At 33.0% G+C, this 72,089-nt stretch overlaps 5 protein-coding genes and 2 pseudogenes across 13 annotated transcripts; 6 read left to right on the top strand and 1 right to left on the bottom strand.

Annotated features, from left to right (window-relative positions):
• Positions 1–16,336: 16,336 nt before the first annotated feature.
• LOC107644112 (uncharacterized) lies at positions 16,337–26,586 on the top strand (annotated as a pseudogene). Its single transcript, XR_015883289.1, has 4 exons — positions 16,337–18,065; positions 18,449–18,555; positions 19,094–20,329; positions 25,823–26,586. The product of XR_015883289.1 is annotated as an uncharacterized LOC107644112 (transcript).
• A 3,485-nt stretch (positions 26,587–30,071) lies between these two features.
• Positions 30,072–43,027, top strand: LOC148565954 (uncharacterized). Of its 5 annotated transcripts, XR_015883288.1 has the most exons (5): positions 30,072–31,785; positions 32,823–32,854; positions 32,958–33,060; positions 33,167–33,235; positions 42,455–43,026. XR_015883288.1 is itself a non-coding variant. In XM_088486510.1 (3 exons), the coding sequence occupies exon 1, from the start codon at positions 30,121–30,123 to the stop codon at positions 31,774–31,776; it is 1,656 nt and encodes a 551-aa protein (XP_088342636.1). In that variant the 5' UTR covers positions 30,072–30,120; the 3' UTR covers positions 31,777–31,785; positions 32,823–32,854; positions 32,958–33,612. The 5 variants fall into 5 exon arrangements, 1 of the variants encoding a protein (XP_088342636.1); XR_015883286.1 differs by having other exon boundaries at positions 32,958–33,235; positions 42,455–43,027; XR_015883285.1 differs by lacking the exon at positions 42,455–43,026 and having other exon boundaries at positions 33,167–33,612.
• Positions 36,607–39,416, bottom strand: LOC148565955 (uncharacterized). The gene is made up of 4 exons (XM_088487315.1): positions 39,179–39,416; positions 37,941–39,119; positions 37,039–37,511; positions 36,607–36,948 (listed from the first exon to the last, which is right to left on the bottom strand). Exons 1-4 carry the CDS (start codon positions 39,414–39,416, stop codon positions 36,607–36,609), a joined length of 2,232 nt encoding a protein of 743 aa, XP_088343441.1.
• Positions 43,028–51,045: 8,018 nt separating the features above from the next.
• On the top strand, positions 51,046–62,817 carry LOC148565952 (uncharacterized). Of its 2 annotated transcripts, none has more exons than XR_015883282.1 (3): positions 51,046–52,417; positions 60,867–61,208; positions 62,260–62,817. XR_015883282.1 is itself a non-coding variant. In XM_088486506.1 (3 exons), the coding sequence occupies exon 1, from the start codon at positions 51,094–51,096 to the stop codon at positions 52,747–52,749; it is 1,656 nt and encodes a 551-aa protein (XP_088342632.1). In that variant the 5' UTR covers positions 51,046–51,093; the 3' UTR covers positions 52,750–52,758; positions 53,796–53,827; positions 53,931–54,237. The 2 variants fall into 2 exon arrangements, 1 of the variants encoding a protein (XP_088342632.1); XM_088486506.1 differs by lacking the exons at positions 60,867–61,208; positions 62,260–62,817 and adding exons at positions 53,796–53,827; positions 53,931–54,237 and having other exon boundaries at positions 51,046–52,758.
• LOC107644113 (putative serine/threonine-protein kinase SIS8) lies at positions 53,957–56,514 on the top strand. The gene is made up of 5 exons (XM_088486509.1): positions 53,957–54,029; positions 54,135–54,203; positions 55,197–55,246; positions 55,494–55,668; positions 56,122–56,514. Exons 3-5 carry the CDS (start codon positions 55,228–55,230, stop codon positions 56,261–56,263), a joined length of 336 nt encoding a protein of 111 aa, XP_088342635.1. The 5' UTR covers positions 53,957–54,029; positions 54,135–54,203; positions 55,197–55,227; the 3' UTR covers positions 56,264–56,514.
• On the top strand, positions 59,578–60,520 carry LOC148565953 (uncharacterized; annotated as a pseudogene).
• Positions 60,489–64,789, top strand: LOC107644111 (uncharacterized). Of its 3 annotated transcripts, none has more exons than XR_015883284.1 (3): positions 60,489–61,208; positions 62,260–62,689; positions 64,052–64,789. XR_015883284.1 is itself a non-coding variant. In XM_088486508.1 (2 exons), exon 1 carries the CDS (start codon positions 60,489–60,491, stop codon positions 61,197–61,199), a length of 711 nt encoding a protein of 236 aa, XP_088342634.1. In that variant the 3' UTR covers positions 61,200–61,208; positions 62,260–62,817. The 3 variants fall into 3 exon arrangements, 1 of the variants encoding a protein (XP_088342634.1); XR_015883283.1 differs by having other exon boundaries at positions 63,880–64,789; XM_088486508.1 differs by lacking the exon at positions 64,052–64,789 and having other exon boundaries at positions 62,260–62,817.
• The last annotated feature ends 7,300 nt before the right edge of the window (positions 64,790–72,089 follow it).

Raw genomic sequence — 72,089 nt, 5'->3', positions numbered from 1 at the left:
GCTGTCAAGGCCATGCAGCATTCAGACACACCAAAAGACTGCATGAAAGTTGATCTTATTGACTCTTTGGTAGAGGAGATCAACATGGCTGAGAGTCTCGAATCAGAGTTGGAAGACATCTTTAAAGATGTTTAGCCTGATCTGGAGGATTCAGAGGAATTGAAAGAGCCTCTGAAATTTCCTCAGGAAGAGGAAAAACCTCCTAAATCCGAGCTCAAACCATTACCACCATCCCTGAAATATGCATTTCTGGGAGAAGGTGACACTTTTCCAGTGATCATAAGCTCTGCTTTAAATCCACAGGAAGAGGAAGCACTAATTCAGGTGCTAAGGACACACAAGACAACTCTTGGGTGGTCCATAAGTGACCTTAAGGGCATAAGCCCAGCTAGATGCATGTACAAGATCCTATTGGAGGATGATGCTAAGCCAGTGGTTCAACCACAGAGGCGGCTAAATCCAGCCATGAAGGAAGTGGTGCAGAAAGAGGTCAGCAAATTACTGGAGGCTGGGATTATTTATCCTATTTCTGATAGCCCCTGGGTGATCCCTGTCCAAGTTGTCCCCAAAAAGGGAGGCATGACAGTGGTTCACAATGAAAAAAATGAACTGGTTCCTACAAGAACAGTTACAGGGTGGCGCATGTGTATTGACTACAGAAGGCTCAATACAGCCACCAGAAAGGATAATTTTCCTTTACCATTCATAGACCAGATGCTAGAAAGACTAGCAGGTCATGATTATTACTACTTTTTAGATGGCTATTCAGGCTACAACCAAATTACAGTAGATCCCCAGGATCAAGAGAAAACAGCATTCATATGTCCATCTGGAGTGTTTGCTTACAGAAGGATGCCATTTGGGCTGTGTAATGCGCCTGCAACCTTTCAGAGATGCATGCTCTCTATTTTCTCTGATATGGTGGAAAAATTTTTGGAAGTCTTCATGGATGACTTCTCAATATATGGAGACTCATTCAGCTCCTATCTTGATCACCTGACACTGGTTCTGAAAAGATGCCAAGAGACCAACCTGGTTTTAAACTGGAAAAAAATGTCACTTTATGGTGACTGAAGGGATTGTCCTTGGGCATAAAATTTCAAACAAGGGAATAGAGGTGGATCAAGCTAAAATAGAGGTAATTGAAAAATTACCACCACCTACCAATGTTAAGACAATTAGAAGCTTTCTGGGGCATGCAGGATTCTATAGGAGGTTTATAAAGGATTTTTCAAAAATTACAAAACCTCTAAGCAACCTTTTAGCTGCTGACACGCCATTTGTGTTTGACACAGAGTGCCTGCAGGCGTTTGAAACTCTGAAAGCTAAGCTGGTCACAGCACCAGTTATCTCTGCACCAGACTGGACATTACCATTCGAATTAATGTGTGATGCCAATGATCATGCCATTGGTGCAGTATTGGGGCAAAGGCATGACAAGCTTCTGCATGTCATTTACTATGCTAGCCGTGTTCTAAATGATGCCCAGAAAAATTACACAACCACAGAAAAAGAATTGCTTGCAGTGGTTTATGTCATTGACAAGTTTAGATCATACTTGGTTGGATCCAAAGTGATTATGTACACTGACCATGCTGCTCTTAAATATCTATTTACAAAGCAGGATTCAAAACCCAGGCTTATAAGATGGGTATTACTTCTGCAAGAGTTTGATATAGAAATAAGAGACAGAAAAGGGACAGAAAACCAAGTGGCTGATCATCTGTCCCGAATAGAGCCAGTAGAAGGGGCGTCCTCTCCCTTTATTGAGATCTCTGAAACCTTTCCGGATGAGCATTTGTTCGCCATTCAGGAAACACCATGGTTTGCAGATATTGCAAACTATAAAGCTGCAAGGTTCATACCCAAGGCGTACAGCAGGCAACAAAAGAAAAAATTAATTACTGATGCAAAGTACTACTTGTGGGATGAACCCTATCTCTTTAAGAGATGTGCAGACGGAATAATCCGTAGGTGTGTGCCTAGAGAAGAAGCACAGAGCATCTTATGGCATTGCCATGGGTCACAATATGGAGGTCATTTCGGAGGTGAGCGAACAGCCATCAAGGTCCTCCAATGTGATTTCTACTGGCCTACACTCTACAGAGATTCCCGAGAGTTTGTACGTAACTATGACAGTTGCCAGAGAGCTGGTAATTTGTCTCATAGTTACGCCATGCCTCAACAAGGAATCTTGGAGATTGAGTTGTTTGATGTAATGGGGTATTGATTTCATGGGGCCTTTTCCACCATCATACTCAAACACTTATATTCTGGTGGCAGTTGACTATGTATCAAAATGGGTAGAGGCCATTGCCACACCCACCAATGATACTAAAACAGTGCTGAAGTTCCTCCAGAAACATATCTTCAGCAGGTTTGGTGTCCCTAGAGTACTAATCAGTGATGGGGGCACTCACTTCTGCAACAGACAGCTTTACTCTGCCATGGTCCGGTATGGGATTCACCACAAGGTGGCGACTCCATATCATCCACAAACAAATGGGCAAGCTGAAGTTTCTAACAGAGAACTAAAAAGAATCCTGGAACGGACTGTAAGTACCCGTAGAAAGGATTGGGCACGAAGTTTGGATGATGCTCTGTGGGCTTACAGAACAGCATTCAAGACTCCTATAGGGACCTCTCCATACCAGCATGACAAAAAGCTGTCATCTAGAATCTTTGAACCAGGACAAAAGGTTCTGTTGTTTAACTCTAGGCTCAGGCTATTCCCTGGGAAACTGAAATCCCGGTGGAGGAGACCATATGTGATTACAAGTGTATCACCATATGGTTATGTGGAGCTTCAAGACATTGATTCTGATAAGAAGTTCATTGTTAATGGACAGAGAATCAAGCACTATCTTGAAGAAAATGTTGAGCAAGAATGCTCAAGGCTGAGGCTAGATTAAAAGCTCAGCAAGGTCTAGCTAAAGACAATAAAGAAGCGCTTGCTGGGAGGCAACCCAGCCATTAGCTAACTTTCTATGTTATTTTATTTTATTTTATTTTATTTTATTTTATTTTTCATTTTAATTACATAAGCTTAATATTAACAAGGTAAAGAATCAATTGCATAAGTTCACAGGGCTACAGAAGAATTCAGAGCACAAAACAGAATAAAAGGAGCTCACTGGCAAGAAAACGCCAGTAAAAAGCTGTTTTGGGCGTTCAACGCCCAAAAGAAGCATCCACTGGGCGTTCAACGCCAGTAAGGATAGCCATCTGGGCGTTAAACGCCAGAAAGAAGCATCTTCTGGGCGTTGAACGCCAAAAAGAAGCACCTTCTGGGCGTTCAGAAAAACGCCTAGTAACAAAGGAGTCCTGGTGTTCAACGCCAGAAAGAAGCAACAGTTGGGCGTTGAACGCCCATGAGAAGCAGCATTTGGGCGTTTAACGCCAGGATGGTGGGGAGGAGGTAAATTCGTTTTTACTTCATAATTTTTATTTTAATTTTAATTTTCATGTTTCAATTCATGATTTCTTGCATAAACATGTTACAAACTCTCAATTCCAAAAATCTTTTAACCCTAATTTCTAAAAACCCTAATTCAAAAAAATATTAAATGTATCTTAATCCATAAACACAAATCTGTCTTTTCAATCCAATCCAACTCTTTTTCAAATTTTCCAAAACAAATCTATCTCTTTTCCTTCTAAAATCTTTTCAACTCATCAATATCTTTTTCAAATCTTCACATTATCTTTTTTAAAATCTAGATTTATCTTTTTCAAATATCTTTCATATCTTTTCAATTTTAAATCACATCTTTTCATATCATACTTATCTTTTCCAAATCACTTTTTCTATCATATCTTTTTTTCAAATAATTTTCGAAATCCACCCCCTACCCCTTAAATTTTGGTTCGGCCTCTCCCCCTCTCCTCCACAAGTTGCGCCTAGCTCTCCTTCTATCCCTCTCCTTTCTTTTCTTTTGCTTGAGGACAAGCAAACCTCTAAGTTTGGTGTGTTTATCCGTGATCACTAAACCATACCCACTAAGATCATGGCTCCTAAAGGAAAACAACCCACTCCAAGAGGCAAGAAAGAGAGTATTCTAAAACCACTTTGGAATCAAGGAAAGTTCTTAACCAAAGAACATTCAGACCATTACTACAAAATAATGGGTCTAAGATCAGTGATCCCGGAAGTCAAGTTCGATCTGAAAGAAGATGAATATCCGGAGATCCAAGAGCAGATTCGAAACAGGAACTGGGAAATCCTAGCTAATCCTGAAACAAAAGTGGGAAGGAATATGGTTCAGGAGTTCTACGCTAATCTGTGGCAAACAGACAGGCAGAGAATATCTGGAACTGCCCTCTATGACTATCGGACTTTGGTCAGAGGAAAGATTGTTCACATCCACCCTGACAAAATCAGGGAGATCTTTAAGCTACCTCAGCTGAAAGATGACCCAGACTCCTTCAATAGGAGAATGATGAGAACAAACAAGGGCCTAGATAAGATTCTAGAGGATATATGCATCATTGGAGCCAGGTGGACCACCAGCAGCAAGGGCGTCCCAAATCAACTCAAGAGAGAAGATCTCAAACCAGTCGCCAGAGGATGGCTGGACTTCATTGGGCGTTCTATATTGCCCACTAGCAACCGTTCTGAAGTCACCGTTAAAAGAGCAGTGATGATCCATTGCATTATGTTGGGAAAAGAAGTGGAAGTTCATCAACTGATTTCATGTGAATTTTACATAATTGCAAACAAGAACTCCAAAGATGCCAGGTTGGCTTATCCAAGCTTAATCTCTATGCTCTGCAAAGATGCTGGAGTAAGGATGGGAATAACAGAGTACATCTCAGTTGAGCAACTAATCACTAAAACCACAATGGAAAAACAACAAGTGCAGGATGACCCCATCAAGAGGAAGGCGCAAGAATTTCTCCCGGAAATCCCTCAATTTGAATATTGGGAACAGCTTGAAGCATCTGTTACTAAGTTGCAAGAAGCTATGGACCAAATAAAAGAAGAACAGCAAAATCAAAACAGCATGCTCTGCAAACTGCTCAGTGAACAAGAAGAGAAAGGACGTGAACTGAAGGAACTGAAGCGTCAGAGGTTATCTCTTGAAGGGCCAAGCACCCCACAGACCAAACAGGCATCCACCTCCCAAATTCAAGGTTGTTGAGTTCTAATCTTAGCCTTAACTATGTGATAATTGTTCTTATTTGAGCTTTACCTTAGAAGTTATAGTAGTAATTAGTATTTATTTTATCTCCAATTAAGCTATAATTTATTTTTCTCATCATCATTAAACATGAATAAAATAGAAAATTTTCTTTAGAATAAGGAGGCAATATTTTTCAAGTTTTTAATAAGAACAATTCTTATTATTTACATGTGGTGGCAATGCTTTCTGCCTTCTGAATGAATGCTTGAACAGTGCATATGTCTTTGGAATTTGATGTTCTTGAATGTTAAACATGTTGGATCTAGAAATAATGATGAAAAAAGGAGAAATGTTATTTGATAATCTGAAAAATCATAAGAATGATTCTTGAAGCAAGAAAAAGCAGTGAATACAAAAGCTTGCAAAAAAAAAAAGCAAGCAGAAAAAGCCAATAGCCCTTAAAACCAAAAGGCAAGGGTAATAAAAAGGATCCAAGGCTTTGAGCATCAGTGGATGGGAGGGCCTAAGGGAATCAAATCTTGACCTAAGCGGCTAAACCAAGCTGTCCCTAACCATGTGCTTGTGGCTTGAAGGTGTCAAGTGAAAACTTGAGACTGAGCGGTTAAAGTCAAGGTCCAAAGCAAAAAGAAGAGTGTGCTTAAGAACCCTGGACACCTCTAATTGGGGACTTTAGCAAAGCTGAGTCACAATCTGAAAAGGTTCACCCAATTATGTGTTTGTGGTATTTATGTATCCGGTGGTAATACTGGAAAATAAAGTGCTTAGGGTCACGGCCAAGACTCATAAAGAAGCTGTATTCAAGAATCAACATACTGAAGTAGGAGAATCAATAACACTATCTGAATTCTAAGTTCCTATAGATGCCAATCATTTTGAGCTTCAATGGATAAAGTGAGATGCCAAAACTATTCGGAAGCAAAAAGCTACTAGTCCCGTTCATCTAATTAGAATCTGAGCTTCACTCAAAAACTCTGAGATATTATTGCTTCGTGACTTATTTGTATTCTATTTTATTTGTCTAGTTGCTTGGGGACAAGCAACAGTTTAAGTTTGGTGTTGTGATGAGCAGATATTTTATACGCTTTTTGGGGTTAATTTCATATAGTTTTTAGTATGTTTTAGTTAGTTTTTAGTATATTATCACTAGTTTCTAGGAAAAATTCATATTTTTGGACTTTACTATGAGTTTGTGTGTTTTTCTATAATTTCAGATATTTTCTGGCTGAAATTGAGGGAGCTGAGCAAAAATCTGATTCAGGCTAAAAAAGGACTCCTGATGCTGTTGGATTCTGACCTCTCTGCACTCAGAATGGATTTTCTGGAGCTACAGAAGTCCAATTAGTGCGCTTTTAATTGCGTTAGAAAGTAGACATCCAGGGCTTTCCAGAAATATATAATAGTCCATACTTTGCTCAAGGATAGACGACGTAAACTGACGTTCAACGCCAATTCCATGCTGCAGTCTGGCGTTCAGCGCCAGAAACAGGTTACAAGTTGGAGTTCAACGCCAAAAACAGGTTACAACCTGGCGTTCAACTCTAGAAACAGTCCAGGCACGTGAGAAACTTAAGTCTCAGCCCCAGCACACACCAAGTGGGCCCCAAAAGTGAATTTCTGCACTATCTATCATAGTTTACTCATTTTCTGTAAACCTAGGTTACTAGTTTAGTATTTAAACAACTTTTAGAAATTTATTTTGTATCTCATCACATTTTAATCTGAACTTTGTACTCTTTTACGGCATGAGTCTCTAAACTCCATTGTTGGGGGTGAGGAGCTCTGCTGTGTCTCGATGAATTAATGCAAGTATTTCTATTTTCTATTCAACACGCTTGTTTCTATCTAAGATGTTCATTCGTACTTTAATATGATGGATGTGATGATCCGTGACACTCAACACCATTCTCATCCTATGAACGCGTGACTGACAAACACCTCCGTTCTACCTTCGATTGAATGAGCATCTCTTGGATTCCTTAATTAGAATCTTCATAGTATAGGCTAGAATCCATTGGCAGCATTCTTGAGAATCCGGAAGGTCTAAACATTGTCTGTGGTATTCCGAGTAGGATTCAGGGATTGGATGACTGTGACGAGCTTCAAACTTGCGAGTGCTGGGCGTAGTGACAGACGCAAAAGGATAGTAAATCCTATTCCAGCATGAGTGGGAACCGACAGATGATTAGCCGTGCGGTGACAGCGCACCTGGACCATTTTCACTGAGAAGACGGATGGTAGTCATTGACAACGATGATCCACCAACACACAGCTTGCCATAGGAGGAACCTTGCGTGCGTGAAGAAGGCAGGGAGAAAGCAGAGATCCAGAAGACAAAGCATCTCCAGAACTCCAACATATTATCCATTACTGCAGAATAAGTATTTATTTTATACCCTTTCATTTTTTTACAATTCAAACTAAGAATTACTATTGATATTATATCCTGACTAAGAGTTGCAAGGTAACCATAGATTACTTCAAACCAATAATCTCCGTGGGATTCGACCCTTACTCACGTAAGGTATTACTTGGACGACCCAGTGCACTTGCTGGTTAGTTGTGCGGAATTACATAGTGTGAAGTAATTTTCGTGCACCAATGACCCTTTGCGTCCCTTTGTTTTTTTGTGGTTCTTAGTGTGATCTTTTCCCGGTTTCATTTCTTCGAAGGCCTAAATGGTTGCCTCGTGTTTTCAGTTTTTCACTCTCAGCTGTCTGACGTTGTATAGAGTCGGATCAGAGTCTCTGCCTTGAGCGCCTCGGGCTGGCCGCAGCTTCTCGCTTTTCTTCCTAGTTCCTATCAATGATGTTTGTCTCCGGCTTTGTTCTTGTCTTCTCGCTATCACTCTTGCGCTTTTCTTTGTTTCTTAATCCTCTGCTTGCTTTTTTTGTTTATGGGGTGGTGTTGTTTTTCCTTACCATTTGTTTCTTACTTTTATCAAGCTGGTGATGACTATTGAGGCGACAACTCATTGTGGTACGTGAATTAGATTCTTAAACTTCAAAGTTTGAATGTTCTTCATATTGATTCTTAAACCTTTACGTATTTATAATACAACTTTTAGCTGATATTTTTCTCTTAGAGGAACCCTGCTATTAAAAGTTTAGATTTATTTCATGTATGTCTCTGTATTTATCACTTTTAAGTTTTTCTGTTTTATTAAGACTTGCATTGGCTTTGTTATGGTCAATGATTGGCATAATTTGAGTGAACTGTTGAACTTGTAAAAAGCCTTTTGATTTTAAGGTGGAATGATGTCTGATTATTTGTTCTGTGAGATCTTATGATGATGAGATACAATTCAGCATGAATTAAACGTTAGAAGAGAAGGATTTTGATATGAAACTATTGGTGCGTTTCTCTTGGTGTGATAATTAAAATATTGGTCCATAAAAAGACATAATACTATGGTTTTTCACAAGCTTATATTTATTAAATGGTTGATCACATTTTGTTTTCATATCTTATGTTTAAGTTTATTCATCACCATAACGTTTATCTTGGTGATAAGCGTTTGATCTAATTCATTACAAAGAATGCAGGATAAAAAGTAGAAACTCCTATATGAATCAAATGAAAAATGTAGAAACTATTTAATCATCATTCATCTCTGCGTATTTGAGGATTATGCCTCGTTCATTAGAAATCTTGGGTAGCATTTTCTTTTGTCTCTCAGCACTCATACTTCTTTGCCTAGATCCATCACCAAATCCAAATATATATACACACCTCGTATCTCTTTTAAAATATGACTTCTTTATAGTTTATACATGACGATTACCTGTTACGTCACAAATTATCACACCAAAGAATTAAAAATCATCCGATGCATTGGTCCATAACAAAATGTGTTGTATATACACTAATAAACATGGTATACATAGACATGTAAATATGCATTTTGTACATTTGTTATTATAAAATAATATTCACTTGTCTATATATTGGAGGAAAGAAAAAGAATGAGAAGAAAAAATGATGGAAATTATTGTGGTGGAGAAAAAAAAATAGAAGTAAAAAATTTGGCATCAAAGGCTTGGTCATTCATCCAATTCTATTGTTAAAGCTGTGATGCAATTTGGTAATATTCCTTTCAATATTAAATAAGAATGATTTCTCTTTCTGTAATGACTGCTGTCTCCCTAAAATGCACACATTGCCTTTTGCTGATTCTAATACCAAGTATAATTCTCTTTTAGAATTATTGAATTAGTGTACCGTAGGGTCTTTGGGGTCAGGTTGTTTTCTTCTCCTTGATGGCTTTATCGAAAAGGAGTTGGAATCGTACGATGTTAGAAAATAGATAAGTTGTACAATGTTAGGAAATAGATAAGTTGTACAAAGTGTTGATAAATAATGAGTCTGTTCCTTAATATTTATGGTTTGAAAATTTGAATAAACTTTGTTATTAACAGTAGTTTTGTTGTTATATGTGTTTCAGATGTTATAGTTCCTTTTTATGTTTCAATTCTTTTTCTTTCTTCCTTTTATAATCCTGTTTTTAGTATATGATCAAATAAATAATTGATTGGAAATTAGAATACCTAAATAGGCTAACACAAGTAGTAGTTATTTGATTTGTTTAAAGATAATGTTCTAGATTTGATCCTTAAGAACTAAATGTATGGTGTATGCTAATGTTTTGTGGCAAATTTCTCAAAAGGGTTCTAGCCAAGAAGTTAACACCAAAAACAATTACACAGAACAAACTGATTACAAAGATAGTTTCATAAAAAAAAATACGTATTTATTTTAATTTTTTTTCTTGATATTTTTTCTGTATAGAAGCACATACAAATGCACCAAAGTATTAGAAGTTAGAAAGCATAATTTTTCAATCGACATTTTTTTCCATAACTAATACTTCATTTGTGAATTGAAAAAGGAGGGGGGAGAAAAGAAGATGAAATAAAAAAAAGTTAGATGATATATTTAACCAGGCTAGAAACGAAGTTTTTCTCCTTCTTGTATGCACATTTGGAATTTGGAAACATTAAACTACTAGTTATATAGAATATGCACCTCAATATAATTTTCATAGGCAAGATACTTAACATTGTAAAATGATCATTCGCTTTAAGAATGGTGGGAATAAACTAAACCTGCCAAAGGGAATGTAGAGAGCTCCAAACGGAATTGGCTTGTACTTTAAACATAGGAAATGACCAGAATTTGCATAATAAATACATAAGAATATGACCATAGTAATAAATGGAGAAATAGCACTTCCAACATTGTTGGAATCCTTTTTATCTTCAAAATCAGAATTTAAAACACCAAGACAACCGACTTTTCTATCAGAGCAGAATATTAAATGACGTAAGTACTTACATGCTCACCATTCTAATGCACATTTTAATGCTTCACTTTAGTAGCTCTCAATCTCTTCATAGACTTCCTTCATGTATTGCTGAAGTTCAAATGGAATATCAAAATTAGGCTTGCAAAGAAAATAGTATCATATCAGCTAAATCATAGTAAGCACATGACGACCTAAAATTATAAATTAAAAATAAAAAAAATTATTTATCTAATGAGTATCAAATAGTTACATGTTTTAATCAACAACAAAGAATATATTAAAGTACCATTCTTTAATAAAATGTTTGAGCAGTAAGGTATCAATTGTTAGACTAGATGTGAAGTTTAAGAACTCAATACATTGAATTGCAGTTTCAACATTTCAGCTATGGAGAATAGTTAATGAACCAAACTTAAGTTGCTATTTTTTTAATAAAAATTGTAAAATAGCTCACATTAGTAAAAATCTATAAATTCTTACTTACAATTTTACTTTCTAATGTTAGTTTCTAATTTATTTTTACTATTTTCGCATCCCAAAAAAGTACATATTTCTTGTATTCTTATATTGTGAAATTTGAGATTTTTTTATATTTTGAATTTTAAATTTTAGATTTCCTTTTTGATGAAATAAAATATTTTTTTTGCCTTTAAAAAAAATATCACAATAAACATGGAACACAAAATTCATTATCAATATAATTATTCAATATTCCTGTAAACCAATTTTTTTATCCACCTTATTCCACACATACAATTGTATCTTTTATCAATGCCAATTCACGACCGGATAAAAAGACTAAGCAATTTCTTATTTGTAAAATTTCACCCGGGCCTTTTGCTTTTCTTAATTTCCCCAAAGCAATGCACTAGAGTTAAAAAAGTCTTTTCACCATCTATTTGTGAAAAAATGGCATTTCACTATTACTTCAATGCCTTGGATGGGTATACATAGCCAAACACTATATGCATACAATACATTACACACGTAAACCGCTGCTGTTTATGTTCATGCTGTATTATATATAAACCGCTGTTTATGGCCAGACCTCCTTCTATAGAAACTGCTGCTGCCTACAACAGTTTCTGTTATGCCATCAATACACATAAATCGTGGCTGCTAATAACAGTTTATGTTTTTATAGAATTATAAAAAAAATGCATTTGCGTCTTAGTATTCAGAAATGTATAATTGGGTAAATTTTTTCTCTACTTAATTTATTTAAGTAAATTACCCTAAAAAAAATTATGGAGATCATAGTAGACAAATAAATACTATAAAACAAAGGCAAAGATTTTGATATTAAATTATCTCTATTTCATAACGGTTTTTAACTAACAAAATCTTATAAAGCCCAAAAAAGTAGAGATGGAGATATATATTTCACTTTTTATTTGGGTTTGAAAATTAAAATTTGTTTTCTAGTTTAAATTATTTCTACCGTCTTTATATTTTTTATTATGCAAACCAAATATTATCTATCTTAATGAAATCCTATGAAGCACAGACATTTTGCTGAGTTGTCGTATTTATGTGTCGAACACGTTTTGGATACGACACTCATCGACACCCATTCGATATGCGTGTCTGCTTTGTCCAATTGTGTTTTAATAAAATATAAAAAATTCTTTTTTCGACACGTTTGGACACACTTAAATATCATCATGTGTCGACGTGTCCAACTTTATTCTTAACATGAATAAATGACCATTTATACCCATAAAAGATGAAAACGCTGACATATGTATCCACGCTAGATTGAAACTAAACTTGTACATACATAAAATGCTCTCCGTATGACAAAAGTACCCTACATGGCACTCAAACCCTCTAAAGACAGGGTGTTTTTGTCACACAGAAGGCATCGTGCGTGGGTACAAGTTTAGTTTCAATCTAATGTGGGTACCTATGTGAGCGTTTTCATCTTTTATAGATACAAATGGTCATTTATTCTTCTTAACATGTATTCTTGAAATAAATTTAGAAATAGTATATATTATTATTAAATATTAATTAAAACAAAAAATATTTTAAATACTTTATATAATTAAAATAAGATATTAAAAATAATTAAAAAATTAATTTATGTTTTAATATCAGATATTGTTACAATTTATCTAAAAAATATTATATATATATATATATATATATACACATACGTGTCCCCATATCTTATAAAATTTTAAAATTCAGTGTCTGCATGTCCCGTGTCCCGTGTCCCGTATCGTATCTCGTATCCATGTAAAATCTAATCATTGAATTTTAAAAAAATAACAATAATATCTACATACCTTCATTTTAAAAATTATCTTCTTATATATTATCCTAATATATAGCAAAGCTTTATTTAAATTACGTTTTATAGATATTTATAAAAGTCATAAACAATAATAAGAACACAAAAGATAGATTTTATATGATTTTCAGTGGTACAACTAACTGACTAAGTAATATAAATAGCATAAACTAAGGTAACGAACTAAAATTGAGTTCATAATCCACAAGAAGAGCCAAAAAAACTAAGTTGCATGTATTCAAAAATTTGTATATTGGTAAATAATATTATTTGATTATTATATGTAATATTTGATGTTGATACAGGAGTAAAAAAAATCAATTAAAGATAAGTAGCTTATAATGGAAGAAACTGAAAGTCTTAGGAGCAGGTTTTTATAGCACTGTTTATCTTGCAATTGTTGTTGATATATAAACACCGTATCAGAACTTCATTCTTTTCTTCATGGTTTATGTAGTTAGAGAAATTATGAAATTGTAGGATTAGAGGGTTGATTTGTTTATTGTGTCTCCTATCCAAGGGTATGATGGTTATGTCGTAAGGTCTCTTGGGTCAGACCATCTTTTTCTTCTTGATGGCTTTGCCGAAAGGGAGTTAGAGTCGGGCGGTGTTAGGAAATAGATAAATTGTACAAAGTGTTAATGAATAATAAGTTTGTTTCTTAACATTTATAGTTTGTAAGATTTCATAAACTATGTTAATAACAATAATTTTGTTTGCTATTTGTGCTTCGGTCATAAATAAATTTATTTTCTTAATGAATGTTAATTTTGTTGTGAAATTTTATATTATTTTTAAAATTTTAGTGTAATTGAGTCTAATTTCTACATTTTGAAATAAATTTATTCAAAAAAATTAAAATATAAATCACATTATTATTACAAAATTACTTTATTATCATAATTAGTGATGCTTAGTTGAACATTAAATTTAGCTTCTAATAATATTAAAGTCAACCTATTTTATTATATTGTGTCTTCAAAGAATTCACAAGACCCACATAAAAATTTAACCATTGAAAAAGAAGATTGATTACAATGTGCGTATTCATTTTAACAAATATTTTTCTATTTAATACTATAAAAAAAAATACACTGGCCACCTTAAATTACTACATGTTTAACTTCTATCAACATTGATAAAATGCCTAAATTGAGATATTTTCGGATACAAACAAACAATCAATGAAACACTCATCGGTGCTTTCTCATTTTGATTTGAGTATATTTTATACATAAAGAAAAAAAGAAGAAGAAAAGAAGAGTTGAAATAACAAGAGAAATAAAATTCATGATTCTTATAATTTTGTGTGGCCATCTATATATAGTAGACTAAAAGACTATAATTATCTAATAAAATTAATTTGTATTTATTACATTTAATTTGAATAAGTAAGAAATCATTTTATTTTAGTTTAATCCTTAATTTATATGATTTAAATTTGTCTCAATATACATGATATGATTTAATTTAATTTAATTTAATTATTAATTAAAAATATCTCAATTGTCTATTTTATTCGTAGATTTATTATTTTAATGACTAAAATTAATCAAATTAATTAACAAAACTTCAAATAGTAGCTATTAATGTTTAGAAATACATCATATTGTTCAATGAATTTAGATTAAAAAAATAATTGAAATTAACAAACTTAAAGAGCAGTCATTGTTTCATAGTGACAAATTATTATTTAGCGTCCCTAATTTTAATGATAATAACTAATAGCTATGGGGTGCAATATTTTATTGGGTGACAATTTTTTATTTATTCCATTCAATTTTTTTTCAATGATAAGTTGATTTGTTAATATTATTTGATAAATTTTTAAATATAAATAAATAATTATCAAGAGACATAAATAAAAATTAACTCTAATTAATTGTTAGAGCATGAATATTATCTAAGTATAAATTTTTTAGTATAATTTTTTATAGTATAATATTAAATATTTTTGGTCTTCTATTTTACTCGAAAAAATATATAGTAGAATTGGACAAAATTTTACAATCAAATGTATATTAGGTGTACCAACAAAATGATGGCAAGTGTGATGCTAACCACTTTAAACATACTAATTTGGTTTATTTTAACATTATACTACTCAACAAATTTTCTAAACCATAAATTTTAAAATTATCCATCGGACACTATACTTCTCGAAAGGTAACATATCCCTTTGTTGTTATTATTATTATATTTAGTTATTCTATTAATATTTATAATTTTATCAAATTTTTAATTAAATTTTTATAATTTAAAAATTTGTAATTAAATCTAATATTAGATTAAAACTTTGAGAAAAAGACAAATAGGTTTCTAATTTTTTGTTCCGCGGACATTTTCGTTCCTAACCATTGAAAAATACTTTTAAGTCCGTCGCCTTCACAAAACTTGGACGGATCAGTCCCTCCTTCCAAATGTTTCCGTCGACCCAACGGAAAAGGCTGACGTGGCTCCCGTAATACTTGTCACGCGTACACGCGTACGCGTCGCTATAAATTCAGCAAATCTTCATTTCTTCATGAATTATCCACTTTGCATGCCTTTTTTCCATTTCTTTTAAGTCATTCTTGTCTTCAAAACTTTAAATCACTCAAACAAACATAAGGTTAATAGTCAAATTAGTCCCTAAAAGATAAGACATTTTTCAAATTTGTCCCTCAAATATTTTTCAATCAAATTGATCCGTCAAAGATTACGAATTAATCATATATGTCTTTCAATTACTCCACTCATAATTTTGGTCAATGATTGATGATGTGAAATGTTAACTAATAGCATATATGACACATAATAAGTTCAATTAGACGTTGACTAAATATATTTATGAAAATCTATCAATTTAGTCATTAGGTCATATTAGGAATATGAATTTTGTAATTGAAAAAAATGACTAAATTAATAAATTTTTATAAATATATTTGGTCAATATCCAATTAGGCATATAAGGTATTATATATGTTATCAATTAACGTTTTACAACATCAGTCTTTCAAAAAAATTGTTAATGGAGTGACTGGAGGACAAATATGATTAATTTACAATTTTTGAAGGACCAATTTGATTGAAAAAATCTTTCACGGATGAATTTGAAAAATGTCTTACCTTTTAAGGACTAATTTGACTATTAATCCAACAAACATATCAAGGCATCGAATGAGAGAAAATAATGTTTATTTGAGTGATTTAAAATTTTGAAGACAATAATGACTTGAAAGAAATGGAAAAAAACATGCAAAGTGAAGAATTTACGAAGAAGCGAGGATTTACTAAATTCATGGCGACGCGTAGGCGTGTGTCACGCGTACGCGTGATAAGGAAGTTTGCCAGGTGACGCGTACGCATGACAAGTATTACGGGAGCCACATCACGTCAGACTTTTCCGTTGAGTCAACAGAAGCATTTGGATGAAAAGAGTAAGAGACTAATCCGTCTAAATTTTATGAAGGTCAAAGACTTAAAAATATTTTTTAATAACGAAAAACAAAAATATCTGTTGGGCAAAACGTCATGCACTTATTTATTCTTTTCTCTAAAACCTTTCAAGTAGATCGTCTTTCTTTTTTTTTTTTTTCTCTCTGTTAAAAAAATACTATTTCCGCATAGTTAGCAAACTCCCTCAAACTCAGACAACAGCGAAAGTGCGAATCTCTAAAATGTTGTCATCCTCAACCTCAAGGATCACTCTCATTTTTAGGTATTCTCTTCTCCAAATCCCTAATTTTATTTCCTTCCCTTCCTCTTCATCCCTTCACTCTCATTCTGAGCCCCCATCCCTTCGCCAAGTTGATGAAGCTGTTCATTCCTTCACTCGCATGCTCTCTATGCGTCGCCCTCCTCCCATCATCCAATTTAACAAGATTTTGGGGTCTCTTGCCAAGACGAAGCATTTCCACACCGCCGTTTCCCTTTTTCAGCAATTGCAAGTCAGGGGAATCGCTCCCAACTTATTTACTTTGAGTATCGTAATTAATTGTTGTTGCGGCATGGGTCGTATGACGCTTGCTTTCTCTGTATTGGCCAAGATTTTCAGAATGGATTATCAACCTGATACGGTAACATTGAATACACTCGTTAAAGGCCTCTTTCTCTGTGGTAGTGTTGAAAAAGCAGTGCGCTTTCATGACAGAGTGCTGGCTCATGGATTTCACTTTAATCAAGTCACTTATGGGACGTTGATCAATGGGCTCTGTAAGACCGGACACACATCAGCTGCTATTCAAATGTTGAGAAAGATCCCACGGTATGGCATTGCTCCTGATGTCTTCATGTACAGCGCAATTATTGATAGCCTCTGCAAGGATACACTTGTAAGTCAGGCTTTTCATTTATTCTCTGAGATGCTTGCTAAGGGAATTTCTCCTAATGTTATCACATACAGTTCTCTCATTTTTGGATTGTGTCTTGTGGGTCAATATAAGGAAGCCATTGATTTGTTAAGTGATATGGTGCTTAGAAACAGTACTCCAAATGTTCGTACCTATAGTATTTTGATTGATGGGCTATGCAAGGAAGGAAAGATCAAAGATGCTAAGAATGTGTTGGCTGTGATGACAAAACATGGTGTGAAACCAGATGTGGTTACTTATAGCAACTTAATTGATGGATATTGTTTGGTTAATCAGGTAAATAAGGCAAAATATATATTCAACACAATAGCCAAGAATAGAGTGTTTCCTAATGTTCGAAGTTACAATATCATGATTAATGGCTTCTGCAAAAGTAAAATGATCGATGACGCCTTGAATCTCTTCGAAGAGATGCGTCACAAGAACTTGGTTCCTGACAGGGTAACTTACAGTACTCTAATTGATGGCTTGGGAAAGTCAAGGAGAATCCATTGCGCCTTGGAGCTTCTTGAAAAGATGCATGATCGAGGTCAACCTGCTGATGTAGTCACTTATAATTCGTTGTTGGATGGGATGTTCAAAAACCAACAACCTAACGAGGCATTTATGTTATTCAATCAAATGAAAGAGTGTGCCATTGATCCAGATATATACACTTACAATATACTTATAGATGGCCTATGCAAAGGTGGAAGACTTATAGATGCAAAAGAGATTTTTCAAGATCTTTCCGTTAAAGGCTATCGTCCAAATGTGAGGACATACAATATTATGATCAATGGGCTCTGCAAAGAGGGCTTGTTTGAAGAAGCATTGGCACTCTTGTCAAAAATGAAAGCACTGGTTGCTTACCAAATGCTGTGACTTTTGAAACTGTTAAAAGTGCTTTGTTTGAAAAAGATGAGAATGACATGGCGGAGAAACTACTTTGGAAAATGGTTGCTAGAGGCTTATTGGATTGATAAAAGAATGTAAGATACATCAACTCGAATTGAAATTACATCTCATTGTTGCTGAATATGTATCATAGTTTTGTAAATTCTGTGTCTGTTGGGTCAGAGGACTTTGGCATTGCCATAACATTAATTAATTTTGCACTTTTGATTTTTGCAGTTGCTATCATCCTTTTTCATTCCACTACATTATTGATTCTTTAGATGATATTCCTAGTTATAGCTTACAGATTTAGTGTTTAAGATCTCTTTATAGCAATAGAGTGTTCTTTACTGTTATTCTATGGGATCATATATTTATCATGCTACAATCTAAGCAAAACTAAAAAGATTGAACATTTTATGATGTTGTTTGTTCTTTGCTATTTTGCCGTGCAACTTATTTTTCCTTATCTTTGTAGGTACTGTATATAAATCAAACTAATTCCTATGACTGTTTTATCATATAAGCAACCATGAACTATTGTTTATTGGATTGGATCCTCCAGGAATTGTCGTAAAAGGAAATGTAAGTACCTGTTAAGGATTTATTCTTAAGCTATATGGTTTTTCATTTCCATCTTAAAATTAAACCCACCTTCTAAAATGCATGTCCCCTCTTTTCATCATCCTGAGCAACATGGAGTTAAGGTTAATATGGTTCAATTGTCTCAAAATTTTTGGCCATTTACTTAATTATTGCTACTCAGTTGTAATGCTTGGAAATTGCTCCTGCTGAAAATATGTACATAAGGAAGTACTTTTCCAGAGGATGTTTTTCTCTTAATTCTTAGATAAATTACCTCATTATTTCTTGTCTAATATCCTGTGTAGACATTATTCCATTGTCTATTATTAGCATTTTAAAAAAACTCTTACTGGCTTGGAGTTTCATTGTGTGTTGTTGTGACAGAGGTGTTAAAAGTGAAACAATACAGAACTCGTTGAAATTGAATTTGATTTTATTTGGTGAATTTCTTTGCATTTATTTATTATTTTGATTAATGTTGTTCTGGAAGGATTACTTTTGATGACTCTGAAGTCTGAACTTTATATTTGCTATGCAGAGGAAGATACTGTTGAGATGGCCTCCGATACTGTAAGATTCTGTTTTCTTTTATTGCGATGTAGTTTCATTAAGCAAATTATTGCCATAATCAGTGAAACTCAGTTGATGTGACATATATCTCTTGAATCTACAGGCTCGAGGAATAAACCATTTGTATAACTGCAGTTTTTGAATGACATCTACAATAAAAAGAACAAAAATGTGTAGTTTTTTTTAAATAAGTTATTTTTAATAAAAATAATTAAAATAGTATAAAGTGAAATTACCTATTAATATTTTTATTTGACCCACTCTGTCAGACAATGTCTCAAGTGATGCAAATTCAAAATAGTATTGGAAAATGTTCAATTAAAAATACAATGTAAAAATACAATAAATATGTTTGTTTTGTACCTTTTCATCTAATATAATCATTTCTAAGCAAAGAAACTTTTTTTCATTTGTGGGTGTTAATGTTTTCCATAGACGAACTACACGAACTTTGATAAACCAATTGTCTGTTTGTTTGGTGATATTGTCCAAAGAATAATGCTCCATTGAGTAAGTTTGAGATGTGTAGTGCGAAAATAAATTTCTTGTGCTAAATTTGATGTTATTTTAAAAAATAGTGATAAGAATTTTATATAAGTAGTTTAAATAGTATGAGATTTAAATATTTGTAACGTAAAATTTATTATAATTAATAGATTATTATGACATTTGTACTATAGATGTTTATTATATTTAGTGAGTTATTTATAAAAATTAATAAATTAATTATTGGGGTTATAAATTTATTTTATTGTTTATAAAGGTAAAATATAATAAGGTGATTGCTATGGTGCCTAAAAGTGTTTGCCTAACTTACCAAAAAAGGTTAAAAATCAATATTTAATTTTAAAAGTATAAAAATAAATAATTACTAAATATTCAAAAGTTACCATAAAAAATAAGTTAGGCAAAAATTAGGCATCAAAATATAGGCACCATAGAATTCACCATATAATAAATATAGGAATATGAATTCTTGTAAGTTACAAATTTGGTTAGACACTATTAATTTCTAATTATTGTCATTGATAATTTTGCAGCCTAATTTTCATATTGTATATTTTTTTGTATATTTTATTTTTTTGCTGATTTGAAAATAATAGTTGATTTGACAAAAAATGAGTGGTTGATTCTATAGTTTTGCCAAGTAAGCGATATGGCTGACATGACATTAGTAGGAGGAGAAAGATATCGCAAAAGTAATGTGAGTAAACTTATCCATCTACTTTTATATATTAAGAATAGATGTGTTAATAACAGTAGTTTTGTTTGCTAGTTGTGCTTCGATCATAAATAAATTTATTTTCTTAATGAATATTAATTTTATTGTGAAATTTTATATTACCTTTAAAATTTTAGCGTAACTAAGTTTAATTTCTACATTTTGAAATAAATTTAATAAAAAAATTAAAATATAAATCACATTACTATTACAAAATTACTTTATTAACATAATTAGTGGTGCTTAGTTGAACAATTAAATTTAGCTTCTAATGATATTAAAGTTAACCTATTTTATTATCTTGTGTCTTCATAGAATTCACAAGACCCACATAAAAATCTAACCATTGAAAAAGAAGATTGATTACAATGGGTGTATTCATTTTAACAAATATTTTTCTATCTAATACTATAAAAAAATACACTGGCCACCTTAAATTACTACAGGTTCAACTTCCCTCAACAGTGATAGAATGCTTAAATTGAGATATTTTCAGACTACAGTATTAGTCAAACAAACATTCAATGAAACACTCATCTGTGTCTTCTCATTTTGAGTATATTTATACATAAAGAAAAAAAAAAGAAGAAAAGAAGAGTTGAAATAGCAAGAGCGATAAAATTCATGATTCTTATAATTTTGTGTAGCCATCTATATATAGTAGATCAGAAGACTATGATTATCTAATGAATTTAATTTGTATTTATTAGAGTTAAGAATGGTTTTGGTCCCAAAGGTTTTCAGCCAGAATCGAAACCGTCTCTCATCTAATTTTCGATTTAGAATCATCCTTAACGTTTTTTTCGTATTAAAATCGTCCTTTTTAATAAATTTTTTTTTTATAAATGACAAAACTTTTCTTCTTTTATAAATTGTTATTTTAAATAAAAAATATAAAATTAAAAAGAAAGAAAGAAAAGACATGAGGGGGAGGGGAGAAAGGGAAAGGACGCGGGGGGTGGGGGGAAGGGGGAAGGGGAAAGGGGGGTGGGGGGGAGAGGAGGGGGACGGCGCCGGCGCTCCTCACCGTTGCGTTCTCGCGTTCGCTCCGTCGTGCATGACAGTGAGCTTTCTGTAGGAACGCGAGGTATCTGACCTCTGGCTTGGGAACGACCTCTGCCTTAGGAAACCACCGTTGAAGTCCCTCTCTGCTTCCTCCAACATCGCACACGCCTTGGCTGCTCTCAACAATTCCGAAGACAACATCAGTGTCTGGACCTGCGATCATTGCAGCAAGAAGGAAGAAGAAGGAAAAGTAGAAGGAGGAGAGTGCTGTAGATGTGTTGGCAAAGTGTGCATGGTTGATATTGTTTGCTTCCTTTCCAGGGAAGACAACCTCTTGTCTCCCTCTCAAGCTCTCAAAGCTTCTCTTTCTGTTATTCTCACTCAACCTTTCTCTCTGCTTCTGCTTGAAATGTTAGACCTCATATTTTTCTTTAATTTTCTGAATCTGAAATTTTAACTCATAGTAGATAAAGTGAATTTAGATTTTAATTACTGAGACTTGTTTACTGGAAGCAATTAATCTGATTCTCCAAGGAGCACAAATTATAGCAGCAAGAAGAAAGAGTGGGGTGGGGGTGGGGGTGGGGGGGGGGGAGAGGAAACGCGTTTTGGGGGTTGGGGGGAGGGGGAGCCGAAAGGAAACGTGAAGGAGGAGGGGAGGGAGAGGGGAAAGGGGAAAGGAAGAGTGGGAAGGGGGGAGGGGGAGGGGGACGGCGCCGGCTAAGCTTGGAGGGGGACCCCGCCGGCGCTGCTTCTTCCTCTATGACTCTCTACTTCTTCTTCTACTTGAGCCTCTGCTTCTTCTTCTGTTACTGACAAGGTTCGGAAAACCGGACCGGTCATCAAACTGCTCTAATTACTGGTTCACTGATCCAACTGGTCTAACCGGTGGTTCAACCGAAAAACCGTTTTAAAATAAAATAAATAAATAAATTATAAATAAACATCCTAAAATATAATTATAGTATAACATAAATATTAAAATAGTTTTCAAATTTAAAAAACTACATTAAATGTCATAAATTAGGAGCCATCAGCAAAACCAGCAATTAGAAAATAAAGCCAGCAATTACAAAACACTAAACCTTCACCCAGCAATTACAAACAAAGCTAGCAAAACCAACACAACCAGCAACTACAAATCAAAGCAAAACCAGCAACTACAACACAATGAAAACAGAGTAGCATTCAGCAACAACCATTACAAAACAGCAGCATAACAACAACAGTGCCATAACAAAACAGCAGCATAACAACAACAGCACCTTAACAAGTCACTAATCAGAAATTCCAAATTTAATTAGCAATCCTATTCTTGTTTCGTGCATTTAATTACTCATAAACAAAACTCAACTCCACCTGAATTGTTAATTTAACCTTGGTCTTATGGAATCATAAATAAGAATACATTACATTGCTCTTTCTCCTAAAATTCAGGCAACAACACATGATTTCACAGTTTAAAACTTTATTCACCAGCTTCTCTTCTGATGCTGTGACTGGGAAGCAACAAATTCAGCAACAAGCAACAAATTTAACAAATCCTAGTAAAGTCCCGATTTACAGCAAAAAGGCAAATTTATTGATTACCGATTCAGCAACATACAGAAACACAGGAGAAGGGAAATCTGGAAAAGAGAGAACACCAAACCAAAACATTAACCAATAATCACAAAACACTAAACTTTCACCCAGCAATTACAAACAAAGCCATCAATTACAAACATTAGCATATTATAAAACATTCCAAAACACTAAACCTTCACCCAGCAAAACCAGCAACTACAAACAAAGCCATCAGTAAATTTGAACAAAACCATAGTTAGAATTTAGAAAAATCAATGTCTAATCTTATTATTTATAAACATATTCAAAAAGGACGGATACCCATAAATTTAGCATGATTTTGAAGCAACAGACGCAAATGAAATCAGTGGTAACATGATGGCAAGGCACGACAGAGGCAGCAACAGAGGTAGCAGCACTGGCGGCTGTCTTCGAGCTCAAACACGGCGGAAGCAACAAAGGCTTCACCCTTCGCGCGCCTCCTCCCGCGACCTCCACCCCTTCTTTTCCCTTCGCAGCACGATGCAACGACGGCAGAGGAATGTGGAGCAAATGCGACGCGACGGCAGAGACGAGCTGCGACGACGCTGAAACAGTAGGGACGACGGTTGGACCAGATTCGACGGCGGAGGTGACACAGCTTGAAGAGGAGAGTGATCGAGGTTAGGGTTTGAGCAGACGAAGACCAGCGAGGCAGCGAATGACGGCGAGCTCGAGGAAGATGCACTAATTTCCGAATGAGGGAGAAGCGCGGACGATCGGACGAAAACACGGTGGTGCTTGAGAGCAACGAACGGCGACGCTGAGCCCTGTGGCGGTGGAGGACATGTAATCTAGGGTTGTGTTTTGGGGAGAAAGATTGAAGAATGGCTCGAGGGGTTGAGGCTATGGAGACCTGGGCGTTTCATTTTATAATAGAACGGAAAACGACGCCGTTTTTCAAAACCGGTCGGGTCCCGGTTCGGTCCGACCGACCGGTTCTCGGCCGGTTCAGCGGTTTGAGAACGATTTTGATTCTAGCAGTTTTTTATGTCGAACCAAACCGTTTAAGTCACCGGTTTGCGGTTAAATCGGTCGGACCGGCCGATCCGGTCCGGTTTTCAGAACCTTGGTTATTGTCTCTGCTTCTATTTCTGTGACTGCTTCAGTTTCTGATTTTGATTTGTTTTTTGATTTTATTGTTGTTGTGTGTTGATTTTGTTGTTGAGTTGAATTTCTGATTGTTTGATTTGTTGAAATGTTGTCTTTCTTGGTAGTGGAGGTAACGATGGTAGTGGTGGAGGCAAAAGTGGTGGTGGTGATGAAAATAAAGGTACTCATAGTAGTGAAGGGCATTTTTGTCCAAAAAAAGTTAAAAGGACGATTTTAATACGAAAAAAAACGTTAAGGACGATTCTAAATCGAAAATTAGATGAATGACGGTTTCGATTCTGGCGCTCAACTTTAGGGATCAAAACCATACTTACCCCTATTTATTACATTCAATTTGAATAAGTAAAAAATAATTTTATTTTAGTTTAGTTCTTAATTCACATGATTTAAATTTGGCTCAATATATATATATATATATATATATATATATATATATATATATATATATATATATATATATTTGTTGTCTATTTTATTCATAGATTTACAATTTTAATGACTAATAAATTAATCAAATTAATTAATTAGTACACATAATAAATTTGGTTTAATAAATTAAAATAAATAAATTAAAAATACTAACAGAACATTAAAAAAATAAATTAAGAAATACTACCAAATTAAATTGATATAAATTATAATAAATTATGTGATATTTAAATATCTAATCAAATCAATTAGTTAATATATTTGGTTTATCGTAATAATTTGTATTTAATGAGTTAAAAAAAATAAATTAAAAATATGTCACGTCAGTTTTATCATTAAGTACAGAAATTTAATTTTTATATAATAAAATATATAGATAATGACAATGATAGAATAATTAGTGATTTTTTTCAACGGATGGGCCTCGAGACCCTTTTTGTGAGTGTTTTTATTGATTGTTCTTACTATATTTTTTGTCTGCTTGTTTTGATTTTATTTTTGAAATAATGTATATTAAAATTTCTTTGGGTAGTTTATTTATCAGGACTCAGATTTGGTCTTCTGCAAATTTTTTATGATATGTCCAAAACTTCAAATACTATCTATTAATGTTTAGAAATACATCATATTGTTCAATGAATTTACATTAAAAAAATGAATTGAAATTAACAAACTTAAAGAGAGTCATTGTTTCTTAGTGACAAATTATTATTTAGCGTCCCTAATTTTAATAATAATAACTAATAGCTATGGGGTGCAATATTTTATTCGGTGATAATTTTTTATTTATTTCATTCAATTTTTTTTAATGATAAGTTGATTTGTCAATATTGTTTGATAAATTTTTAAATATAAATAAATAATTATCAAGAAGCATAAACAAAAATTAACTCTAATTAATTGTTAGAGCATGAATATTGTCTAAGTATAAATTTTTCAGTATATTCTTTCCTAGCATAATATTAAATATTTTTGGTCTTCCACTTTACTCAAAAAATATATAGTAGAATTGGACAAAATTTTACAAACAGATGTATATTAGGTGTACCAACAAAATGATGGCAAGTGTGATGCTGAATTTTGTTAGGAAGACAATAAAAAATTTTGACAATGTGTATAATAAATTTTAAATTTGGTCCAATACAAGAAAAAAAAAAAAGAAATCAAACAACCATTTGTAATTGTATATACTTAAACTGAATCAAACAAAAATTGAATCAAACAAAATAACCATCCAATTTTTGAGATTAGCTACGTTTGCATGTACAAAAACGGGAGCATACTAAATTAATTGCTTGCATAATTATTGTTGTGCTATCCTAGGTTGATCTTGGACCTATACCTATATAGGGGAGGCAACATCGTTGAAGGCTGCGGCCATGGCGGTCTTGGGCTGCGCGACGGATGCAACGTGTGCAAAGGGAGTGTCTCCATTTACAATTTTACGAAGCGTGATGGATGTATGAAAACAACACACTCGTGTGTCCCTATACGTCGCAAATGACGACGTTGAGAGAGAGAGAAACTGCCGGCGCGGGGAAGGACTGCACGACTAGCGCGATGCAGGACTATGGAAACGACGCAAATTGCGCGATAGTGTTGCTAGGCGTTCGTGGTGCGCACGTTGACATGAGCTATAGGCGACGGGGGTTGCTGTCTGTGGCGGCGCAGTAATGGTGAGAGAGGAAAAGACTGGACGAGAAGATAGTGACATCAGATGGGGGAGAAGGAGGTCGTTTTTAGGATTTACGTAACTGTTACAAATCCTTATTATTAAAACATGGTTTGTAGTTTTGTTGTCTGTTATCAGCTACACCTGTCATGAAAGATTTGGTGATTCTAATGCCAAGTACAACTATTTCTACACCTATTTCTTTGGTATTTTCTAAATCTTCTCTGCATTGTGATGAGTGGGGTTAGAATAAAGAATTAAAAGTGAAACAATGTTGTACAGATTGAAATTGCATTTGTTCTTGAAGAATATTTTTGAATGCTAATACAATTTCTTTTGGGATCAAATGTTGAACATTATATAGCCTCTGTGTTAAGTGCTGATTAACTTATTCTATAAAACTGATATTGACCTTGTATTGGTGGTTGAGTATTTGGATTCTTATCATGGATATCATCTTTGTTCCATACTTACTGATTGCTAGGTGCACTCAAGCATGTTAAGTTGAAGCATGGCACAGACAATATTAAAGATCTCTAGTATGAATTTTCCTTTATACATAATTGCGAGACACTTGATTTAATATTTTGTCAGCTTATTTGGTTTCTAGTTGAACCCACCATTCGATTATAAGCTTCAAATTCAGTTTTAGATGAAAGTGAAAAATAGCTACTTTCACAAAAATCACTCTTCAGATTAGACTAATAAACATAAAATGAATTGATCTCAAACAAGATAGAATATGGTTGATGCTGCTATAAACTTTGAGGAATCAATCTTAGCATCATAATGAAATTAGGTTGTTCATGTACTATTTATTGGGAGGGGTTGTGACTGGATGATAGTCTTTAATTACTGCAGAGATCTGAATTTGCTGAAATAATGGCGGTGTTGAAGGCATTGCAGAAGCAGATCGGTGGTTCTCAAGTGTCGAGAACCAGAGACCTGGTAGGAGATTTGGTTGTGCATTGTGATTATGAATAGAATATGTATCAATAACCAAGGCAAGACCATTGGAGTTACCAAGAACTATGAACACATTGTTGATGTTAAAAAGATATGAATTTCAAAATTAATCATTAACTAGTATTTTTTTTCTGTACTGTTATTACGGGAATACAAATCATTTGAAACTACGTCGACTTTATCTTAATTTATAGATTTATAGATTAAGACAAAAAAAAAATATTTGTTGAATCAAATTATTTTTATAAAAAGATCATATAAGAAAAAGTTCCTATTAGCTAAATTATATGTAATAAATATTTAAAAAAATAAAAGTAAAAATATAAATTAAAAAGATAAATGGTACAAATTTAAAACTAAATATAAAAAGTATGCATACAATAATAAAATATTTATGTAAATAATATTACGAAATTATTTTTAATTATATTTAATTATAAATTTAATATATATCTTATAATTTTGTGAATCTATTTGAATTATGTTATTTTATTAATTTTATTTTTTGTAGAATAGAAATATAGAAAGAGATAGAGAATAAGAGAGAAAGAGAAAGATAAAGAAAAAGAAGAAAGTGAGTTTGTTAATTTTGGAGGAAAAGATTTTATTATAATTGTAATGAAAGAATACCACGTGATACATTTTAGTATATCAAATTAGTAATATCAAATATAAATTATAAATTATATATAGAGTGGGAAGGGTAGAGAGAAATAGAGAAGGAGAGAGAGGTAGATAAAAATATGGGGGAAGGGAATTTATTAATTTTGGAGGAAAGATTTCATCTTAATTTTAATGAGAGAGTATCATGTGATATTTTGGTTGTTAAATTAGTAATATAATATAGTTATATTTTAATTTCAATATTTCAATTTTAATTACAATTAGAGAATATAATATTATATATTTTTGTTGTTAAATTTATAATTAGTTATTGATAATCATATATAAAAGAGATAGAGTGGGTATACAAATAAGAGAAATAGAGTGGTTGAAGGAATGAGAGAGATAGAGAAAGAGAGAGAAGAAGGAGGAGAGAACTCTTTAATTTTGGAAGAAAAATTTTGATTTCAATTATAATAAGAATGACATGTGGCATATTTTGATTGTAAAATTAGTAATATATAGTGGCTAATAGATATAATAAATACTTTTTAACTATTGTTAATAATTTTAGTCGCTTTACATGGATTATTTATCAGACTCAGATTTGGTCTTCTGCAAATTTTTTATGATATGTCCAAAACTTCAAATACTATCTATTAATGTTTAGAAATACATCATATTGTTCAATGAATTTACATTAAAAAAATAATTGAAATTAACAAACCTAAAGAGAGTCATTGTTTCTTAGTGACAAATTATTATTTAGCGTCCCTAATTTTAATCATAATAACTAATAGCTATGGGTGTAATATTTTACTCGGTGATAATTTTTTATTTATTTTATTGAATTTTTTTTAATAATAAGTTGATTTGTCAATATTGTTTGATAAATTTTTAAATATAAATAAATAATTATCAAGAAACATAAACAAAAATTAACTCTAATTAATTGTTAGAACATGAATATTGTCTAAGTATAAATTTTTTAGTATATTCTTTCCTAGCATAATATTAAATATTTTTGGTCTTCCACTTTACTCGAAAACATATATAGTAGAATTGGACAAAATTTTACAAACAGATGTATATTAGGTGTATCAACAAAATGATGGCAAGTGTGATGCTGAATTCTGTTAGGAAGATAATAAAAAATTTTGATAATGTGTATAATAAGTTTTAAATTTGGTCCAATACAAAAAAAAAAAAAAGAAATCAAACAACCATTTGTAATTGTATATACTTAAATTAAATCAAACAAAAATTGAATCAAACAAAATAATCATCTAATTTTTGAGATTAACTACGTTTGCATGTACAAAAACGGGAGCATACTAAATTAATTGCTTGCATAATTATTGTTGTGCTATCCTACGTTGATCTTGGACCTATACCTATATAGGGGAGGCAACATCGTTGAAGGCTGCGGCCATGGCGGTCTTGGACTGCGCGATGGATGCAACGTGTGCAAAGGGAGTGTCTTCATTTACAATTTTACGAAGCGTGTTGGATGTATGAAAACAACACACTCGTGTGTCCCCTATACGTCGCAAATGACGACGTTGAGAGAGAGAAATTGCCGGCGCGGGGAAGGACTGCACGACTAGCGCGATGCAGGACTACAGAAACGACGCAAATTGCGCGATAGTGTTGCTAGGCATTCGTGGTGCGCACGTTGGCGTGAGGTATAGGCGACAGGGACTGCTGTCTGTGGCGACGCAGTACTGGTGAGAGAGGAAAAGACTGGACGAGAAGACAGTCACATCCAAGGTAGAAAAAATTGAGATTTTACGTGAAATCGAAAAAGTAAATAAAAAACGTAAAACGTAAAATCTTAACAAGATTTAAATCGTAAAATCGTCAGACTTAGTACAAATTTCGTAAAATCGATAAACTCATTTAAAATCGTAATATCGGAAGATTTTAAGAGTTAAATCGAGATTCTAGCTACCATGACTCACATCAGATAGGGGAGAAGGAAGTTGTTTTTAGGATTTACGTAACTGTTGCAAATCCTTATTTATTTTTTATTTGATTTTAATTTCAATTTTATCCATATTATACACATTGTACATTAAATTCATTAACTTTCTATACTTTCTCGTCCTAAAATTATCGATAGATACTATACTTTTAGAAGAATAACATATCCCTTTGTTATTATTATTAATATATTTAATTATTTTATTAATATTTATAATTTTATCAAATTTTCAATTAAATCTTTATAATTTAAAATTTTGTAATGCAATCTATATATTAGATTAAAACTTTCAATTAGATCCCGTTTTTTTTTTTTTTTTCTCTTAGAAAATACTATTTCCGCAGAGTTAGCAAACTCCTTCAAACTTAGACAACAGCGAAAGTGCAAATCTCTAAAATGTTGTCATCCTCAACCTCAAGAATCACTTTCATTTTTAGGTATTCTCTTCTCCAAATCCCTAATTTTGTTTCCTTCCCTTCCTCTTCATCTTCATTCTCATCCCTTCACTCTCATTCTACTCGCCAAGTTGATGAAGCTGTTGATTCCTTCACTCGCATGCTCTCTATGCGTCGCCCTCCATCAGTAATCCAATTTAACAAGATTTTGGGGTCTCTTGCCAAGACCAACCATTTCCCCACTTCCATTTCCCTTTTTCGGCAATTGCAATCCAGAGGAATCGCTCCCGACTTATTTACTTTGAGCATCGTAATTAATTGTTGTTGCGGCGTGGGTCGTATGATGCTTGCTTTCTCTGTATTGGCCAAGATTTTCAGAATGGATTATCAACCTGATACGGTAACATTGAATACACTCGTTAAAGGCCTCTTTCTCTGTGGTAGTGTTGAAAAAGCGGTCCGCTTTCATGACAGAGTGCTGGCTCATGGATTTCAGTTTAATCAAGTCACTTATGGGACCTTGATCAATGGGCTCTGTAAGACCGGACACACGTCAGCTGCTATTCAAGTGTTGAGAAAGATCCCACGGTATGGCATTGCTCCTGATGTCTTCATGTACAGCGCAATTATTGATAGCCTCTGCAAGGATACACTTGTAAGTCAGGCTTTTCATTTATTCTCTGAAATGCTTGCTAAGGGAATTTCTCCTAATGTTATCACATACAGTTCTCTCATTTTTGGATTGTGTCTTGTGGGTCAATATAAGGAAGCCATTGATTTGTTAAGTGATATGGTGCTTAAAAACATTACTCCAAATGTTTATACCTATAGTATTTTGATCGATGGGCTATGCAAGGAAGGAAAGATCAAAGATGCTAAGAGTGTATTGGCTGTAATGGCAAAACATGGTGTGAAACCAGATGTAGTTACTTATACCAGCTTAATGGATGGATATTGTTTGGTTAATCAGGTAAATAAGGCAAAATATATATTCAACACAATGGCCCAAATTAGAGTGTCACCCAATGTTCAAAGTTACAGTATCATGATTAATGGCTTGTGCAAAAGTAAAAGGATTGATGAAGCCTTGAATCTCTTTGAAGAAATGCATCGTAAGTACTTGGTTCCAAACACGGTAACTTACAACACTCTTATTGATGGCTTGAGCAAATCAAAGAGAATCTCTTGTGCTTTGGAGCTTCTTGTCAAGATGCACGAAAGAGGTCCACCTGCTGATGTAGTCACTTACAATTCCTTGTTGGATGGGATGTTCAATATCAAACAAGTTGACAAGGCACTTATGTTATTCAAGCAAATGAAAGAGAGTGGCATTGATCCAGATATGTTCACGTATGGTATACTTATTGATGGCCTATGCAAAGGTGGAAGACTTATAGATGCAAAAGAGATTTTTCAAGATCTTTCCGTGAAAGGCTATCGTCCAAATGTGAGGACATACAATATTATGATCAATGGGCTCTGCAAAGAGGGCTTGTTTGAAGAAGCATTGGCACTCTTGTCAAAAATGGAAGGCAATGGTTGCTTACCAGATGCTGTGACTTTTGAAACTGTTATCCGTGCTTTGTTTGAAAAAGATGAGAATGACATGGCGGAGAAACTTCTTCGGGAAATGGTTGCTAGAGGCTTATTGAATTGATAAAAGAAGGTAAGATACGTCAACTCAAATTGAAATTACATCTCATTGTTGCTGAATATGTATCATAGTTTTGTAAATTCTGTGTCCGTTGGGTCAGAGGACTTTGGCAATGCCATAACATTAATTAATTTTGCACTTTCGATTTGCAATTGCTATCATCCTTTTTAATTCCACTACTTTATTGATTCTTTAGATGATATTCCTAGTTATAACTTACAGATTTAGTGTTTAAGATCTCTTTATAGCAATAGAGTGTCCTTTTCTGTTATTCTATGAGATCATATATATATCATGCTACAATCTAAGCAAAACTAAAAAGATTGAACATTTTGTGTTGTTGTTTGTTCTCTGCTATTTTGCCGTGCAACTTATTTTTCCTTATCTTTCTAGGTACCGTATATAAATCAAACTAATTCCTATGACTGTTTTATCATATAAGCAACCATGAACTATTGTTTATTGGATTGGATCCTCCAGGAATTGTCGTAAAAGGAAATTTAAGTACCTATTAAGGATTTATTCTTAAGCTATATGGTTTTCCATTTCCATCTTAAAATTAAACCCACCTTCCAAAATGCATGTCCCCTCTTTTCATCATCCTGAGCAACATCGAGTTAAGGTTAATATGGTTCAGTTGTCTCAAAATTTTTGGCCATTTACTTAATTATTGCTACTCAGTTGTAATGCTTGGAAATCCCTCCTGCTGAAAATATGTACATTTTGAAGTACTTTTCCAGAGGATGTTTTTCTCTTAATTCTTAGATAAATTACCTCATTATTTCTTGTCTAATATTCTGTGTAGACATTATTCCATTGTCTCTGACTCTCTGATTATTAGCATTTTAAAAAAACTCTTACTGGCTTGGAGTTTCATTATGTGTTGTTGTGACGGAGGTGTTAAAAGTGGAACAATACAGAACTCTTTGAAACTGAATTTGATTTTATTTGGTGAATTTCTTTGCATTTATTTATTATTTTGATTAATGTTGTTCTGGAAGGATTACTTTTAATGACTCTGAAGTCTGAACTTTATATTTGCTATGCAGAGGAAGATACTGTTGAGATGGCCCACGATACTGTAAGATTCTGTTTTCTTTTATTGCGTTGTAGTTTCATTAAGCAAATTATTGCCATAATCAGTGAAACTCAGTTGATGTGACATATATCTCTTGAATCTACAGGCCCGAGGAATAAACCATTTGCACAACTGCACTCCAGTGATTGTACACCATGATTTGAAGTCACTAACTAAATTTTCTTGTTGATAAAAATTGGGTTGTGAAGGTGTCAACTAATTGTCATGATTGAATTTTCTTGATAGCATGCTGATAGCTACCTGTAGATATGGTTTAATTGTTTTTTTTCACCCTTTCTTTTTTCTTTCGAATAGGTATGTGATTTTGGCTTATCAAGAATGAAGCACAGTAAATTCCTTTCTTCCAGATCAACTGCAGGAACAGTAAGCTGTCATAATCCTCATTTCTAAGCTCAAATACTGTGTCATACCCTCTGCCTTCTGAATTATTCATTCTTTCATGTTCTTGTTCTATATTTTGCTGCATATTTTTTATGTTCGTTGTGCTTTATATTCTTCTGAAGATATACAAACATACACAAATGGAGGCATTTGCTATTATCAACAAAAAATTTGGGAAACCAGGAGCTTTTTGCCGTTTAAAAATTCATTATGTTTGGCATGTTATATTAATCCTTTTGTGATGATGAATACCTAAATAGGCTAACACAAGTGGTAATTATTTGATTTGTTTAAAGATAATGTTCTAGGTTTGATCCTTAAAACTAAATGTATGGCGTATGCTAATGTTTTGTGGCAAATTTCTCAAAAGGGTTCTAGCCAAGAAGTTAAAACCAAAAGCAATGACAGAACAAACTATTTAGAAAGATAGTTGCATAAAAAAAAATTGTGTTTATTTTAATTTTTTTCTTTCTTGATATTTTTTCTGTTATAGAAGCACATACAAATGCACCAAAGTATTAGAAGTTAGAAAGCATAATTTTTCAATCGACATTTTTATCCATAATTATACCTCATTTGTGAATTGAAAAAGGAGAGGTAGAAAAGCAGATGAAATGAAAGAAAGTTAGATGATATATTCAACCAGGCTAGAAATGAAGCTTTTCTCCTCCTTGTATGCACATTTGGAATTTGGAAATATTAAGCTACTAGTTATATAGAATGCACCACAATATAATTTTCATAGGCAAGATACTTAACATTGTAAAATGATCATTCACTCTAAGAATGGTGGGAATAAACTAAACCTGCCAAAGGGAATGTAGAGAGCTCCAAACTGAATTAACTTGTACCTTAAACATAGAAATGACCAGAATTTGCATAATAAATACACAAGGATATGACCATAGTAATAAATGGAGAAGTAGCACTTTAACATTGTTGGAATGCTTTTTATCTTCAAAATCAGAATTTAAAATACCTAGACAACCGACTTTTCTATCATAGCAGAATGTCAAATGACACAAGTACTTACATGCTCATCATTCCAATGCACATTTTAATGCTTCACCTTAGCAGTTCTCAATCTCTTCAGAGTTCAGACTTCCTTCATGTATTGCTGAAATTCAAATGGAATATCGAAATTAGGCTTGCAAAGAAAATAGCTAGTTTCATATTAGCTAAACCATAGTAAGCACATGGCGACCTAAAATTATAAACTAGAAATAAAAAATTTATTTTATCTAATGAGTGTCAACTAGTTGCATGTTTTAATCAACAAACAAAGAATTTATTAAAGTACCATTCGTTAATGAAATGTTCGAGCAGTAAGGTATCAATTGTTAAACTAGATGTGAAGTTTAACAACTCAATACAATTTTCAAAGCAGAGCTAGTAAGCTTGACAATCCAGCAGAATTCACAAGCATGATAGATTTTCTGTGGCTAAAAAGATTCCTGATGCAATTAACTTGAATGACATTGTGACTAGCTACCAACTACCAAGCATTGACTTGCATTTTCAACATTTCAGCTATGGAGAACAGTTAATGAACCAAACTTAAGCTGCTATTTGCTTCCGCATAAACACATCAATACCTGGTAAAGGGAGAAACACCATTTTGTCATTAAGTACATCTAAATAATTATTTCCCAAATCAAGTTATTATAACTTACTTCTTTTTCAACAAAAATGGTAAAACTGAATTTCAGAGAGGTAAAAGAGAAATTATACCAAACTGAAGAAAAATTAGAAACCACCTCTTCTGATTATGTTTATTTGGTTTTGAAAATTAAAATACTAATCGCAATTAATCGTATTAATATAATAAAATGAGTACATTTATTTTTGTTAAGTTAAATTAAATCGTTAATTTAAATTATATCTATTAAAATTTTTGGATAATCAAACTAGACACATAAATACTATGAAACAAAAGCAAAGATTATGATATTAAATTATCTCTATTTCATAACCCTTTTTAACTAACAAAATCTTATAAACCCCAAGAAAGTAGGGATGAAGATATATATTTCACTTTTTTTTTTATTTGGGTTTGAAAATTAAAATTTGTTCTCTAGTTTAAATTATTTCTACAGTCTTTAAATTTTTTATTATGCAAACCAAATATTATCTTTCTGTTAATGAAATCTTATGAAGCACATACATTTTGCTGAGTTACAGTGTTCGCGTGTCTGCCGTGTCCAACTGTATTTTAATATAATAAAAAAAAATTTTGGACACGTTTGGACACACTTAAATATCATCATGTGTTGACGTGTCCAACTTTATTCTTAACATGTATGCTTGAAATAAATTTAGAAATAGTATATATTATTATTAAATATTAACTAAAACAAAAAATATTTTAAATACTTTATATAATTAAAATAAGACATTAAAAATAATTAAAAAATTAATTTATGTTTTAATATCAATAAAATATCAAAATATCATTACGATTTATCTAAAAAATATTTTATATTTTATATTTTATATATGTGTGTGTGTCCCGTGTCGTGTCTCGTATCCGTGTCAAATCTAATCATTGAATTTTAAAAAAATAACAATAATACCTAGGTACCTTCATTTTAAAAATTATCTTCCTATATATTATCCTAATATATAGCAAAGCTTTATTTAAACTTCGTTTTATAGATATTTATAAGATCATAAACAATATTAAAAACACAAAAGATAAATTTTATATAATTTTCAGTGATACAACTAATTAATATAAATAGTACAAGCTAAGGTAAGAGCCCAAAGAATTAGCCTGCATGTCACGGCCTTAGATACACTCCAACGCTACCGTGCTGGCACTCGGACTTACTCAACCTCTTGAGCTAAGACCAAGTCAGCCTAACCCTCAATACTTAGCAAGAAAGCTAAGAACACAAGAGAACACAAGAGAAAGGAAGATTGGTGGAAAGAACACTTTATTGCTCAAGTGTTTGTTACAAATGATTCACACATGACTCACACTAACTCTCACCTCCTATTTATAGCCATCCACCTCCTCAATGGATGGTTAGAATTAAATCTAATCAACGGTCTAGATTAATCATCTAGAACCTTCTTTACAAATATCTATCCTACCACTACTTTCTAAATACTTCTAGATTATTCCATACTTCTCTTCTCATTTCTATATACATCCACACTCTTCTAGAATATTCTATGATCTTTTAGAGTCTTCTAGAACCATCTAGAGCATTCTCAAACACTCCATAAAATTATACAAACAATGTTAAATCTAACCTTCTAAAATTTACCGTGACATTCTCCCCCACCTAATGCGCAAACGTCCTTGTTGCGTTCTGTTCATGATAGCGCTCTAGGTGTTCTTGGAATTGTCACATATCTTCATGAGCTTCCCAACTAGCTTCAGTTATCGGGAGCCCTTTCCACTTGATCAAGTATTGGATACTTGGTGGTACACCTCTTTGTCGCATGATGCGATTAGCTAAGATCTCTTCGATTTCTTTATCAAAGGATCTAATCACCACAAGCGGAGCACGACTTGAGTTACCTCTACTCGGTTCATCTTGGTCTTCATGATATGGTTTAAGCATACTCACATGGAAGACCGGGTGGATCTTCATAGAGGGAGGGAGTTGCACTTTGTAAGCAACCTCCCCAACATGTCCAATGATCTCAAATGGCCATTCGTATTTGCGGATTAAACCCTTATGAACCTTGTGAAAGGCTTTGAATTGTTGTGGAAGAAGTTTAATCATTACCTTATCTCGCACTTGATAGCTTGCATGCCTCCTCTTCTTATCTGCCCATTTCTTCATCCTCTTTGCAGCTTTGTCGAGGTAAGAACGAGTAATATCTGCTTGTTCTTCCCATGACTTAATCATATGATAAGCTCCAGGGCTCTTCCCTGAGTAAGAGGAAGAAAGAGAGTGAGGTGTAAGCGGCTGTTGTCCAGTCACAATTTCGAATGGGCTCTTCCATGTAGACTCACTACTTTGCAGATTGTATGAGAACTGAGCAATGTCTAGGAGTTTTGTCCAATCCTTCTGATTAGCGCTTACAAAATGCCTCAAGTAACACTCAAGTAAGGCATTCACTCTCTCAATCTGCCCATCGGTTTGAGGATGGAGGCTTGTTGAGAAATGAAGATCTGACCCAAGGAGTTTGAACAGTTCTGTCCATAGTCGTCCTGTGAAGCGTGGATCTCGATCACTAATGATACTCTTAGGCAATCCCCAGTACTTCACCACATTCTTGAAGAATAGTCGTGCTGCTTCCTCTGCAGTGCAGTCAGTAGGGGCAGGTATAAAGGTAGCATACTTCGAAAATCGATCCACTACAACAAGAATAGATCCAAACTCCTCGGACTTCGGTAAGGCAGAGATGAAATCTAGAGAGACACTTTTCCACGGTCGCTCTGATGGAGGCAGAGGTTCCAACAACCCGCTTGGTGTCTTGTTTTTAATTTTATCTTGTTGGCACACAAGACAAATCTTCACATAGCTCTCCACTTCATCTCTCATTTGAGGCCAATAATAAGAAGATTCAATGAGTGTCAAGGTCCTTCGCTGACCTTGGTGACCAGCCCACTTGGTGTCGTGGCATTCTCTCACTAATTTTCTTTTTAGATTTTTCCATTTAGGGACGTATAGTCTTCTCCCTTTAGTGTAGAAAAGGTCGTTTTTTAACCAAAATATTTTGGTCTTACCTTCTCTAGCCAACTCCACCAACTTCTTGGCTAATAGCTCGTGATGCAACCCTTCCCTGATGGCATGCACAATATCTCCTTCAACCATAGAAATGGCCGCCATCCTGTATGGTGCTGAGACAGGCGGTTTCACTCCTAACTCCCATTTAATGTTGTTGTCCAGCTTCCTTCTAGGTGGTAGCGGCTTTGGCAATTCGGGAGGCATCATATCCTTATTTTCTTCAAGGACTTCCTTAATTTTAGGGGGAACAACTTCTCCTTCGGACGTTGACTCCTCTTGTAGTAGAGCCAAAGACATCATCTTCCCCTTCTTGAAACCTTTCTTGAGTTGCATGGTCGAGAGTATCGGGATTCCTCCAACTTTTGAGATTGTTGGGACCATGCATGGAGACCCTTTCTCCATGACACATACTATGTTGTAGTATGGCATAGGTATTATATTTGCCTTCCTTTGCAAATCGAGCCCGATGACTATTTTAAAATTGTCCATGGGTGCTACTAAGAAATTCACAAGGCCCTTCCAAGAACCAAGAGTAATCTCAACCCCTTTTGCTACTCCCTTAAGGGGTTCACCCTTGGTATTCACGGGTTTGAACCAGCTATTCTTTTCGGTGATCTTCAACCCAAGCCTCTTTGCTTCATCAGGCGTGATGAAGTTGTGTGTAGCACCAGTGTCGATCATAGCCATGACGGGTTTTTCATTGATAAAGGCCTTGACATACATCAAGCCTTTCTTTTCTGCGGTGCTTGCCTCTTTGCCCTTCACAGCATTCATGAGTTGGATAGATCCAACACACTCATTTACTTGAGTTTGGGCCTCTCGTTCCTCGGCGATAGATGCCAGAGTCCCTAGCTTGGGACAGTCCTTCATTTGGTGTGGTCCCTTGCACACGAAGCATCCTCCTTTGGGCATGAAAGCCTTCTTCTTTTCCTCGTACTCTTTCTTTGAAGAGTATTTTCCTTCCTTCTTGGTTGAGAAACTTTTCCCCTTGTCTCCCCCACCTTTAGTAGAACTAGGTTTGGATGAAGACTTGGGTTTAGAGTCTCCCCTATGATACTCAATGAGTGATTCGGCCACCACGATGGCCTCATCGATATCCTTAACATTCCTTTTTTGTAGTTCTTGCTTTGCCCAAGGTTGGAGTCCATCAATGAAGAAGAACAATGCATCCTCTGATGCTAAGTTGGGATTTGAAGCATGAGAGTAGTGAACTCCTTTACGTAGTCGCTAATCGTACTCTTGTGCTTCAACTCCCTCAACTTCTTCCTTGCTTCATAGACCACATTCTCAGGGAAGAATTGTCTTTTCAACTCCCTTTTGAAATCTCCCCATGTGGCTATATTGCAAGTACCCTTTTCCATATCTACGCACTTTCTCCTCCACCACAAAGTAGCATTATCAGAAAGGTAGAGAGCTGCAGTGCGTACCTTTATTGCTTCTTTGACCACCCCTTGGCCTTCGAAGTACCTCTTCATTTGCCATAGAAAGTTCTCCACCTCGCGAGCGTCCCTTACGCCCTTGAACTCTTTTGGCTTGTGGAGATCAATCTTTGTTGTCTCCCTTATAATGGTTGGTCGAGATTTTGCCTCCTCGAATCAGACTCGAACTTCCTTAAATAGCTTTAAGAAATTCTCAAGCTTCTCTTCGATTTGGAGCATGCTTTCTTTGAAAGCATCTAGTTCTCCTAACACGTGAGTCTCGAGGGTCTCCTTATCATGTTCTATCCTTTGGAAACGCTCATCCATAGAGGATAGAACATTCTCCAACACAGAAACTCTCTCTTCTAAGAAGTTAGAGTCCTTACCTCTAGGCTCACTTGAAGAATGAACCTTCTTGCCTCCCCATTGAGAGGGAATAGCATTCCTTCCCCTTTGAGACTCAACATGCTCCATGGTGATACTAGAAGCCATACCCACAAGCGACTTGTGCTCCCTCTCGAACCTTGCTCTGATGCCAAATTTGTCACGGTCTTGGACACACTCCAACGCTACCGTGCTGGCACTCAGACTTACTCAACCTCTTGAGCTAAGACCAAGTCAGCCTAACCCTCAATACTTAGCAAGAAAGCTAAGAACACAAGAGAACATAAGAGAAAGGAAGCTTGGTGGAAAGAACACTTTATTGCTCAAGTGTTTGTTACAAATGATTCACACATGACTCACACTAACTCTCACCTCCTATTTATAGCCATCCACCTCCTCAATGGATGGTTAGGATTAAATCTAATCAACGGTCCAGATTAATCATCTAGAACCTTCTTTACAAATATCTATCCTACCACTACTTTCTAAATACTTCTAGATTGTTCCATACTACTCTTCTCACTTCTATATACATCCATACTCTTCTAGAATATTCTATGATCTTCTAGAGTCTTCTAGAACCATCTAGAGCATTCTCAAATACTCCATAAAATTATACAAACACTGTTAAATCTAACCTTCTAAAATTTACCGTGACATGCAGGTATTCAAAATTTTGTATATTGATAAATAATATTATTTGATCATTATATGTAACATTTGATGTTGATACAGGAGTAAGAAAAATCAATCAAAGATGAATAGCTTACAATGGAAGAAACTGAAAGTCTTGGAAGCAGGTTCTCATGGCACTGTTTATCTTGCAATTGTTGTTGATACACAAATACAGTATCAGAGCTTCATTGCTGTGAAGAGTTCCATTCCCAGGTTGGCATTCTTGGATGACTTGATCCACAAGAAACTTTTTCCAAAGACCGAAGTGAGTGTCTATGCACGCATGATTGTTAAAGAGCTTTTGCATATTCATCACAAAGGAGAAGGAAGTGTTGATGAATAATGAATTTGTTCCTTAACATTTATAGTTTGTAAGATTTAATAAACTATGTTAATAACAGTAGTTTTTTTTTTGCTATTTGTGCTTCGGATGTTATCAGTTCCTTTTTTTGTTTCAATTTTTTTTTTCTTTCTTCCTTTTATAATCCTGCTTTCAGTATATGATCAAATAAATAATTGATTGGAAACTAGAATACCTAAATAGGCTAACACAAGTGGTAGTTATTTGACTTGTTTAAAGATAATGTCCTAGGTTTGATCCTTAAGAACTAAATGTATGGTGTATGCAATGTTTTGTGGCTAATTTCTTATTTACCGAAAGATAAATTGAGAAATGTTGATTTTTATTTTTTTAACTAAAATTGTTGACCATTTAATATTTAAATACCGTTTGGATATACTGAAAATATCTCATATGAATCAAAGATACATTTCTTTACCATTAAGATTTGGTGCAATGCAAATTGAGTAAGTTCAACACTTGATTCATTACTTCAGTTTACATGAGTGTTACTTGTATTTCAGAGAGAACAAGATGCAAAATCTTTATACTGAACATAGAACTGCATTCCAACAGAATTGATGCATGCCTCGTTCATCTCCTCATACAAGTTACCAAATAGAATAGACCCTAATTATCATGTCTCTGTTTAGCATTGCTACCTTGATTAAGGCCTAATCCTAACTGGTTTTAGCAGCATGACAAAAACATGCCCTGGATTATTATCACTAGTGATGTTGTCTTGACTAGAATTCTCAGCAACATCATCAATTGGTAAAACTTGTGTAAAAATTTGTGTCCATGCAAGGATGTGAATTGAGAGGAAGGGTTTGGACTCATTAATGAAATTGTATTTCCAACATGTCTTTCTTCTTCTTTTCCTTCTATAACATATTCTCCTTCTAAATTCTAACCATTGAAAAGTTATATACAGTTACCTATTAAAATACAAGAATGATTTTCTTTCTGTAATGACTACTGTCTCCCTAAAATGCACACATTGCCCTTTGCTGATGTATGGGGACCAGCCCCTGTGACTTTTAGATCAAGTTTTAAATATTATGTTAGCTTTGTGGATGCCTTCAATCGCTATACATGTCTATATTCGTTACATTCTAAAAAAGAACAAGTTTTCCAAGTTATTGTTCAAGACAAGACTTTCCTTGAAAAAACAAACTGGTTTAACTACTCTTAAAGCTTTGCAAACTGACAATGCAAAGAAGTTTCTCTCCAACGCTTTTAAGACTTTTTTACAGGAACATGGCATTATGCACAGACTCTCTTGTCCCTATACTCTCCAACAACTCCTTGGACGAAAGCATCGAAATATAGGCTTCTAGCTTCAGCCAAGTTACCCCAACACTATTGGGAGGATGCCTTTTTGACAGTAGCATTCCTTATTAATCGTCTTCCCACAAAAGTCCCTGCTATGAGATCACCTTATGAATTACTGCATCATAAAAAGCTTGATTATAGCATGCTTCTTGTTTTTGGATGTGCCTGCTTCCCTTATACATGCCTTTACAATATGCATAAATTAGATTTTCCTTCTCAGCAATGCATATTTTAAGTGCTTAAGTGCTAATGGCAAGATATATATTGCTAGAAATTTTGTTTTTAATGAAGCATGCTTTCCTTATAGTGAAATGTTCCATTCTAAAAACCATCTTCTAATTCTTCCTTGCATTATGAACAGGTTTCTTGTGACAGAGCAAACTCACTCCTCTATATTCCTTTTTCAGAAACAACTCACTCTTCCAATTCCTCTCCTCTTACAACTACTCACACACCTTCTCAGGAACAAAACTCACAAAATTTCTCTACTTCAGCTACTAATAATACTTCTGCTAATTTCATTCCAATCTCAGGTATTGAGATTCAACTCCCTCCACCAGAATCATCATCTTCTGCATCAAATTTTATCACTACCAATCAACATCCTATGGTAACAAGATCTAAAGTTAGGATTCACAAGCCTAAGGCTCTTCTTTCTGTCTCTCCTGAATTGGATTTGGTTCAAAATGTTCCAAGCACAACTAAACAAGCTTTAACTTGTCATCATTGGATTCAAGCAATGAAGAAAGAGTATGAAGCTGCTCTTCGAAACAATACCTGGACAATCACTCAACCTCCACCAAACTCAACTGTCATTGGCTGCTGATGGGTCTATGCCATTAAGAGAGCTCCAGATAATTCTATTCTGAAGTATAAGGCCGGATTACTGGCCAAGGGCTGTCATCAACAGCATGGTGTGGACTTCGATGAAATCTTCAATCCAGTGACTTAAATATAATGTCTTTCTAAATGGTGGCTTAAATGAAAATGTGTTTATGATTCAACCACTAGTTTTTGAGACAGCAAATTCATCTCTTGTCTGTAAGTTGAATAGGGTCACCAAGCTGAGAATAACCCTTTCAAAGTTTGGTTTTTCCCCTACTCGTGTTTACCCTTCTTTGTTTACCAGATTTACTAACTTTTTTACTATTTTTCTTTTAGCCTATGTAGATGACATAGTCATTACTGGCAGCTAGGGATGGCAAAACGGGTCGAGGCTGATCCGCTAAACCGACTAAAAAAGGCGGGTCGAGCTATGATTTAGAATCCGCCAAACCCGCACCGCCAAATTGACGGGTTTTGGCGGGGCGGGACGGGCCAGTCCGCCGGGCCGAAAATTTTTATTTTTCTTTTTTTTTATTAAATAAAAAAGTGATTACTATTATAAAATTAATAATTATAGAATTTTTAAACACTTTTTTTTCATTTTTTGTTTTTATTCTTCTTTTAGTTATTAACTTTATTTATTTTATTTTATAATTTCGTATATATGCTCAAATTATGTGACTTATTTTTTAAAATAAAGATGATTCTATTGACAAATATTATTTTGAACAATTTTATTGAAGTTAAAAATTAAAAAAAATAAAAAATTATATTATAATTTGACTATTTTTTATTTGTATTTGATTTTTTAATTATTATTTTTTAGTTAATTTTAATGAATTTTATTTAAAAAAAAAGAAGCGGGCTAGCCCGCCAATCCGCCATAAAGCGGGGTGGGCTAGTATTTTAAACCCATTTTAGTTGGCGGGGCGGGTTGGGGCGGGCAGGCCCGCTTTGGGTGGCAGCAATGCACAGGAAGTTAATTCTTTAATTTCAAGTCTTGGTTCATTATTTTCTTTGAAAGATTTAGGCACATTGCATTATTTTCTTGGACTGGAAATACACAAGTTATCTGATTCAGAACTTCATGTATCTTAACAAAAATATGTTAAAGATCTTTTGAATAAAGCTGGCATGTTGCATTCCAAACCAATGCTGACACTTATGATCTCTAGACTTAAATTGACTACTGCAGGATCAGATTTGTTTGAAGATGCAACTCTATATAGTACTATAGTTGGACGACTTCAATATGCAACCTTAACACATCTTGAAATTGCCTTTGCTGTAAATCGTGTGAGCCAATTTATGCACAAACCTCTTCAATAAGAGTAAGCATTTTGAGGTGGACCTTCATTTGTAAGAGACAAGGTCAACAAAAAGCAGTTATTTATAGTTCATGTTCCTCCACCTCTCAAGTTGCTGATATTCTTACTTTACAAGCTTTGATCATTTTTGAAGCAAACTCAGACTTCAATCCTGAGAGCCTTGAGTTTGAGGGGGGTTGTTAAGGATACAGCATCTTCAAAAGAGAAAACAGAATCAAGAGACTGTCTTGGAAGTTAGTTCTTGATTTTTATTGAACCCTGCTGCACTACCTGTAACTATATATAGATGTGCAGCCTCTTGTATAATATAATGAAGTGATATACACAATTCTTCATGATCAATTCAATTCAAGTCATAGTTCATTTGTTCTCTGATATTTTCTACAACTCTTCTCTGCTCATTCTTTCTTGTTCATTCAGTTTTTTGTTACCTAAGTAAATTCAAACAAAAAGTACTGATAATATCCATAAGCCAAAATGAGATATACTTGCAAATTTATTATATAATGAAATTATAAAACAGCACAATAATAATTATCCAAAAAAGTTATTTACAACCCATAAACTTTAATTACAAACCAAATATCTCATTGCAAACTCCTATATACTATGTATAATTGAATATCATCCACTGGTAGAAATTAAAGTAGCAACCCATGTATCCACCCAAGAATAAAAAGTGTTGATCACCTCACTAGATTTATACGTGTGGGATGAGCACAAAAATTCAAGAATATAAATGAGAATATTTATTGGTGTTAAAAAAAATTAAATTTTTTAATAGAACTTTTTTTGATAGAACTATTTAGTTTAAAATATATAGTAAATACTGTATTATATACAAATATTTGTATATATTTTATATAAATCTACAGTGTAACGTATTTAACCTTTATTTTTTCTTTAAGTATTGGCTTAGAAATAATTTCTAAATATATGATTTCACTTTTTACACTCTATGACATTTTTAGTAAGGAGAAAACTATATACGTATATATAATACTTAAATAATGACAAATAATTTCAATTCTATTCATTTATTAACATACACGAAATTTTCAGTTTTACTATATAGTATTTTTAGTCTTCACTGATTAATATAATTGGTTTTCAAATTTTATTATAACGGGCCTGCGGGAGGATACCGAGCCAAGCGAGCGAAGCTGGACTATTTTAGGCTTTGCTCTAAACAACTTATATAAAGAGATATAAAAGAAACTATTGAGATTGAGAAGATTAATCGGAGAAAACAAGTAGTATTAGAATACACGCCCTGTAGGAATTCCTTTTTCATTCGTTCTTCTGTTGAATGTAGTCCTCTTGAGCTGAGCTCTCTTTGAGGTTCTCGAAAGGCCCCAATCATCCCATAGAATCTATTCTATCTATTATCAATCGAGAAAAAACATTTCTCGACACATCTATGTAACCGTGTAATCAAGTTGGCCCAAATCAAAAACAAATAACGCGCTTCCAATCTCATTAAATAAACGTGACTTCGACGCGCCCCATACAAACGAAACGACTCTTCATTCGCACTTCATTATGAAAAAATGTTCCTTCTTCTACAACATATACGGAACCGCTCCGTCTCTTCAAATCTCTCTCAAAATCACTTAAACTTCAGTCACGTTTTCTGCGAAAACCATTACTCCAGCAGAATCGGGAGAAGATTTGGCAAAGGAACAATAAAAAAAGAACGAAAACAACATCACAGACTACAAAAGGTATGAAAAAAACTACTGTTTATCTGAAATCTTGCATTGTCGCGTTTCTCCTAGTTGCATTTTAGGTTTACTGAATTTATTTTCTTCGTTTAGTAAATCAAACTATTGTGCATGCATTTCTACAGTATAACTAGGGTTTGGAATGAAATTTGTTCTTGTTTTCTTTCAATTCAGTAGACAGTGTAACTAGCACTTTGAAATTGGTTGTTACACTGTTCAGTACTTCTTTTGCATGGAGAAATACTATTCTTGATGATTAAAAGTTGAAAACGATTTATTCTTGACATGAACATTGTTCGGTTCGGTGTCATTCTTGAAATATTGTGATTGAATTTTTACAGTAGTATAATTAGGGCTTTGGAATAAATTTTGTGGATATTTTTAAATTTGGTCAAATGAATTTTATTCGGTTCGGTGGCTTCCTTTTGCTTGGTTTGGTGGCTTCCTTTTGCTTTGTTCGGTGGTTTTTAATTGACTTGATTAAGATATACACGCTTGTGCTTATTGCTGTATTGAGTGAAGTATTGACCAAACTTTTTCCTTACAGCAAAACAGAACAAGACAATGGCAACAATGAAGGACAAGTCGCACTATAATGTAAGCACATTAAATATATGTATCCGCTTTCATTCGAATAATACCTATTTTCTATTATAAATATATCCTCACATTCTGTTTCAAAACTTGTAGAAAACTCATTATTGCCGATGCCAAACAAAGGTAATGGCAACAATGTACAGAGATATGACTCAAGAAAAAAAAAGATATAGTGGAAGAAATGGGATTTAGTGCCCTGGCACATGTCCCAGAAATGAATGTCTTTCATGCCTTGTTGAGAGAATTGATTGATCTCTTTGATGAAGAGAAAGGATGCTTGAAAACTCTCCAGAGAAGAATATACATAACTCCTCGGAAAGTAGCAGCTGTCCTGGGCATAACAAACGGAGGTAATACACTTTTCACTTACTGCTTATTTTCAGTTCATTGGTTTATAGAAACTTAAACTGAGCCATTTTGACTGATTTGTGCTACTAAAATATTGTAGGAAATCGTTTTGATGATAAGATTGATTACACAAACTGAATCCAGAAGACAAGGAATGTGTTGGATATGATCATAGAAGGGGAGGAGAACCAGAAAAAGTTTAAGAGGACTTTTGTTGTTTTCATACAAAAGTGCTTCTTATTGTCCACAACAGTAAGTATAGTCTCCCCAATTCATAAGCCACCAATCTTTTATGTGGACAACATTAGAGAATAGGATTGGGCAAAACATGTGCTCAACTTCTTGATGAAAGGAGTTGAAAACAAAAGAAAGGGAAAGAAACAGTCTGTTGATGGCTGTGTTTTCGTGTTGATGCTGATATACTTTCACGAAACCATGTTCTTTCGCCCATTTGCACCTGAGGCTCCCCCAGCACCTTGGGTGGCCCATTGGACAAAGAAAATGATGCTTGAACGGATTTATAGAGAATCAACAGAACCATTGATAAATATTCTACTAAAATTTCCCCTAAAATTTGGTTTCAAATGCTTTTAAAATCTCTACTAACTAAATAAACTTCTGTTTTAGGTTATAATTAATTTATTTGTCCTACTGGAAATTGTTCACCATATAAGTATCAAGTGAGCGTTACGTATTGCCGTCCCCACTAGATACTTGGCACTAAGGCCCAAACAGCATTCAATTTCTTTTTAATATTTGCTCTCTACTCTACTGCGGTAGAGATCCCTTTAGTTGATACATTCTTTCATTTCTACCCTCTGCTCTCCTGTAGCAGAAGTTCTTTAGATTCTTTTAATATTTGCTGTCTGCTCTCCTATGACAGAGGTCCTTTAGTATTTTTCTTTTATTCTTTTAATTCTTTTGTTCTCGGTTATTTATTAAATTATATTTTCACTTAACTCAACAACCTTTGTCTGAGTTTGGCTTCCAGTGTCATAACCTATGTAAGCAACCTCTATCTTACAAGTGTGGCTCTCTTGAGCCGTGTATGCAAACATAACCTCTGTAAACAACCTTTATCTTACAAGCCAGGTGAGGCTCTCTCTAGCCAATGTATGTATTGATAACCTGTGTAAGCAACTTCTGTTTTACAGGTGCGACCATCCCCTAGAGTGGCCGATGTATCTTTGGAAAGCAAATCTCAGTGGGCTCACCACCATATCTTTACTTATCTCATTTTCTTTTCGTTCTTTCTTTCTTTCTTTTCTTTCTTATCATTTCACAATATAATTTATCTTCGCATTATTCCCTCGCCTTTTCTTATGTGTCTTATGCAAAAGAATTATAAAGTACTTTAATTAAGTCTGCGTTTTCTAAAACTTTTAAGACCACTTTGTTTGCTTTTCTCCAACTTATAATAATATTAATAATATTTCTACTAGTTAATATTCGTAATAAAATGTTAATAATAATAAAAATAGTATAGAATAAAAAAGTTTAGAGGTAAGTAATGCCTGGACTTTTAGTACGATCATGATGTGTTAAAAGTTAGGGTGTTACATTTTTAGCATAAATTAAACAGAACAACATATAATAATAATAAAGAAACAATCAAATCTAAAAAAATTATAAAACACCTATCATGCACTATGACGGTTAGTATTAAGGAAGTTTTAACCATTTATTCTTTTATTAGCTATCTTTTTATCTACTCAACACTTCATCTACGAATATGTCAATGACCAAACCTATGCTTAAGGTTTTCAAAATTTCACATATTCTTGCCAAACACAATATTATTATGCGTCCTTCATACACACCAAAGAACTAAAAATAACAAAATCATCCATCTTTTCTTTATAGAAACTACCGAATGGAAGAACCATTGGTAAAAAGATGAGGTTTTCTTATAATATATAAGATTTTTTATGATGATAAAATAAAAATAAAAGGCACATAATAATATTGTGTATATTTAAGTTAATTTTATTTTTTTTAATAATCAGATTTGTCATAACGTAACTGATAAACAATGACAATTAATACGGATTGGATATGTTTTGAGCATAATATACGTTTTACTATTTTATATGAAACAATATTAGTTTTAATTTATATATTTATTATTGGGTATTAAAAATAAAAAGTATTTGTATTGTTAACATTTTTTAAACCTTCCTCAACTCCGACCGTGATTAGGTTTAAAAGCTCACCTACCTTGTTGGAAATAAATGTAATCTAATCAATTTTCATCTGATAATGCTATATATTGACATAGTCATAGGAGAATTAATTTTAGCGAATTAACAATATGGTGTTTAGTTAGCACATGAATATTTTTATACATAAAATTATCAATCAATTATGTATAGTTTCTGATGAAAATAATATATTCAACATAGATATTGTTTGTTAGGTAAAACATAACATATTAATAAAAAAAATTAATTACAATATATATATTTATTTTAAGAAATATTCTTTTATATAATACTATAAAAAATACCATGGTCACTCTGAATGACTACAGGTTCAATTTCCGCAGTAGAATGCTTAAATTTAGACATTTTCGGACTATAGTATTCGTCAAACAAACAATTAATGAAACACTCATCCATACATTCTTATTTTGAGTATATTTATATATAAAGAAAAAAAAAGAAAAAAAGAGTTGAAATAGCAAAGGCGACAAAAATTGTAATTCTTATAATGTTATGTGGCTATTTATATATAGAAGACCAAAAGACCATGATTATCTAACAAAATTAATTTGTATTTATTTTATTTAATTTGAATAAGTAAAAAATATCTTATTTTAGTTTAATCCTTAATTCACATTATTTGAATTTAACTCAATATATATTATTTGATTTGAATATTAGTGAAAAATATCTCGAGAGTCTATTTTATTCATAGATTTATTATTTTAATAATTAATCTAATTAATTAATTAATTAAGATAATTAGTATAATTAATTTAATTTAATAAATTAAAAATATAAATTAAAAATACTTACAGAACATTAAAAGAAATAAATTAAAAAAATACTACCAAATCAAATTGATATAAATTATAATAAATTATGTGATATTTAAATATCTAATTAAATTAATTAGTTGATATAATTAATTTATCGTAATAAATTATATTTAATGAGTTAAAAGAAATAAATCGCTAAACACTTTCAAAAATAAGTTAAGTGCAGAAATCTAATTTTTATATAATAAAATAAATAATAAATAGAATAAATGAAAATAAAATATGTCACATACTTTAATTACAAAATTAGTAATATATAATAAATAATATATTTTTTATGAATTCTTATTGCAGGTTTTCCATGATATGTCGGTATGTCCAAAACTTCAAATAGTAGCTATTAATGTTTAGAAATACATCATATTGTTCAATGAATTTACATTAAAAAAAAAATGAATTGAAATTAACCAACTTAAAGAAGTCATTGTTTTTTAGTGATAAATTATTATTTAGCGTCTCCAATTTTAATGATAATAACTAATAGCTATGGGTGCAATATTTTATTTAGTGATAATTTTTTATTTATTTCATTTAATTTTTTTCCAATGATAAGTTGATTTACCAATATTGTTTGATAAATTTTTAAATATAAATAAATAATTATCAAAAAGCATAAACAAAAATTAACTCTAATTAATTGTTAGAACATAAATATTGTCTAAATATAAATTCTCTAGTATATTCTTTTTTAGCATAATATTAAATATTTTTTATCTTCTACTTTACTAAAAAAAAATATATAATAGAATTGGACAAAATTTTATAAATAGATATATATTAAATGTACCAACAAAATAATGACAAATGTAATACTAATCACTTTAAACATACTAATTCAATTTATTTTAACATTATACTATTTAACAAATTTTTTAAACCATAAATCTTAAAATTATCCATTAACACTATACTTTTTAAAAAAAAATTGTCTCTCTATTGTTATTATTATTTTATTTAATTATTCTATTAGGATTTATAATTTTATCAAAATTTTAATTAAATCTTTATAATTTAATCTATATACTAAATTAAAACTTTCAATTAGATCGTCTCTTTTATTTCTGTTAAAAAATACTATTTCCGCAGAGTTAGCAAACTCCCTGAAACTTAGACAACAGCGAAAGTGCGAATCTCTAAAATGTTGTCATCCTCAACCTCAAGAATCACTTTCATTTTTAGGTATTCTCTTCTCCAAATCCCTAATTTTGTTTCCTTCCCTTCCTCTTCATCTTCATTCTCATCCCTTCACTCTCATTCTACTCGCCAAGTTGATGAAGCTGTTGATTCCTTCACTCGCATGCTCTCTATGCGTCGCCCTCCATCAGTAATCCAATTTAACAAGATTTTGGGGTCTCTTGCCAAGACCAACCATTTCCCCACTTCCATTTCCCTTTTTCGGCAATTGCAATCCAGAGGAATCGCTCCCGACTTATTTACTTTGAGCATCGTAATTAATTGTTGTTGCGGCGTGGGTCGTATGATGCTTGCTTTCTCTGTATTGGCCAAGATTTTCAGAATGGATTATCAACCTGATACGGTAACATTGAATACACTCGTTAAAGGCCTCTTTCTCTGTGGTAGTGTTGAAAAAGCGGTCCGCTTTCATGACAGAGTGCTGGCTCATGGATTTCAGTTTAATCAAGTCACTTATGGGACCTTGATCAATGGGCTCTGTAAGACCGGACACACGTCAGCTGCTATTCAAGTGTTGAGAAAGATCCCACGGTATGGCATTGCTCCTGATGTCTTCATGTACAGCGCAATTATTGATAGCCTCTGCAAGGATACACTTGTAAGTCAGGCTTTTCATTTATTCTCTGAAATGCTTGCTAAGGGAATTTCTCCTAATGTTATCACATACAGTTCTCTCATTTTTGGATTGTGTCTTGTGGGTCAATATAAGGAAGCCATTGATTTGTTAAGTGATATGGTGCTTAAAAACATTACTCCAAATGTTTATACCTATAGTATTTTGATCGATGGGCTATGCAAGGAAGGAAAGATCAAAGATGCTAAGAGTGTATTGGCTGTAATGGCAAAACATGGTGTGAAACCAGATGTAGTTACTTATACCAGCTTAATGGATGGATATTGTTTGGTTAATCAGGTAAATAAGGCAAAATATATATTCAACACAATGGCCCAAATTAGAGTGTCACCCAATGTTCAAAGTTACAGTATCATGATTAATGGCTTGTGCAAAAGTAAAAGGATTGATGAAGCCTTGAATCTCTTTGAAGAAATGCATCGTAAGTACTTGGTTCCAAACACGGTAACTTACAACACTCTTATTGATGGCTTGAGCAAATCAAAGAGAATCTCTTGTGCTTTGGAGCTTCTTGTCAAGATGCACGAAAGAGGTCCACCTGCTGATGTAGTCACTTACAATTCCTTGTTGGATGGGATGTTCAATATCAAACAAGTTGACAAGGCACTTATGTTATTCAAGCAAATGAAAGAGAGTGGCATTGATCCAGATATGTTCACGTATGGTATACTTATTGATGGCCTATGCAAAGGTGGAAGACTTATAGATGCAAAAGAGATTTTTCAAGATCTTTCCGTGAAAGGCTATCGTCCAAATGTGAGGACATACAATATTATGATCAATGGGCTCTGCAAAGAGGGCTTGTTTGAAGAAGCATTGGCACTCTTGTCAAAAATGGAAGGCAATGGTTGCTTACCAGATGCTGTGACTTTTGAAACTGTTATTCGTGCTTTATTTGAAAAAGATGAGAATGACATGGCGGAGAAACTTCTTCAGGAAATGGTTGCTAGAGGCTTATTGAATTGATAAAAGAAGGTAAGATACATCAACTCAAATTGAAATTACATCTCATTGTTGCTAAATATGTATCATAGTTTTGTAAATTCTGTGTCTGTTGGGTCAAAGGACTTTGGCAATGCCATAACATTAATTAATTTTGCACTTTCGATTTGCAATTGCTATCATCCTTTTTAATTCCACTACTTTATTGATTCTTTAGATGATATTCGTAGTTATAACTTACAGATTTAGTGTTTAAGATCTCTTTATAGCAATAGAGTGTTCTTTTCTGTTATTCTATGAGATCATATATATATCATGCTACAATCTAAGCAAAACTAAAAAGATTGAACATTTTGTGTTGTTGTTTGTTCTCTGCTATTTTGCCGTGCAACTTATTTTTCCTTATCTTTCTAGGTACCGTATATAAATCAAACTAATTCCTATGACTGTTTTATCATATAAGCAACCATGAACTATTGTTTATTGGATTGGATCCTCCAGGAATTGTCGTAAAAGGAAATTTAAGTACCTATTAAGGATTTATTCTTAAGCTATATGGTTTTCTATTTCCATCTTAAAATTAAACCCACCTTCTAAAATGCATGTCCCCTCTTTTCATCATCCTGAGCAACATCGAGTTAAGGTTAATATGGTTCAGTTGTCTCAAAATTTTTGGCCATTTACTTAATTATTGCTACTCAGTTGTAATGCTTGGAAATCCCTCCTGCTGAAAATATGTACATTTTGAAGTACTTTTCCAGAGGATGTTTTTCTCTTAATTCTTAGATAAATTACCTCATTATTTCTTGTCTAATATTCTGTGTAGACATTATTCCATTGTCTCTGACTCTCTGATTATTAGCATTTTAAAAAAACTCTTACTGGCTTGGAGTTTCATTATGTGTTGTTGTGACGGAGGTGTTAAAAGTGGAACAATACAGAACTCTTTGAAACTGAATTTGATTTTATTTGGTGAATTTCTTTGCATTTATTTATTATTTTGATTAATGTTGTTCTGGAAGGATTACTTCTAATGACTCTGAAGTCTGAACTTTATATTTGCTATGCAGAGGAAGATACTGTTGAGATGGCCCTCGATACTGTAAGATTCTGTTTTCTTTTATTGCGATGTAGTTTCATTAAGCAAATTATTGCCATAATCAGTGAAACTCAGTTGATGTGACATATATCTCTTGAATCTACAGGCCCAAGGAATAAACCATTTGCACAACTGCACTCCAGTAATTGTACACCATGATTTGAAGTCACTAAATCTTCTTGTTGATAAAAATTGGGTTGTGAAGGTGTCAACTAATTGTCATGATTGAATTTTCTTGATAGCATGCTGATAGCTACCTGTAGATATGGTTTAATTGTTTTTTTCACCCTTTCTTTTTTCTTTCGTATAGTTATGTGATTTTGGCTTATCAAGAATGAAGCACAGTACATTCCTTTCTTCCAGATCAACTGCAGGAACAGTAAGCTGTCATAATCCTCATTTCTAACCTCAAATACTGTGTCATACCTTCTACCTTCTGAATTATTCGTTCTTTCATGTTCTTGTTCTATATTTTGCTGCATATTTTTTATGTTCGTTGTGCTTTATATTCTTCTGAAGATATACAAACATACACAAATGGAGGCATTTGCTATTATCTTTTAACAAAAAATTTGGTAAACCAGGAGCTTCTTGCCATTTAAAAATTCATTATGTTTTCCATGTTATATTAATCCTTTTGTGATGATGAATACCTATCTTTAGCCTCGGCTTATGTTCTAGAGAAGAGTAGCTTGCTGTGCAAGCTAGTACAAAAGGCACAACAGTCCGTTCATTCTTAAGTTAGTTATGATAGCTGTAACTATCTTTTATGATCTGCATTACTAGTGAGCTTATCACTAATGTGTGCTTATGTATAGAGAAGAGTAGCTTGCTGTGCAAGCTAGTACAAAAGGCACAACAGCCCGTTCATTCTTAAGTTAGTTATGATAGCTGTAACTAACAGCTCTCCTATGTAGCTGGCACTGTTCTAACAGCCAACAATTCTCTCATAACTAACTCTTGTAACTCTTCTCTAGACTTTACCAACTCACTCTACTATGATGAATGGTCTTTGGTAACAAATGAGCAAATCTTTCTTAATTTTGTTGAGGCCTAAAGTTATTGTTTGGTAAGAGTTTCTGCCTTTCTGGACCAAAAATGTAAAGACAGGAGAGATAGAGATAATTGGACAAATTTTGTCTTAGGGAAGAGAAACTTTGTGCATTTATTCTCTCTGTCTCCTTTTCAAATTGGTCTGTGTCCTCTGATGATTGCCAAATGGGGCCTTAGTGTAACTACATGCTTTTCATCTCTACCTCAAGCTCCTCTCTTTCGTATGCGTGATCAGTTCCGATATTCTGCACGTATTTAGTTTTGCTGCTAAGCGTTTGTTTGGCATTGCAATATATTCATTTTTTATGATATGTTGCAGGCCGAGTGGATGGTGCCTGAAGTTTTAAGAAATGAACCTTCAAATGAAAAGTAAGCTCAGTTATCATTGGTTTTCATCATTAAATTTTTCTTTATTTTGCTTGTGGAGGAGGATTTCATAGTCTCTGTTCCTCTCTAACCTGAATCATCTGGCATTGGGAAAAATAAGTTGGAATTTTTATTACATATAACTGTTGTTCTTTGGCTTCCTTGTCTCGTCGTTCTTCTCATTGGTTTTGCCATCCTTTTAAGGCATTCATAATTTTGTGATTATAACAAGTGGTGATTGGATATCCAGGTGCAATGTTTATACTTTGGAGTCATATTATGGGAGCTCTCTACTTTGCAACAGCCCTGGGGTGGAATGAATTGATGCAAGTTGTGGGTGCTGTCGGTTTCCAGCATCGTTGCCTTGTCATTCCAGATGATATGGACCCTGCTATCACGGATATTATCAAGCAATGCTGGCAGACGTGAGTGTACTCTTCAATCATTTTATCTGTATTCTAAGATATCAGAACTCTTGCTTATAGCATTCTGAAAACCGCTTGTTCTATCGGATATGAATAATCACATGAAAGGAAATACACATTTGATCTTGCCAAGGTACAGTTTTGTTTCAATATAACCATTTTTTTAATAAAAAATCCTTATAAAGTGCAAGCCAGTTTCAACAAACCCCTGTAATGACGACTCGTTGTTTTCTCTAAAAGATTTTTATGCATGATAGGGACTTGATTACACAATTTTTAAACTAGAAGACTTGGTTGAAAAATATTTGTACAGTATATGGACTTAATTGAAAACTTCTAGACTATAGGGATTTGTCGAAAATATTTCGCTTATAATGTTTAAGCTTTAGGAACCTTTATAATACTTAACCTACAATCATGGTTGGTGTGACTATATGATACTCTTTATTGTAGAGATCCAAAGTTGAGAACTACAGAAATAATGGCGGCACTGAAGCTGTTGCACAAGCCAATCATTGGTTCTCAATCTGAAGTGTCGAAACCAGGTAGGCATGAGAAGGCTCAGTCATCATCAAGAGTTTGGTGCATCAGCTAACCATATCTTTTTCCATTTTTGCTGATAAAGAAAATGATGGGAAGACGAGTTGTATAGTATTTTTGCTCATTCAGTCCTGTGATTCTTTTCAGTCTTGTCCCTTTTCTTTCTTTTTTTTTTGTTTATTTCTTTCTTCCCATTTACTTTTAATTTTTTTTGCAGTGGAGTCATTATCAGTTTGTACCATTTGTTTGTGTACACAATTCTTTGTAATTTTGCTGTAATCAATTCTAAATTTTGATGTGCATAAATTATGAGATGTTGCAGTTGTAGCTTGAATGGAAGAAAAATTGATAATGAGTGGAAATTGTTTGGTGCTGTAAATGCAAATTGGATAAGCTTTTATTCTTTTTTTTTTTCATTTTTTAATTTGGATGGGGCCAAGAGTTGCTTGGTTTGGTAATATTTTTTGAAAAAGTGTTTTTCACTAAAAAGCACAAATTTTTTATTTTACATTTGGTAAATAAAAAATTATGTACTCATACTTACAAAATTTAAAAGATAAGAATATTTTAAAAAGGATCTAAGATGGAATTTTTTAAAAATAATTTTGTTTATTAAAATTAAAAAATTTAATATAATTTCATACATTAATTGATATTTAAATATAATTTTTATATTAATATATATTATAGTATTTAAATTTTAAAAGTCACCAAAAAAAATTTAAAAATTATTTTATTAAATGTTATTATTATTTATGTTTATTAAAAATTATTTTAAATTTAATTTATCAAATATAAATATTATAATTTTTAAAAAATTATCTTTTAAAGTTAATTTTTATAAATTATTTTAAAAAAGTAAAAATTTTGTTAAACAAGGCTTAACTCCTTCCCCCTTCCTGTTCGAAAAAATAATATTGGTTATATTTTTATCAAACTCGTAAAAATGATGTCTTTTGGTTTGAATTTAATGGATAAAAAAAAAGTATGAAAGGGCTTTAGTATTTTATTGGCAAAAGCTAGTGCACTCCAGGTAAAATAAGGAGTGCAGCACTCTTTAAAAGTTAATCTATTATCAAAAGTGATCAGATAAATTAAATTTATTTATTATTGTTATTTTTTTATTGTCATGGGCTGAACAAACAAATCGATACTAACAAAAAAAATTAATTCGCTCGTTTAACACAGGACTATCTTTACACCAGAAAAGTACTCAGAAAAATTTGATCGAATTCCTCCGTGTTACTCTGTTATTGTTCATGTAATGTTCAAGCATTTTCACTGTTTTGTTTGCTAGTAGGTGCTTCAACTATTGTTCTGTCTAGCCATAGATTTTGATGCCCTTGAACCCACCCCATTCTACCTCTACCATAAATGGACCTTCAAAACCCAAAAAAATTGCTGTCATAGAAAAGGAAGACGCTGTCTGTCACCCGCTGCTGATTAGCTAACCCCAAACGTAAAACTGATTTTATAGAAGAATCCGGTTTTCATGAAGGCGCCATGATTCTCAGATGACGACGCAGTCAAAGCACAAAATACATGACAGTTACAACAAGTCCATTATCTTTAATTTCAAATTATCTTCAACTTGTACGTAATAGAATGAAAAATTAAAATACAATTATATTTAAACAATTATTTGTATTATTTTTTATTAATTTATTCAAAAAATAATTAAATTTTGAAGCTAATTGGTATAAAATATTACAGATATAAAACTAAGAAAAAATTTTATTGTATAAAAATGAGCCTAATAAATAATTATTCTATTTAATATATAATTAAGAGTATTTCTTTCTTTGCCAACGAATTATAGTTCAAATGACATAGTCTCTATATTCACCTAAGAATTGGTAAAAAAAGAAAAGAATACTTCTTTTTTTATTAACTTTTTTAAACATTAATTATTTATTTTACGTACAATATAGAAATAAATAAATATAATATTTATTGAGACGCAGTTATGCAAAAATTTTTTATTGTCATAGTATTTGAACCAAAGAAAATAAAATATTATTTTAAAAAAACTAATAATATATTTTTAATAATATTCTTAATACAAAATAATAAATTTTAAATATTTTTTAAATAATATATATTAACTAAAATAATATAATTATCCCAAATAATATATTATAAATATAGTAGTATGACATATTTCAATAAAAAAATGTTAATAAAAAATTATATGAATTTTTATTTGACATAAAATAAAATTATTATATGTTTGTTTATTTTTTACATTGTATATATATATATTTTTAATTAAATTAATATAATACAAAAATTTTTATCATTCTATTCATATTTAATGTTTTAATTTTGTTTCTCACAAAATAAAATTATATATATACATATATATAACACAAAAATTTTTATCATTGTGTTTATATTTAATATTATAATTTTATTTCACATAAAATAAAATTTATTTAAATTTTAATATTATATATATAATATATATATAACACAAAATTTTTTATTATTGTATTTATATTTAATATTATAATTTTATTTCACACAAAACAAAATTTATTTAAATTTTAATATTATATACATAATATATATTTAATATTATTTTTTTAACATTCTAATATATCTTTTTTTTCTAGATTTAGTACATAAATTTTCAAATTATTTTTTATGTATTATTTATTTTAATTCTAAAGTCCAATAATTATTTTTGTACAGACATGTTATTTTTAATATTTATATACTATTTTTTTATTTTAAACTTCAGTCTAATATTTGAAACTTACAAAAAAAATCTAAAACTTATAAAAGATGTTTAACCTGATTAGCAGGTTACCTTTTTAAATCTAGACCATTCAAATAAAATATAATAAATGAAGAGTTCAGATTTAACGAATTTACAAAGTGTACAATACTCCATATTTAACAAGGAGTATTTAAGGATGAGCCTATTTTTTATTAATTATATATATTTAATTACATAATATTATATTTATAAAAATAATATGAATAGTTATTTAAAAAATTATATAATTAAATAAAAATATAAAATAATTTATATTTTCTGTATATTAAAATTAAATATTTTTTATTTTTTAAAATAACTTTTTTAAAAAATACAAGCACTTCCAAACCAAACTTTAAACCATACACCTTCCTGCCCACATCGCACACCAAAAACATTGCAACATAAAAATGGTAGTCCCTCCAGAACCACGAAGGCACGATCCCTCTCAATTGAAACCATTTTGACTCATACCTCCACCGTCCAGTCTGGATATGAGGATATCATGGTCGGCAGCGTTTTCGAACTAGCTTGATACTATTCTCACTCTCTCACGTGGAAGCACTCATCAACTCAGCGCATTCAATTTTACCATACTCTCACGAATAATGTTAAGGTATGCTCTTCAAATCCCAAATTCTGTTCCCCACTCAGCTCTCCGTCTTTCCTTCCCTTCAACTTCGTCCCTACACTCTCACTCTCAGCCCCAATCACTTGATGAAGCTGTTGATTCCTTCACTCGCATTCTCTCTATGCGTCGCCCTCCATCCATCATCCAATTCACCAAGATTTTGGGATCTCTTGCCAAGACCAACCATTTCCCCACCGCCATTTCCCTTTTTCAGCAATTGCAAGCCAGGGGAATCGCTCCCGACTTGTTTACTTTGAATATCTTAATCAATTGTTGTTGCGGCATGGGTCGTATGACGCTTGCTTTTTCTGTATTGGCCAAGATTTTCAGGATGGGTTTTCAGCCTGATACCATAACATTGAATACATTCCTTAAAGGCCTTTTCTCTGTGGTAATGTTGAAAAAGCACTGCACTTTCATGACAGAGTGCTGGCTCATGGATTTCACTTTAATGAAGTCACTTATGGGACCTTAATTAATGGGCTCTGTAAGACCGGGCACACATCAGCTGCTATTCAAGTGCTGAGAAAGATCCCACGGCATGGGATTGTTCCTAATGTCTTCATGTACAACTCAATTATTGCAAGGATACATTTGTAAGTCAGGCTTTTAATTTATACTCTGAAATGCTTGCTAAGGGAATTTCTCCCACTGTTATCACCTACAACACTCTAATTTATGGATTGTGCCTTGCGGGCCAACTTAAGGAAGCCATTGATTTGTTAAGTGATATGGTGCTTATAAACATTACTCCTGATGTTAGTACCTATAATATTTTGATCGATGGGCTATGCAAGGAAGGAAAGATCAAAGATGCTAAGAATGTGTTGGCTGTGATGACAAAACATGGTGTGAAACCGAATGTGGTTACTTATAACAGCTTAATGGATGGATATTGTTTGGTTAAATCAGGTAAATAAGGCAAAATATGTATTCAACACAATGGCCCAAAGTAGAGAGTCACTTGATGTTCAAAGTTACAATATCATGATTAATGGCTTCTGCAAAATTAAAATGGTCGATGAAGCCTTGAATCTCTTTGAAGAAATGCGTCGTAAGTACTTGGTTCCAAACACGGTAACTTACAACACTCTTATTGATGGCTTGAGCAAATCAAAGAGAATCTCTTGTGCTTTGGAGCTTCTTGTCGAGATGCATGAAAGAGGTCAACCCACTAATGTAGTCACTTACAATTCCTTGTTGGATGGGATGTTCAATATCAAACAAGTTGACAAGGCACTTATGTTATTCAAGGAAATGAAAGAGAGTGGCATTGATCCAGATATATGCACGTACAATGTACTTATTGATGGCCTATGCAAAGGTGGAAAACTTGTAGTTGCAAAAGAGATTTTTCAAGATCTTTCTGTGAAAGGCTATCCTCCAAATGTGAGGACATACACTATTATGATCAATGGGCTCTGCAGAGAGGGCTTGTTTGAAGAAGCATTGGCCCTGCTGTCGGAAATGGAACACAATGGTTGCTTACCAAATGCTGTGACTTTTGAAACTGTTATTCGTGCTTTGTTTGAAAAAGATGAGAATGACATGGCGGAGAAATTTCTTCGGGAAATGGTTGCTAGAGGCTTATTGAATTGATAAAAGAAGGTAAGATACATCAGCTCAAATTGAAATTACATCTCATTGTTGCTGAATATGTATCATAGTTCTGTAAATTCTGTGTCTGTTGGATCAGAGGACTTTGGCAATGCGATAACATCAATATAAATTTGCACTTTTGATTTTTGCAATTGCTATCATCCTTTTTAATTCCACTACTTTATTGATTCTTTAGATGATATTCCTAGTTATAGCTTACAGATTGTGTTTAAGATCTCTTTATAGCAATCGAGTGTTCTTTACTGTTATTCTCTGAGATCATATATTTATCATGCTACAAACTAAGCAAAACTAAAAAGATTGAAAATTTTGTTTTGTTCTTTGTTCTCTGTTATTCTGTTGTGCAACTTATTTTTCCGTAACTTTGTAGGTACCAAATATATATATCAAACTAATTCCTATGACTGTTTTATCATAAGCAACCATGAGCTATTGTTTATTTGATTGAATCCTCTGGGAATTGTTGTAAAAGGAAATTTAAGTAGGTAATAAGGATTTATTCTTAGGCTATATAGTTTTCACTTCCATCTTAAAAATAAACCCACCTTCTAAAATGCATGTCCCCTCTTTTCATCAACCTAAGCAACATCGAGTCAAGGTTAATATGGTTCAGTTATCTCAAAATTTTTGGCCATTTTCTTAATTAATGCTACTCAGTTGTATTGCTTGGAAATTGCTTCTGTTGAAAATATGTACATTTTGAAGTACTTTTTCAGAGAATGTTTTTCTGTTAATTCTTAGATAAATTACCTCGTTATTTCTTGTGTAGACATTATTCTATTGTCTCTGTTTATTAGTATTTTAAAAAAAGTTACTAGCTTGGAGTTTTGTTACGTGGTGTTTGAGATGGGAATGTTAAAAGTGAAACAATATAGAATTCTTTGGAATTGCGGTTGATTTTATTTGGTGAATTTCTTTGCATAATTATTGCATTTATTTATTTATTTATTTTCAATCAGATATTGGACTATGATATAGTTTTATTGCTGAATATTTCATATTTATGAAACTGATTTTGATCTTGTATTGGTGTTTGCAGCTTGTCTCAATTTCTTCACGCCATTTCTGCTTCTTTTCAACTTCTCGTTAAGTCCATCGACTGTTGCCATACTTCTTGGTCCGTTTGACTTCCAGGGACTCCAATTTCGGGTCTGAGCCAAGTGGACCATTACTGACCCCAGCTAATTATGCAGTGTTGAACTGTTTCTTCCATCATGGTACATCTTCGACAGGTTGGGGGTATTGCTCTGATTCTTCCATGGAGTTGTTGGTCCACCGGTAACCCCTTGTGCATTACTTTCCAGAGGAAGATTCTTGTTTTCGGTTGCACTTTCAGGTCCCAAATAGAAGTCCAGAGCTTCTTCTGCTGGCAGTGGAGTGGCATCAGTTCGAGTAGAGGGTGGTAGAACTGGTGCGCCAGTAAATATCCTGAAGCCACGGTGTAGCAACCCTTTTTCTCCCTTGGCCAGGTAACCGAAATCATCCCCTTCCCCAATTTCAGTTTGTAAAATATTCTGTGCAATATCTGTACTGAATTGTTCTGTAATGAGCTGTTGGTTCCATTGCTTATTTTCGTTTAGGAGTTGATTAACCCAAATTAGTTGTGAGTTAGTAGGAATTAACATCTGAGTAGATAATGCTTGTTGATTTTTGATCCAAGAGTCCTCCATTTACATATGGGTAAATACCAATCTACCATGTTATATGTATAAATTTAACTGGCTACACGTTAATCCAAACTATGTTGAAGCTCTCTAGTGTGAATTTTCCTTTATACTTTGATTTGTATTTGGCCCCTTTCGGTATCAATTGTGAGACACTAGAATTCTTCTCAACTTATTTGGTTTCTAGTTGAACCCATACTCACTAGATTTTAAACGTTCAAAAATCACTTCTCTCATGAAACTCAAATAAAAATCACTTCATCTCAAACGGATGAAATATTGCTGTTGCTATAAATTTTGCAAAGCCAATCTTTGCATTATAATTTGGTTCTTCATTTATATACTTCCATTCTAACTTTGTATGGTGCGTCTTGCATAAAACAGTTTTAGACTTAAGCAAACAGTACTCCAAATAAACATTTGATACTGCAAAGGGAATAATTTTGCTTTATGGTGAGAGTATATGAATATACAATGTGTTTTGGATATTGCAAATTCATCAAGAACAAGATGGCTCTGTCATCAAGAGTTGTTTGAGACTCTACAGAAAGGGCAAATTTTTGAAGAAAACCCCTATACTCACCAACAACTTCTTGGACGAAAGCATCGAAATATAGGCAAGATGGGACTGTCTCTTCTAGCTTCAGCCAAGTTACCTCAACACTATTGGGAGGATGCCTTTTTGACAGAACCATTCCTCATTAATCGTCTTCCCACAAAAGTCCTTGCTATGAGATCACCTTATGAATTACTGCATCATAAAAAGCTTGATTATATCATGCTTCGTGTTTTTGGATGTGCCTGCTTCCCTTATACATCCCCTTACAATATGCATAAATTAGATTTTCGTTCTCAGCAATGCATATTTTAAGTGCTTAAGTGCTAATGGCAAGATATATATTGCTAGAAATGTTGTTTTTAATGAAACATGCTTTCCTTATGGTGAAATGTTCCCTTCTAAACCATCTTCTAATTCTTCCTTGCATTATGAACAGGTTTCTTGTGACAGAGCAAACTCACTCCTCTATATTCCTTTTTCAGAAACAGCTCACTCTTCCAATTCCTCTCCTCTTACAACTACTCACACACCTTCTCATGAACAAAACTCACAAAATTTCTCTACTTCAGCTACTAATAATACTTCTGCTAATTTCATTCCAATCTCAGGTATTGAGATTCAACTCCCTCCACCAGAATCATCATCTTCTGCATCAACTTTTATCACTACCAATCAACATCCTATGGTAACAAGATCTAAAGTTAGGATTCACAAGCCTAAGGCTCTTCTTTCTGTCTCTCCTGAATTGGATTTGGTTCAAAATGTTCCAAGCACAACTAAACAAGCTTTAACTTGTTGTCATTGGATTCAAGCAATGAAGGAAGAGTATGAAGCTGCTCTTCGAAACAATACCTTGACAATCACTCAACCTCCACCAAACTCAACTGTCATTGGCTGCAGATGGGTCTATGCCATTAAGAGAGCTCCAGATAATTCTATTCTGAAGTATAAGGCCAGCTTAGTGGCCAAGGGCTGTCATCAACAGCATGGTGTGGACTTTGATGAAATCTTCAGTCCAGTGATCAAACCTTCAACCATATCGACAGTTTTAACTATTGCTTTATCAAAAGGGTGGTGTTTAAGGAAATTTGATTTTATTAACGTCTTTCTAAATGGTGACTTAAATGAAAATGTGTTTATGATTCAACCACTAGGTTTTGAGACAGCAAATTCACCTCGTACCTGGTATACCAAGCTGAGAATGACCCTTTCAAAGTTTGGTTTCTCCCTTACTCGTGTTGACCCTTCTTTGTTTACCAGATTTACTAACTCTTTTACTATTTTTCTTTTAGCCTATGTAGATGACATAGTCATTACTGGCAGCAATGCACAGGAAGTTAATTCTTTAATTTCAACTCTTCGTTCATTATTTTCTTGGACTGGAAATACACAAGTTATCTGATTCAGAACTTCATGTATCTTAAACAAAAATATGTTAAAGATCTTTTGAATAAAGCTGGCATGATGCATTCCAAACCAATGCTGACACTAATGATCTCTAGACTTAAATTGACTACTGCAGGATCAAATTTGTTTGAAGATGCAACTCTATATAGTACTATAGTTGGACGACTTCAATATGCAACCTTAACACATCTTGAAATTGCCTTTGCTGTAAATCGTGTGAGCCAATTTATGCACAAACCTCTTCAATAAGAGTAAGCATTTTGAGGTGGACCTTCATTTGTAAGAGACAAGGTCAACAAAAAGCAGTTATTTGTAGTTCATGTTCCTCCACCTCTCAAGTTGCTGATATTCTTACTTTACAAGCTTTGATCATTTTTGAAGCAAACTCAGACTTCAATCCTGAGAGCCTTGAGTTTGAGGAGAGGGGAGGGGGGGGGGGGGTAGTTAAGGATACAACATCTTCAAAAGAGAAAACAGAATCAAGAGAGAGTCTTGGAAGTTAATTCTTGATTTTTATTGAACCCTGCTGCACTACCTGTAACTATATATAGATGTGCAGCCTCTTGTATAATATAATGAAGTGATATACACAATTCTTCATGATCAATTCAATTCAAGTCATATTTCATTTGTCCTCTGATATTTTCTACAACTCTTTGCTCATTCTTTCTTGTTCATTCAGTTTTTTGTTACCTAAGTAAATTCAAACAAAAAGTACTGATAGTATCCATAAGCCAAAATGAGAATATTTATTGGTGTTAAAAAAAAATTAATTTTTTAATAGAATATATTTTGATAGAACTATTTAGTTTAAAATATATAGTAAATATTGTATTATATACAAATATTTGTATATATTTTATATAAATCTACAGTATTTAACCTTTATTTTTTCTTTAAGTATTGACTTAGAAATGATTTCTAAATATATGAATTCACTTTTTACACTCTATGACATTTTTAGTAAGGAGAAAAACTATATACGTATATATAATACTTAAATAATCACAAATAATTTCAATTCTATTCATTTATTATCATACACAAAATTTTCAGTTTTACTATATAGTATTTTTAGTCTTCACTCATTAATATTATAATTGGTTTTCAAATTTTATTATAATCATTAAAAACTTCTAAATAAATATTATATTTATCCGTGTTGTTAAAAATTAATTTAGTGTTAATATGATAATTTTATATAGAACTTAAAAAACTCAGATGTCATTAGTTTACTTTACTACTTTGATATTTTTTATATATAATTTTCATAATTTTATAAAATAAATTAAAGTTTAGTCAACAAATCGGATATTGAATATTAAAATTTAAACTCTTAATATGAACTAGCATCTTCTATAATATAATTTTTTTTATATAATTGAATAATTAATGTGAGAAATAATGAAATTGATGATAGCTAGATTAATTATATGGATATTATTTACTATGATATTCTAAATGTGATTACATAGATAGATTCTTTTTTGTATGTTGCTACAAACTAAATTTAGTCTTGAGATGGCATACCTAATGTACGCCTAACATAACATAATGTGCTCCATAATCGAATTGAATTATACATACATAGCATAATGTCCACCCTCAATCAAATTAATTAACATATGCAGATTCTTTAGTGTGAATGAGAAACTGAAATCATTCTTTGTATGTTAATTATCAATGTAAATTTTTTTTATGTCATATTACATAATAAAAAATAATTTCTCATATTTACTTAAAGATTAATCTCTATATACAAGTGTTTTGCACTTACAAGCTTTACAAGCCTGAAGAGAATAAAACCCACTAAACGCGCTGCTTATGTTACGTGTCTCTTTAACAGACTTTTAAATCAATTCAAATCAATTAACGCGCAAATATATAACTTCCATTTTTCAAAAGATTTCATTTCTTTTTTCGAATTTCTTGCCAAATTTGTTGGATCTCCTTCTTGCTTCGTATTTTTTTCGATTTTCATGGTTTCTGAAATCAAGCTTTGAAATTGTTTTGAAGATAATGGAACTTCAGAAATACACCCAAACGATTACAGAAATACACCCAATCGGTTACAGAAATACACCCAAATAGTTACAGAAAGGATTACAGAAATACACCCAAAACATGGGGGAGATAGTATATTTCTTCTTGAAATCTTTTAATGTTTTGCTGGTTAAGGATGAGGCACATGGCAGAGACAATCTAGAAAAAAAACCTAGAAGAACAGTAAAACAGTACCTTGAATAATGTTTCTTCGTTTTTTCTGGTGATTTTTGATGGAGATTTGTATCTTTTCTTCTTGATTTCTTCTACTCTTCGCGACGAGTTGGAACGTTTCTGCAGAATCGTAGTTTGTTTCGATATCTTGACGGTTTGCGTTTTAATTGAGGAAGAAGAGGAAGAGTGCGGCATAACGAACGTGTTGTGGAAGGGTGATTAAGACGCGTGCGTTGGACGCTCGATTTTGAAGGAGTGGTGCGCGTATTTTTTCTTGGACTTAGACCAACTTGTATAGCTTGTAAGCCAAAAAAGCTTGTATGTGTAGCAGGCCTCCTTACTTAATAATAAACAAAAAAATAAGTTCAGTAGCAGACATAAAATACATGATTGAAAAACTTCTAAATCCACACATCTCTGAGTATGTTGACCTTAAACTCAAATGGATATATTAATATAACCATGAATATACAAACATTCCTAATTTGTAACTTGTAGGAAGAAAAAAAATTTCTCTATCTGGCTCGTGTCACACACACTAACTCACCTTCTATCTCTCTCTCTTTCTCTCGTCTTCTCTTTCAATTTTCTCTCTCTAAACACAACACACCGAACCAAACCCTTTTTTTCTCACTTTTTTTTGCTCTTTCGCATTGCTTCTCTCTCTCTCTCTGCATTATGGTTCATCTCTTCCATTCCATTCTCTCTGTTTCAGTGCGGTGACCCTTTTGGTCTTTTCAAGTCTGCCATCGAATCAGACGGTTCATTACCACTCACCATACCCGCACCTTCCTTTACGTTCTCACTTCTCTCTTTTCTATCACTATATAACCGCCTAGGGTTTTCTTAGATTCGCCTCTTTCTCCTTTTTCATCGCACTGTGCAACAACAACATACCTAATCTCAATTTTAGTCCCCCTAGACTTTCCATTCAGACTTATAGTCAAACAGTTGTTACCTTTGTCTATGAAATACACTAAAGTACCAAAAAAATCACCATACTTACCAAAAAAATCATGAGGGAAAGGCCTTTCACTTTTAAAAAAGGAATGAAAATAACAGCAGAATGTAAATGAGAAACACTATAACTCTTCATTAAGAATTAAAAAAAATAAATAAAAGATAAATGTTAACATGTCGTATAATAAAAAAGAGAACAGGATTGCTACACATCCATATAGTCATATAGGCCCAAGTCCAAATTGTTTCAAGCGCACTAAATGCAGAGTGAGAAACACACGCCACACAAAAAACGTCTCGTTTTCCCATTCGCACTTCATTATGAACGAACGTTACATCTTCAACACGAAACCAATACCCCAAAACACTCACTCTCTTCGAATCTCTTTAAATATCACTCAAACTTCAATCACATTCTTTGCGAAAACCACTACTGCAAACGAATCGGAAGAAGATTTCACAAGCAACAACCAGAAACAAACGAAAACAGCAACAAAGACTACAAAAGATATGAGAAAACTACTGTTCATTTAAAATCATGCAATGTCGCATTTCGCCTAGTTTCATTTCAATTTTACTGGTGTGATTTGCTTCGTTTAGTGGATTGAACTATTGTGAATGATATTTACAGTATAACTAGGGCTTTAAGATATAGTTGCTTGTTCTTATTGGTTTGGATAGTTTAATTAGAGCTCTGTTACTATCTTTAGTACTTATTTTTCATTGAAGAACACTATTCTTGTTGATTGAAAATTGATAATGATTTATTAACAACATGAATACTTTTCGGTTCGGTGGCCTTTGTAATTTTGGTTTTATGCATGAAGGATTTTCGGTTCGGTGGGTTGTTGATGTATTGAACGAGTTTTGTTTAAAACAATTCACATTAGAGATAACTCTTTCACTTTGATAATACATACTACTGTAATAGTATGGATACACATGCTTGTGGTTGTTGATAATCCATCTCGCCTTTAAGATATACATACTTGTGGTTGTTGATGTATTGAATGAGTTTTGTTTAAAACAATTCACATTAGAGACAACCCTTTCACTTTGATAATCCATACTACTGTAGTAGTATTTTTGTTGATTGAAAGATGATCATCATTTATTAATCACATGAACATTTTTCGATTCGGTAGCCTTTTTGATTTTGGTTCTGTGCATGAGGGATTTTCAGTTCGGTGGGTTGTGGCATTCTAATTGACTTGTTTAACATACACATGCTTGTGGTTGTTGATGTATTGAATGAGTTTTGTTTAGAACAATTCACATTAGAGACAACTTTTTCACTTTGATAATCCATACTACTGTAGTAGTAGTATTTTTGTTGATTGAAAGCTGATCATCATTTATTAACCATATGAACATTTTTCGGTTTGCTAACCTTTTTGATTTTGGTTCTGTGCATGAGGAATTTTCGGTTCGGTGGGTTGTGGCATTCTAATTGACTTGTTTAACATACACATGCTTGTGGTTGTTGATGTATTGAGTGAGTTATGTTTAGGACAATTTACATTAGAGACAACTCTTTCACTTTGATAAGCCATACTACTGTAATAGTATTTTTGTTGATTGAAACTGATAATCATTTATTAACCACATGAACATTTTTCAGTTCGCTAGCCTTTTTGATTTTGATTCTGTGCATGAGGGATTTTCGGTTCGGTGGGTTGTGGCATTCTAATTGACTTGTTTAACATACACATGCTTGTGGTTGTTGATGTATTAAATGAGTTTTGTTTAGGACAATTTACATTAGAGACAACTCTTTCACTTTGATAAGCCATACTACTGTAATAGTATTTTTGTTGATTGAAAGCTGATCATCATTTATTAACCACATGAACATTTTTCGGTTCGGTAGCCTTTTTTATTTTGGTTCTGTGCATGAGGGATTTTCGGTTCGCTGGGTTGTGGCATTCTAATTGACTTATTTAACATACACATGCTTGTGGTTGTTGATGTATTGAATGCGTTTTGTTTAGGATAATTTACATTAGAGACAACTCTTTCACTTTGATAAGCCATACTACGGTAATAATATTTTCGTTGATTGAAAGATAATCATCATTTATTAACCACATGAACATTTTTCGGTTCGCTAGCCTTTTTGATTTTGGTTCTGTGCATGAGGGATTTTCGGTTTGGTGGGTTGTGGCATTCTAATTGACTTGTTTAACATACACATGCTTGTGGTTGTTGATGTATTGAATGAGTTTTGTTTAGGACAATTTACATTAGAGACAACTCTTTCACTTTGATAAGCCATACTACGGTAATAGTATTTTTGTTCATTGAAAGCTGATCATCATTTATTAACCATATGAACATTTTTCGGTTTGGTGGCCTTTTTTATTTTGGTTCTGTGCATGAGGGATTTTCGATTCGATGGGTTGTGGCATTCTAATTGACTTGTTTAACATACACATGCTTGTGGTTGTTGATATATTGAATAAAATATTGACCAAAATTTTTTATTACAGTAAAACACAACAAAAAATGGCAACAATGAAGGAGAAGGCACATCATAACGTAAGCAGATTAAATATATTTATCCACTTTCATTTGAATAATATCTATTTTGTATTATAAATATATCCTCACATTCTGTTTCAAAACTTGTAGAAAACTCACTATTGCAGATGCTAAACAAGGGCAATAGCAATAGTGTACAGGAAAATGAGTCAAGAAAAGAAAGATATTGTGGAACAAATGGGATTTGGTGGTCTGGCACATGTGCCAGAAATGAACGTCTCTAATACACTGTTGATAGAATTGCTTGATCGGTTTGATATAGAGAGAGGATGCTTGAAAACTCTACAGGGGACAATAAACATAACTCCTCGGAAGGTAGTAGCTGCCTTCGGCATAAATAGTGGAGGTAATATATTTTTCACTTACTGCTTATTTTCAGTTCATTGGTGTCCGGATAATTAAACTGGCCATTTTTGTCTTATTTTTGCTATTAAAACATTGTAGGGAATCTTTTTCCTGAAAAGGTTGATTACAACAAGCTGAATCCAGCAGACAAGGAAATATTTGACAGCATCAAAAATATTTTCTTGGCAAATTTGGCAAGGAATGTGCTGGATATGAGTGTAGAAGGGGAGGAGAACTAGAAAAAATTCAAGAGGACTTTTGTTGTCTTCATACAAAAGTGCTTCTTGCTCCCCACAACAGTAAGTGTAGCCTCACCAATCCACAAGCCACCGATCTTTCATGTGGATAACATTAAAGAATGGGATTGGGCAAAGAATGTTCTCAACTTCTTAATGAAAGGAGTTAAAAACAAGAGAGAGGGAAACAAATAGTCTGTTGATGGCTGTGTTTTTGTATTAATGTTGATATACTTCCATGAAACAAAGTTCTCCCGCCCATTTGCACCCGATGCTCCCCTGCACCATGGGTGGCCTATTGGACAAGGAAAAAGATCATTGAATGGATTTCATCCAAAACAACACAACCATTGGTAAGTACTATACTAAAATTCCCCGAAAAATTTGCTTTGAAATGCTTTTAGTTTATAGTTAAATTATTTGTCCTACTTGCAATTGTTAGTTTTGTTCATTTGAATGTTTCTGCATTAAGAAAAATTTTTCTTGATGAATAAATAGTTGTTAATTATTTTTTGCCATATGAATGTTTTTGGTTCACCATATGAATGTTTTTCGGTTCGGTAGGATTACTTTATTCGGTTCACCGAATTGTTAATTTGTTATTTTGATGATTTATTAATTGAGACCTTATTTCTGTTTTAGGGACTTCTGTACAAAAAGCAAAAAAGAAAGAAAAAAAAGTAACTTGGAGAAAAAAGAAAAAGAAAAGAAAATAAAAAAGAAAAATGTGAGACGGATTCTTCTTCAGAAGAGGAAAGACTTTCCAAATCTGAATCTGAAAGTCAGTAAGTTTAATTTTCATATCAATTTCATTTAATTTGTATTTGCTTATTCTTATGCACTTGTTCTTATGTATTGCAGAGAAGAAGAAATAAAAAAAATCACAACAAAAAAAGAAAACAACCATTGAAGGTGGTTAAAAAATAAACAAAAAAAAGGC

The sequence above is a fragment of the Arachis ipaensis genome, chromosome B5 (genome assembly GCF_059453495.1).
Source record: "Arachis ipaensis isolate K30076 ecotype BB chromosome B5, ASM5945349v1, whole genome shotgun sequence".
NCBI lineage: Eukaryota > Viridiplantae > Streptophyta > Magnoliopsida > Fabales > Fabaceae > Arachis > Arachis ipaensis.
This window is presented reverse-complemented; position numbering and strand designations above follow the sequence as displayed.

Bases quoted from the DNA above. Each gene is read 5' to 3' on its own strand.
- LOC148565952 (XM_088486506.1), top strand. From the start codon at position 51,094: ATGTTGTCATCCTCAACCTCAAGAATCACTTTCATTTTTAGGTATTCT.
- LOC148565954 (XM_088486510.1), top strand. From the start codon at position 30,121: ATGTTGTCATCCTCAACCTCAAGAATCACTTTCATTTTTAGGTATTCT.
- LOC148565955 (XM_088487315.1), bottom strand. From the start codon at position 39,416: ATGAAGAGGTACTTCGAAGGCCAAGGGGTGGTCAAAGAAGCAATAAAG. The intron at 37,512-37,940 runs GTAAGACCAAAA...ACTGCACTGCAG, and splicing joins GGTGGAGTTGGCTAGAGAAG to AGGAAGCAGCACGACTATTC. The intron at 36,949-37,038 runs GCAGATAAGAAG...GCCTTTCACAAG, and splicing joins CAAAGAGGATGAAGAAATGG to GTTCATAAGGGTTTAATCCG.
- LOC107644113 (XM_088486509.1), top strand. The intron at 55,669-56,121 runs GTGAGTGTACTC...TCTTTATTGTAG, and splicing joins ATCAAGCAATGCTGGCAGAC to AGATCCAAAGTTGAGAACTA.
- LOC107644111 (XM_088486508.1), top strand. From the start codon at position 60,489: ATGGATATTGTTTGGTTAAATCAGGTAAATAAGGCAAAATATGTATTC.